Here is a 72,089-nt window from a genome sequence, read left to right on the forward strand (position 1 = left end):
TGCGACGTTGGTGGTCGCCTGGTGGCGCTACGGGCAAGGTATGTAAGCAGAGCAGACACAGACGAGGGATCATCCTAGCGAAGATACGGGCTGTAAAAGGGGAGATCCATTGAGATGAGAGACTTTTACAAAGGCCAGATTATTATTACACAGAGCCCATGAACGCGTATCTCGAAAACGCCTAAGCTGGTCAAATGTTAACGAGATGCTGTCGTGAGCATCTACGGGAAGATGGTGATCTGTGGCATCTCTGGCCAAAGAACACATTGTTGGTGCACGCAGAGTGTTTCGGAGCACACCATTCATACTGCATTGTTGAACATGGAGCTCTGCAGCAGACTATTCATATATGTTCACACGTTTCCCCAACAACATCGTCAATTACTATTGCAGTGGGCACGGGGCCATCGGGATTCGACCGTCGATCAATGGAAACATGACGGCTCTTCGGGTGATTCACAATTTTGCTACATTCTGCGTCGTCATCGAGGTGAACAGCGACTTTAAACGTGCAGCGCTTGTTGTCTTCCCCGATGACCATGTCATCTTCCAGCAGTCTAATTGTCCGTGTCTCGGAGCCATAAAGGTGCTACAGTGGTTTGAGAAGCATTATAGTGAAATCACATTGATGTCTCCACGACCACATGTTCCTGATCTGTGTGTGTGTGTGTGTGTGTGTGTGTGTGTGTGTGTGTGTGTGTGTGTGTTGGAATTCCTAAGAGACCAAACACTGTTGAGGTCATTGGTCCCTAGACTTACACACTACTTATACTTACTTAAACTAACTTATCCTAACATCAACACACACACACACACACACACACACACACACACACACACACACACACACACAATGCCCAAGGGAGAAATCGAATCTCCTGCGAGAGGGGCCGTGCAATCCGTGGCATGGCGCCTCTAACCATGCAGCTATTCCCTGCGGCCACATTTTCTTAATGTAAATTCTATGGAACCCATCCGGGTCGCTATCGGGCACCATCACGACGTTCACACATCATGGGCTCATTATTTATGCGAAATATCTAATGCCTCATACCTCCACAAACCCACTAACGAACAGTCCGATACTTGGTACGCAGAATCAGTGATGAATTATGTTCCAAAGGCAGACAAACAGGTTATTAAATAGGTCATCATAATGTTATGGATCATCAGAGTATTATTCTCACCCTGTTTCACCCACTCTAAGGGCCCTCGTATCTATAGGCGGCCGCTCCCTAACCCTCAGGGAAGTGAGGTTTTCTGTTTCAACAGAACGATTTGAAAATCAGTATTGTATGAGTTTTTAACATGGTCGGACCTGAAAATTTTTATAGCTACTTACAAGTCGCCATTCGCCTTCCAAAATTGTAATAATGTACCCTTCACCCAGTTCTAGCCCCCCCCCCCCTCTCCTACAAAAGTTAGTATGGGCGCCTTTGGGTCAGTGTACTCTTTTCTGGTAGTAAAGCGTTCGAATTGCTATATTTAGAGATCTGCATGGCTGAGAAAAAACCTTTACAGAGTGATATTAGTACGAGTAAGTTTCAGATCTCGTTTTCCATAACTTCACGCAGAACACCCAGGAAATTGTATGGCTTTCCACTTTGGCTCCTTGTGATATGGTGCCAGGCACACACTATGTCGAAGCGATAATATCAGTTGTCAAGCCAGGAATTTAGTGGTCACCAGATCACCATGAAAAACTGTAAAATGTTTGGTTCTGTTCTTGTTGGTAGGCTTGACAATCACCTTCCCTGGCTTAAATTACCTTTAGCTAGTAGATTTGCTTGATGGCAGACGCACAACAGCGGCCAGCAGCTGTTATGTTAAGGTGAATCGCTGCACAATCTTCGTTCGTTCCTGAGCGTAGCCTCACACACCAACAAGACAGGCAGGTAAGCAGATAGATAATGTTTATATTGGGTATTAATAAACGGCTTCAGCTGTCTTTAATCTTTTATTTTTAGATAACTACCAGTTTCGTGGTACTAACAGCCAGGTGATCATTTAACTACAACATTACAGCTAAAAAGCTCGGAATTTGGAACCTCTTTGAATAAAACAGCTGGATGCATGGATTTCAGCCCAATCCAGTGGACGGAGCCTTTTCTTCATTCTGTACACAGTTGCAGAAAAGGGTAAGTGACTGCGTAGTGTCTCGTACTGAACAGCGAATGTTGCGTTCTTAGTTCCAAGCTTATAGGTCTAATATATGTTCACCTGAAGACATGGCTCTTAGCATCATGATCCAATAGTTACCTACAAATAAAAGATTTGTAAGTAGCCTGTTTGCATGTTGGCAGCGCTATACACTGTGTTAATATCACTAACAGCGCTGTGCACCCTCGGCAAGGGATTCTATGGTTGGACACATTAGAATTTAGCGAGTGGATAGGGAAGTGTATGGACGTGATTTTCTTAATGGAGACTCTGTGTTGGTAGGACACGCAATATAAAGTAAGATGAAATGATGTGTCTATAAGAAAATATGTAGGAAATGTATGATGATGGATGTTATTGATAATGTTTGGATAGTGGAATTATTGACAACTATATAATTTTTGGAACTGGAGGTTACATGATTAAGGTAAAATTTTCTAAATGCATTGTTTGCTCTTCAACAAAATCTTTCTTTTGCCAACCATATGCCTCCTAGTAGTTAGAGTCTATAATAGTTCATATCTTTTTCTTTAGCTGGCTGTTGTTGCTACTTACTGTAATTGCTGTAGTTCATGTTATGAAGATTTTCTGTGAGGTAGGTGACTTATAAAAAAAGAATGGGGTTTCCACTATCTGGATTTGTGATTGATATGAGTCTAGGCAATTAACAGAGGTTGGAGGTAGTTTCTTATTTCTTTAATTTCACATTTTTTGGATTTGTGTTATTGTTAGGATTTCTTGCAATTCAGGGGCATTCTTTTCTGATAATTATTTGAAGTAATGTTATCAATGTTTAGCAGCCAGATTGCATTAGGCTTGTATATCGTGAGTAGTAAATTAATAGATGAAGTTTGACTTTTCTTCGTCAGGGAAAATTCTGTAGGTCAATGTTTAGTAAAATAATTTAAGACTAAGTTTTAGATTGAATACAACTGCAGCTGTTTATTAATACCCAAGATTTTTTTAGCTCTAATGTTTTAATTATATTCTCACCTGAAGATAAGTTCCATGAAACAGACAGGGATCTAAAAATATAGAATTTACTAACAGTTAAGCAGTGATTACTCATAGCTGTGGCTGCCCTGTCTACGAGGTTTCTGCAGATATTGTTCAACACTCATTCTCACAATTAAGCTTCTGGATAACGTCCAAACTGTGTCAAACACTTTCGAAAGTCTTGGGACACGGCGTCAACCTAGACAATGTTGCCCAGGCTGCTCTCTATCTCACAGATCTCTGCAAAATCCTTCTTGATATTTGGAGGTAATTTTTCATTTTCGATAAAATTCATCATACATGAGCGTAAAACATATTTCGTAATTCTACAAAAGGTTGATGCCAGTCAAGCAGACAATGTGCATCTATAGAAATGACCTGTGGTTTTCTTCCAATCCTTTGGTATCCTTCATGGCTCCAGCAACCTACAGTAAACTGCTGCTATAAGTGGAGCAAGTTCTTTTGCACTTTCTCTGTAGAATCTCATATGTATCTCATCAAGTAGCGCAAAAGCCACTACTATTACATGCGCGAGCACGATGAAAACATGTTAACTTCCGATGTTAACAGGCGACGGCACCGCTCATTTCATCAACGCCACCGTAAAAGTTTCTCAGCAAGAACCATTAACACTGATGACCCGTTCCATCCCACTGACGAGCTGTGAGAATATAGCCATTTGAAATATATTTTGGAATGTTTTGAAGTTCCATTCCATCCATTTCGTCAAGTGTGGAACAACTTATATTATAAATCATACTGAAACTGTATGTTCTACATTCGACGCATCTAGAAGCAAAGGTAAAAATTTGCTTTCAGCGGCAATACAATAAACAGAAATAAATTGGAAAACCTCAGTAACACATCCAAGCTAATGTTCTACAGTGGGCTGCCTTCTTTCCCCCGAGGGAGGAGGGATTGTTTTAAGTGGTCGTATAGAGCTCATCAGCAAAAAAAGGCATTAAAAAAAGCTGACACCTCAGTAGCTTCAGAACTCCTACTAATGTCAATAAGGTATATCATCCAAATGTTGTATTAGCACGCGGCTGCGTCCCCTTGAATTTATTTCGCAGACAGTATATAGCGTAAAATTTAGCTTCATGAATATGGGCTATAATAATGTCCTCTCATACAGAAGTAATACGAAAATACTTGGAAAATAAACAGAATGCTGTTTGTTAACACAAGAAGATCTTTGGTTTTCTGTCAACAACTGTAGTAGTGTCTTTGAATTTTAGGTGAAAACAATTAGAAAGCATGTGTTGACAGATACGTGGTACAGGAGAAAGGTGTGGTTTTTCGGTGGATGTGAGGATGGGGCAGGGGAAAAGCCAGTTCACAGAAGAAGAATTGCAAGATTATCAGGTAAAAAATTCAGTATGGGACAAAAATAGTTCAGATACGCTAAGCGGTGTGATGATAAATGTGCACAGTTTTAAGTAACTCATTCCTTTCTTTCATTCATCTTCTTCTATGAATCCCATCGCGAAGGAGAGCTAGCACGAATGTGGAACGAATCAAGTTATACATTAACATGGGAAAACAATGATTGTTGACTTATTTAATTCATGCTAACAACAAATTATGACGAGCGCTAATGTATTCAGATTGGTGACTGTATGGTAATTCTAAATTACTTAGTATTTGTATGTTAGGAGAAAAAACTACTTTGGAAAAAACATGACTACCACTCCTGTCCTTCTCGGCTGCTGTTTTTTTCCGTCAGCTGTTAATTATCAGCCGTCTATATTGTGTAGGCCCTACTGAATAAGCCAAGAGCTTTTGTCATGGAGTTAATGCGGAATTTACTTTCCCGAGTCAACGTACTCTGAGAAATTGTGATAGGAGTGCATAACGTAGTATTCTTTCATTTGAAAACTTTTATCCTTTATGGATGTGAACAGTGCGACTGTGACGACTGAAGGTTCCCGGAAATTCCCGCAAGCAGTCGCCTTTTCTTTCCTTCAATTTTTTATTTTCTATTGCCAGTTTCGAATCGCTTAGCGATGTATCATATAATGATAAATCGCCAGGTGATTCGAAACCGGCAATGGAAAATAAATATAAAAGAATAATTAACAAACTTAGGCCAAATAATGGTACTTTTATAATTGTATCTGTGTGTAGGTCCCCACTGGGAAATATTCAGCAGTTTTTGAAAAAAAAATGGGTTCTTTGTGATACTAACTGTAGAGAGATGCAAGCAAATTATAGTTTGCAGGGATTTCAATCTGGATTTTCTGAAACATTCCAATAGAAACTATGATAAATATTACTTAGTTCTATCAGTTATTAATTTTCGCACTCAGGTGGTACAGGAAAGCAGCACACTGATCTAGATAATGTTTTTACAGTCCAAGATAAATTTAATCAAATAAAAACTTGTCCTATAAAGAATGGTCTGTCTAATCATGATGCACAGGCTCCAGTTACAGTGTATGACATAACTCCATACAATAACACAAACCAGTTCTCCAAAATAGTGTTAAGTTGATGATTTAACAATTTCAAATTTTAGAGAAAACTTCCAACATGTAGATGGGATGAGATGTACAAGGAACACGTTGCCAATTTAAAATTTAACCTATTTCTTGATACCTTTGTGAGTATATTTGAAAAGGTTCCCTAAGAAAACAGTGAAACATAACTGTAAGAAAACATCTAAAATGCCACAACTTACTAAAGGAATAAAAAATATTGTAGGCCCTAAACAGAAAAGGGAAATATAGCTTATAACTAGGAGCAATCATCCATGAAAACTACTACACTGTATGAAGAAAAATTATGCAAAAGTCCAGAAGTAGGCCTATGTGCATTATGTCCACGATTAGCACCTCTGATCATAAAATTAAAACAATTTGGAATATTGTTAAAAGGGAAACTGGGTGATCGAGAGCACAGGAAGACTATATTTCTATCAGGCTCAATGCAAAGTTAGTCAACAAAAAGTCAGAAGTAGAAAATATTTTTATTAATCATTTTTAACTGTTGTAAAGAAAGTAGGATCCAGCTACTCATTATAAAATGCAAGACTGTATACGCAAGAGGCAGTGCCTATGCAATTTGATAAAATTGAAATTCAACCCACCTCTTCTACTGAAATTAGGAAAGTAATAAATTCACCCAAAAGTAAAAGTTCGCTTCAAATTGATGGCATTTCCAACAGAGTACTAAAAGCTTGTTCCCAACTGGTAGGATTCTCAGCCATATGTGTACTAGCTCACTGAAACAGGGCATTTTTCCAGGCAGACTAAAATATGCTGTTGTTGAACCATTACTTAAAAAAGGGGACAGGTCCGATGCTAAAACTACCTCCCAATATCATGTCTGAAAACTTTATCCAAAATTCTTGAAAGACTAATGTATTCAGAGTATCTTCGCATATTTGTGAAAATGAAGTACTAACAAAATGTCAGTTTGCTTTTCAGATAGGCATTTTCAACAGAAAATGCTATACATGCTTTCACTGGTCAAAGATTAAATTCTGTGAATAACCAAACATCAACCATTGGGATATTTTGTGATCTCTAATCGGCTTTTGCCTGTGCGATTCACAAAATTTTATAGATAAACTTACGTATTGTGGTATGAGTGGGACAGTGCAAAAATAGTTTTTGATATTTAACTGGATGACTGCAGACCACTGAAATTAACAATACAGATAGTATGCAAAAATCAGCAGAGTTTTCTAACTGGGAATGGTATCTAGAATGGTGTCCCACAGGGTTCAGTCTTGGGTCCCTTTCCGCCCCCCCCCCCTCTCTATTTTCATGAAGATTCAAAGATGGCTCTTTTTTCTGATGCTACAATTACAGTAATCACACCCAACAAGCAAGAATTAGGTGAGGAAATTGTAAATGTCTTTCAGAAAATTAAGTGGTCCTCTGCAAATGGACTCTCATGGAATTTTGAGAAAACACTGTATTTAAAATTCTGTACAGTAAATGGCATAACACCATTGGCAAATGTACTTCAAACAGAAATCTATTGCTAAGGCAAAATATTTAAACTTTTTGGGATTGTGTGCAGATGAGAAATTGAATTGGAAGAATCACACTGATCATCTTTGGAAACGATTAGGTTCAAATACATATGCTATTAGGGCAGTTGCAAATTTTGGTGATAAATATAACAGTAAATTAGTCTGCTATGCCTATTTTCATACATTGTTTTCATATGCCATCATATTTTGGGGTAATTCATCATTAAGAGAAGAAGTATTCATTGCATGAAAGCATGTAATCTGAATAATAGCTGGAGCCTACCCAAGATCACCTTTTCTTCAGCAGTGCTACAGCCTTTGGTGAGCCTTGGTTTCTTCAACAATCCTCCTCCACAGTTCTCAGTTATTTGGTGCTCTTTTCCACCCTCGGACTCCCATACTGGTGATATCCATTATTACCTCGTTGATCCATCTTGTTCTAGGTCTCCCTTTATGCCAAACTGAATGGATCACACCTTTCATCCTTTTATTTGGAATTCTATTCTCTGCCATTCTCTCCAAGTGTCCTAGCCATCGTATTCACTGTGATTTCACCAGTTTTATTATGTCCCTGTGTTGTATTAACTCTTGTAATTCGGCATTATAGCGTATTCTCCAGCCTTCTTCCTCCCTTATTGGCCCATAGATTTTGCGTAGAATTTTCCGTTCAATGGTTCTTAGTGCATTTTTATCGTGTCCTGTCAACGTCCATACCTGTGACCTGTATGTGATAACTGGATCGACTAGGGAATTATATATTAGCAGTTTAGTTTTTCTTGTAACAAGGCTATTTTGTGAAAAGTTGCATATTTGCAAAGTAAGCTCTGTTTCCTCCTTGTATTCTTTCCCTTATAGCCTTTCCAATACTGTTATCATTTGATGCCTATGGCATGATAGAACTTTCTTATTTCACTGTGTTCCTTTAATTCTTCTAGTTCTTGAAATTTCTTCTTATTCCACTCTCGTTTTTTTCTCTTGCACAATCTGTTAGCCCTTCTCCTTAATTCTCTATATTGTCCCACATTATTTCTGGTTTTTCTCTGTAGCATGTTTGTTCTTGCCCTGTTCTTTTCCTCTATTGCTGACCTGCAATCTTCATCAAACCCTCAACTTTCTGCTTCGTGTTTTTTGGTAATTTTTTACTTCATCAGGGATGTTCAGTTTGTCTGTATTCCATTTCATCATCTATCCTATTCTGTTGCCATTTGTTGGTGACAGTTTTTCTCTCAAGACTGATTTTATCACAAAGTGGTCAGAATCACAGTTTGGTCCTCTGCAGCTCTGCACATCCGTAACTGACGTGGAGTGTTGTGCAATCACTAAAATTCGGTCAATCTGATTGACTACTTCATTGGCTGCAGACTTCCAAATACCAAGATGGATCCTTTTGTGTGGAAAGCAGGTACTTTTAATAATCATATTATTCCTTGCTGCGAATTGACATAGTAAGTATCTGTTCTCGTTGCTTTCTATATGTAGTGAATATTTCACAGACTCTCCATATGGATGTTCATTCCTCCCTATTTTGCATTAAAATCAGCTATTACTGGCATCAGGTCACATTTAGGTACTGTGCGGCATACTTTTTCCAAGTCTTCGTAGAACTGTTCTTAAATTATATTCTCTTTTTCCTCTGTTGGTGCATGTGCATTAACTATTGATATATTCCTAAATTTCCCTCGTAGTCTGAGTCTGCACATCCTTTCATTTATGGGTTCACATTCTAGAAGGCTTTTCTTAAATTCCCTAGTTTTTATAAAGCCTGTTCCAAGTTGGCCTGTTCTTTCTTCTGGTCCACTAATACTAATGGGTACTCAGGTTTATCTATCTGCTCATTCCCTTGCCATCTTATTTCTGTAGCCCTATATCATATCATATTTGAATTTTAAAATTTCATTCGCTATTTCTTTCATTTTTCCAGGCTGAAGCATTGTCCTCACATTCCATGATGCTACTGTTAGATCCTTTATCCATTTCCTTTGCCAGGGTCGTGATACATGCTTTCCGTCCAGTTTCCGAGGCTTCTGTTGAATTTCCAAATAATTTCCATTTTTTCTTTTTTTTTTCTTTTTTTCCCCTGTATAGGGTTATTAATCCCATGCCTAACCCCCAACCTGGAGGACCAGTATTTTTATAAGGTTTACTCCTCTAGGGAAGCTGGCTTCACTTCGCTTCTAGAGCCCTCCCTGCCCTGTGTTGTGGGACACACTTTGTCTTGCTCCTCTGTCAAGACCAATCTGATTTGCATGACCCTGCCAGTGGCTGTGCTACTGCTGGCATAGCTCCCTACTTCAACGAAGCATGCAAACTCTTCCACCTGGCACTGAAGGTGCCTAATATAAGGTGGTGTCCCCTGGGAGGGCCCAAGATCACCTTGCCGACATTTATTTAAAGAACTTAAGATATTCACAGTACCTTCACAATATGGATATTCACCTATGAATTTTTTTTATTAATAACCCATCCCAATTCATAAATAATAGCAACATACATAGTTAAAACTGTAGAAGAAAGGATATTCTTCACTGTTGTGTGTTAAATCTGACTTTGGCACAGAAAGGGGTGAATTATGCTGCCACAAAAAATCTTTGGTCATTTTCCAAACAGCATTAAAAGCCCAACAGATAGCCATCCAGCATTTAAAAACAAATTTAAAGAATTTCTGAATGAGAACTCCTACTCAGTAGATGAACTTTTAGCTAGGCGAAGTAGTAACTGGGAAAAAATATGTGCAATGAAAACTTAAGTTGAACTGACACATTACACATCATTATGAAATGTTGTATTCATTATGCATGGAACAAGTATTAATGTAATGTAACAAAAGGTGACTGGTTGCAGTAATTTGTGGGAACATTCATTCTTATATTCATGAAATCCTCCCCACTCCACCAAGAGTGTCTTTCCACCGTCCACCTAACCTTCGTAACCTCTTGGTTCATCCCTATGAAATCCCCAAACCACCTTCCCTACCCTCTGGCTCCTACCCTTGCAACTGCCCCCGGTGTAAAACCTGTCCTATGCACCCTCCCACCACCACCTACGCCAGTCCTGTAACCCGGAAGGTGTACACGATCAAAGGGAGAGCCACGTGTGAAAGCACCCACGTGATTTACCAACTGACCTGCCTACACTGTGACGCTTTCTTTGTGGGAATGACCGGCAACAAACTGTCCATTCACATGAATGGACACAGGCAGACAGTGTTTGTTGGTAATGAGGATCACCCTGTGGCTAAACATGCCTTGGTGCACGGCCAGCACATCTTGGCACAGTGTTACACCGTCCGAGTTATCTGGATACTTCCCACCAACACCAACCTATCCGAACTCCGGAGATGGGAACTCGCCCTTCAGTATATCCTCTCTTCTCGATATCAGCCAGGCCTCAACCTCCGCTAATTTCAAGTTGCCACCGCTCATACCTCACCTGTCTTTCAACAACTTCTTTGCCTCTGTACTTCCGCCTCGACTGACATCTCTGCCCTTACTCCTTGCTTTTAAATATGTCTTCTTGTGTCTGTGTATGTGCGGATGGATATGTGTGTGTTTGCGCGCGCGAGTGTACACCTGTCCTTTTTCCCCCCCAAAGGGAAGTCTTTCCGCTCCAGGGATTGGAATGACTCCTTACCCTCTCCCTTAAAACCCACATCCTCTCGTCTTTCCCTCTCCTTCCTGAAGAAGCAACCATGGGTTGCGAAAGCTAGTAATTGTGTTTGTGTGTTTTGTTCATTGTGCCTGTCTGCCAGCGCTTTCCCGCTTGGTAAGTCTTGGAATCTTTGTTTTATATATGGGATTTTTTTTTAATTTTCTGTCTAATGCCCATGACCAGCTTGCTGTAGACTTTTGCATCAAAATATAAAACTCGAGTATGAACCCTAGATAAGGATGTATAGTCTATATGGAAATTATTTCAGCTCTTAGAATAATGTGTTTGTGAATTGCTGAGTTCATCCTAAATTCACTCTTGCTATTAACCATTAATGCCATTTAGTAGTACACATATTGGCATGTAATTGTCAAACATCCATAGTGCTTGAATTGACTTCTGGAAAATGTTCAACAACTTTACATAATGTTATTGCTTTTTTTCCCTGCACTGCTTCAGGAGATTATGCCATAGGACAAAACTAAGTGTAATTTTGCTAGCAATCCTCGCAGAAGGTCAATAAAGTAAGAAAAAGTGCCAAAACCAGCAAAGCTGAGCTTATTCATTAACAACTGCACATGCTCAAGTCACCTCAGTTTTTGACATGTAGCCTTATCCAGCTCCTTGATCTCTGCACGATACATGGCTCCTAAAATCTACAGGGTTTTTTTAAAGACCAAACAGCTAGATATTTTGAATGGAGTATTAGAAATTGCATATCAATGTAGAGAGCATAAGCAGATCTAACTGCCAATATTTATCAGAACTCTGTAATTAATATTGACAGGCTTGTATTCCAAGAAACACATGCAGATGGTGTAGATCAACTCGAGACAAGGGATGGAATACTAGGATACAACCTCCTTGCCGCAGCTTGCCATCCAGCCTGTGGTATCACCACCTATGTGTGTAATAAGTTTAGAATGCTTTCCTAATCTTGTCATTGATCTCTAATGATAAGCATGAAATTGTAATAACAATTGGAGTTTGCAAACCTCCAGCAGTTCAGTGGCCATTGCAATTCCTTCACACACATCTCCTCTCAGCTAATTACGCAGGTGATTTCAACAGCCATTATGAGCAGTGGAAGTATAAATTCCATGGAGAAACTTTAATTTCGTGGGCAGATCATCACAATTTCCTCCTAATTTTTAATTTTAAGGACTGATCTACCTTTAGATCAGCTGCACGGAGGCAAGACGACAGTCTTAACCTATATTTCATATTTTCAAACAATAGCCACCAGCCATTGACAACAACATGTAGAATTCTGAGTGACTTTCCACACAGTCAGCGCAACCCAGTAATACTGGAAGCAGGCTTATAAATCTCACTGGTAAATTCCATTCCCAACCACGCTGGAACTTTCAGAAAGCAAACTGGTCTAACTTGTCTAAAAAGATTGATAACCTCTTAAGATTTATTCCTTCCCTGTGCAATAACTGTGGAAGATTTGGGGGTACAGTGTTAAGCATAGAAAGAAAGTTTATTCCCGGAGGCTACCAAAAGGAGTGGATTCCTGCATGACCAGAGGGCAAGAAACTGCACAGGGTCTTCCTTTCAACTGGAGAGCAGGAAATAGCAGACATACTGCTGCATAATCGTGACACTACACACGCCAGAAATTGCTTAGCACTGTTGAAAAACTTGACTTCAATCGGTCATGTAGAAAAGCCTGGTCACTGTTACACAACTTTGGAGGTGCAAGTCAAGTAATAACCAACCACCACCTCATAAAACTGAATGCTGTCGTTGCACATATCATCTCAAGATCTAAACCACCTACTTCCCAATCTCATGCCATACAGGTGAAGCAAGAACTGAGAATCACAATGGCAGAAGGTCCACATCATAGCCCATATTAACTCCCACTCATTCCTGAAGATATTTCAATTTCTATAAGACATTGGATCAGATAAAGCTCCAGATTTTGGCTATATGCATCCAGAACTTCTCCTTCGCTGTGACAAATACCTTATGCTAAAACAAGGCTAACACAATTTTTCTTCAACATTCTACAAACAGGACCCATTGAAAAACTTGTGAAACAGATAAGAATCATTGACATCTTAAAACAACATAAACTCAACAGTGAACCTCAAACTTACAGCGTTATCGTCCTGAGTACGGCATAAAATTCACTGCTTTATAACACAATACATAGCAGAAGACTTACAAAGATTCTTGTTGAACTGGCCAGATTTCGAAGCTGTATGGACCAAGTGCTTTCACATAATAATTTAAATAGAATCTGACTCACAGAAATAATTAAAAACTTCTAGTGTATGTATTGATCTGTCTGCAGCTTATGATACTGTATGGAGGTAGGGTGTCATCTATTAGATGCATTATGTAGTTACCCATCAGAAGAAAAGCACAACTGTTTAGCAATATTCTGACTGACAGACCATTTCAGTTAACACAACTGGTAACTAGGAGCCCCTCAACAATGGCCTACCTCAAGGCACAGCCTTACCCCAACTACTAATTAGCTTATATATTGCAGATCTGTCAGCCACTCAGCCCAGGAAGTTTTGAAGTTTCATGCTGATGATTGGGTGATAGCAACAAAGCACAAACAAATCAAGTTTACCACACACAAATTTAAAAAAAAGATCTAAGTGAAGTAGGACAGTACTTTTGTAAATGTGGACGTCAACTGAAACCTAACAAAACTGAATGTCATTGCTTTCATCTGAGTAACATAGTAGCCAACCAAGAACTAGATTTACAAATATCCATGGTACTTTGGATTTATGCTTAAACAGTGTCTAACACAGAGTGTTGCTAAGTTGAAGTTGAGAAATGATCTGCAGAAGTTATGTGGTACAATACAGGGTTGAGCCACTTCAGGCGTATGATCATCCATCCTTGGCCTTGTCTAATCAGCAGCATAGTATTGCAGCCTTGTCTGGGTAAACAGCAGCCACATGAAGCTGACAGTTACAAGGATGTCCATGCCCAGGGGCCAGATGGTGAGGGGTCTTGCTGTGCTGTGCTCCCCCTCTCCCTCAGCTCTTAGGCAAATGAGGAAAAAAAAAAGCGTAGTCATGTGCTTTTCTTTCAAGAAATTGGTTTAAAATTTGGTATTACGTAGGTTCCTAACGGGGTCATAACTGTAAATTTTTTTATGGATACTTACAGGTCACCATTCATCTTCCAAAATATTAAAAATACTGCAATTCCCCCCCCCCCTTCCCCCCCCCTCCACACACATACAATCAATCACATGGGTACCTATGGGTAGACACACAACTAAATCAAATAATGCATATTGTTACTGGCACAATCAAATCCACTCCAGTATTCTGGCTTCCTGATCTGAGTCGAATTCCACCACCTAACCTAAGAATAAAGGATAACATTCTCAGAGAACATAAGAAAATCTGCAACATGCTCCGCTGCAGGCATCCCAACTCAAAACAGCTAGCAACGTGGTTGACCATAACTTTGAACTCAACAATGGTTAGAGAAAAGATTGCTATAATAATATTCCCCCACAGCTTCCTCCATGACAACAACAAACCACTGGAACCTGATCTGCCCTGAAGGACAGAATCCGGAACAACCACAGGAGATGCAGTTGACCTACTGTCCAGATTGAACAAGACTACCACCGCAGAGTACACCTGTGGCTTTTTGAGATTGGGTGTAAGGCACAGTGTGGAAGAGTGCACTCAAAGTTGGTACCCAGGAAACCCCTCAGACTTCTTCGATACTACAGCAGATATGATAAATTATATGAATAGTATGTCTGTAAATTTGTTAATTATGTATATATTATATTGTATTTGAAACAAAGATTCCAAGACTTACCAAGCGGGAAAGCACCGGCAGACAGGCACAATGAACAAAACACACACACAGAATTACTAGCTTTCGCAACCGATGGTTGCTTCTTCAGGAAGGAGAGGGAAAGACGAAAGGATGTGGGTTTTAAGGGAGAGGGTAAGGAGTCATTCCAATCCCGGGAGCGGAAAGACTTCCCTTGGGGGGAAAAAAAAAGGACAGGTGTACACGCGCGCGCGCGCGCGCGCGCGCGCGCGCGCGCGCGCGCGCGCACACACACACACACACACACACACACACACACACACATTCATCCGCACATACCAATGCATATTGTTACTGGCACAATCAAATCCACTCCAGTATTCTGGCTTCCTGATCTGAGTCGAATTCCACCACCTAACCTTCCCCCTAAGGGAAGTCTTTCCGCTCCCGGGATTGGAATGACTCCTTACCCTCTCCCTTAAAACCCACATCCTTTCGTCTTTCCCTCTCCTTCCTGAAGAAGCAACCATCGGTTGCGAAAGCTAGTAATTCTGTGTGTGTGTTTGTGTGTTTTGTTCATTGTGCCTGTCTGCCGGCGCTTTCCCGCTTGGTAAGTCTTGGAATCTTTGTTTTTAATATATTTTTCCCATGTGGAAGTTTCTTTCTATTTTATTTACATCATCATTATATTGTATTTGTATTTCTAAAGTGATTTGTAGTTGCCACATGATTAATCTAAAAATCTATCTATGGTACTTGTCACTTTTACAATTCCGGAACTGCACAAGATTTTTTCTTTTCTTCTTTTCTTTTTTTCCATGCTGTTGGCTGTGGACCAGTTGTAATCCTGTTACATTATTCTCCTGGCTGCCTCAGTAGTGAATTTGATTTTTATTTATTTATTTATTTTTCTTTATTCATGTTGAAAAATGTTACAGCTTTTGAAATTTCTGCATACCAAGTACATAATTTATGTAGACCAGTAACAGGAAGAAGCAGCACCAAAACTTGCAGCACACCATCTTTAAGGGTTTCCCACTTCAAAATCTAATCTTGTTTGTCATATCATTTGTTAATGTGACCCTCTGTTTTCTGTTAAGATACCACCTATACAAGGGAAAGACCCATAATAGGATACCACATTTTATTATCCACACAATCAAAGGACCTGTAAGTTCACCCAAAATGCTAGCAGTGTAATTTTTCTTGTTTAGCTCAACTAGGATGGAGTCGGTAAGTTCATGTATTGCTATCTCAGTGGAGAAGCCTATATGTAAGCCAAAGTGAACTCCCTAAGATTGTGCCCAGAAATGTTACAGTATTTTGTTGTAAGCTAAATTTTGGAAAAAAAAGAGCACAACGAGGGGAGAGATCACATGATTGTCTCCACTTCTGTATATTGGTACTACTTATGCATCTCCAGTCTTTCAGGAAATCATCTTGACTCATTGTTTGTGACTCAAGGGTCACACTTGTGAATTAGCATAAGATTTTACTAGGCCTACTTTGCCTAAGATACGATAATTGCTAGAAGAGTTTCTTATTTTTAGTGATGTTAGGATTGTGGAGTATGCATTGCCTGCCTAAACAAGTTTAATTGATGTGCTTTTGATGGACCAATTTTTTGTCCTCTTGTTTTCAGCTACTGTTAGGAAAAGTTGATTTAATAACAAATGATTTGAATTCCGTATCATCTCCCTTGCTATTCTGTCATGTGGTACTTGAATGTCGCTTGCCTTATTGGGTATGTTTGTACCTAATTAGGCCCCAGATTGTCCTTATTCTGTTCTTAGACTTTTTTATGCATTATACATGATTCATATGTTTTTGATGGCATGCTGAAAAAATTGAACTATTGCGTGTAATGAATTTTTAAATGGTGATTCTGTAATAAACTGAGCTCCCTCTCTACTACTGGTAAGAATTTTAATCCCAAAAAATGTTCATCTTTTTTCTTGGCTTCCACTGTAAATGTTCCTGTTGTAAATGAAAACTGTGTTCATTATGTTCGAAACATAGTTTTAGGAAATAATTAAATTTATCATCTACTGTGTGTTGTTGGTGCACTTCTTCCCACTTTTTCTCCTATAAATTCTCCCCAAATAATGTAATAGAGTAATAATTTACAATTTTTTGTAATTTGAAGTTTCCTTTCTTAGTTAGGCCTGTACTTGATTGAGGGGTGCTTTAATGTTGCCATTTGACCATTGTGGTCATATAAACCATTTATTATGGGGCTCACATTCATTTAATGGAAGGCAGTTGACTTTTGAAATATATTATCAGTTGCTGTTGCACCATGCCCTTCTATTCTTGCTGGGAATCTTACTGTTGGAGTCAAAACATAGCTGGATACAAGTAACAAAGTGCCCTCAGTCAGAACTATTCTACATGAAATTTTTACGTCTGTCATATTACTATATGCTGTTTGGCATGAGAAATTAGAGAGTAATATTTGAAAGTTGAAACTGTCCTAAACTATGTATATATTTGTTTATGCTGCACTATAAACCAAATGTTGATTTTTACCCCTCTTTCCTGTTCATATCCTTTTCAATAGTGCATTTAGCTTCACACATTTTTTGGTATTCCTAATATGCTATTTCAAACAATGGAAAGTCCATGGCTTGGAATAACAATAATATTATGAAAAATATAGGTATGAATTTAGGCCTACCTATAACTACATTTCATAATTGCATCCTAATAAGGAAATCAGGTATTGGATTGTACAAAAATGCTCAGAAAATAATGAAAATACACCAATATATGTCTTTAGGAATGATATAAATAAGAAGTGCATGAAGCAAAAACAAAATGGCTGCAAGTAAAATATAAAGAATCCAAAAAAGAATTGGTTGTTAGAACAGATTCAGCATAGTCCTATAGAAATGTCAAAACAACTTCTGGTGAAATTAAAAGGAAAAACGTCAATGTTAACAGTGCAATTCCATTTTTAAACATGGAGGAGAGAACAGATAGGTGGAAACAGTATAATGAAGGTCCACACCAGATGGAGGAATGATCTGATAACGTTTTAGAAAAAGAAATGGGAGTCTGTTAAAAAGACAAAGGGGATCCAGGAGTAGTCTGAGTATAACATCTGTTTGGAAGTCTTTTGCAGTCAAATAAAGCAGAAGGCATAGATAATATTCCCTTGAAATATACTAGATCATTCTGTGCTGTGGAAATCAGATGACTGTTCAAGTTGGTGTACAGAATATATGAAACTTTATGCACAACTTAAGACTTTCAAAAAATATCATCTGTACAATCCCAAAGATAGTAATGGCATCTAAATGTAGGGACTATGGAAAAATTAGCTTAATAGCTCATACATCCATACAGAAGAATGAGAAAAAAATCATGAGTATGTTAATTGACAACCAACTTGGAGGGAAGGAAGGGTGCCAGAAGTACAGTTTTCAAACTGTGTTTGATAATGGAAGACAAATCACTGCACATTCCATGTTTATTTCAACCTAAAAAAGCATTTAACAATGTGGAGTGGTGTAAAATGTTCAAAACTTTCAGGAAAATGAGTTAAAGTGTGGGGAAAGACAAATATCACACACCGAGCAAGCTGCCCTAACACAGTGGACTCATATTCGGAAGGATAACGGTCCAAACCTGCGTCAGGCCATCCTGATTTAGGTTTTCCATGATTTAAGTAAATCATTTCAGGCAAATGCCGGGATGGTTCCTTTGAAAGAGCACAGCTGACTTCCTTCCCTAATATGATGGGAACGGTGACTGCTGTTTGGTCCCCTCCCCCAAATTGACCAACAAATATTACACAGTATGTACAAGAAACAAGAAGGAATAGTAAGATTGAAAGACCAAGAAGAAAGGTGTCAGGTTAAAAAGAGTGTAAAACAGGGACACTGTCACGAAACTTCCTGGCAGATTACAACTGTGTGCCGGACCGAGACTCGAACTCGGGACCTTTGCCTTTCGCAGGCAAGTGCTCAACCGACTGAGCTACCCAAGCACGACTCACGCCCTGTCCTCACAGCTTTAATTCTGCCAGTACCTCGTCTCCTACCTTCCAAACTCTCTCAGCAGCTCTCGGTCCGGCACACAGTTTTAATCTGCCAGGAAGTTTCATATCAGTGCACACTCCACTGTAGAGTGAAAATTTCATTCCAGGAACAACCCCCAGGCTGTGGCTAAGCCATGTCTCTGCAATATCCTTTCTTTCAGGAGTGATATTTCTGCGAGGTTTGCGGGAGAGCTTCTGTATAGTTTGGAATTACAGTAGAGCGTCGATTATCCAAAGTAACTGGGGGACATGGGTGTTCGGAAAACTGGTTTGTTCGGATAATCGAACTGTACTTGTTTATTTGCCAAAAAGAAGTACTGTACAGTAAATTTATTCATAAAAACAGGCGTCTCTTTTAGTATTACAAAGTAACATACAAAGGCAACTTCAGTAGGATTATATAGTATGTGGCACAGTTTATTAAACAAAAATATATACATATCACATACACATTTTGCAGGAACAATACACACAGTATACAAAATTAACATTTCAAAAAATTCCTTACGAGCAACTAAGTCACGTACTTTTTTCCATTACAGATATCTGAAACTGGTCACTTTCATCTTGGGCTTCAAACCATTGCAAGGCAGTATCTAAACAAGTGAACGCCTCAGAAGCTGTTAGTATACTTTCATTTCCACTTTCTGGAGCACTGATTGACGAGATGCTGGCAGTGTCATCTTTATCAGTGATGCCGTTTACAATCTCGCTGTCCTGCATGATTTGGTGTACAGGATCTGCATCATCGACATTCATCCATTCATGAGCATCTTCTTCATCACATTCGTGGCAATCTATTTCTTTTAGCACACCGAGAATTTCGGACATATCATTTGGTTCGTAATTTTCAATCATACGTTGTGAATTTTCTTCATGTCCAAAATTTTATTCCAGGCTTTCTTCAAATTCTCTTCCTTTACACTATTCCATGCTGCACTGATCATGTAGGATGCGTCTTTCAAATCAATATTCTTACGATTTCTTAAAAGACTTTCTTTTCCATCCTCTTCTCTTTCTAACAATAACTTACGCAGCAAATCTTTCCTGTAATATCGTTTGAAAGTCTCAATAACACCTTGATCCATGGGCTGTAATAAGGAGGTTACGTTAGGTGGAAGAAATATTACCTTTATGAACTCGTCTTTTTCGTTTAAAATATCACATGACGGATGAGTTGGTGCATTGTCAAGGAGAAGTAGTGTTTTCTCCCTCTTCCCATTCTTTAGCTGATGAGCTTTTACAGAGGGTACGAAAACGTCCGTGGTGGCCCAGGGCGGCGACTATTGTGGGAAACTTGGTTTGGGAGTGAGGGGGCTGATGGATGGTAGGGTGGGAGAGTAATAGGTGCGAGCGAGTACACAGTTCGGTTAAGCGGTCATTCGGTTGACCGACATTCGGATAAATGACACTCTACTGTACCTCTAATGTGCATAGGTAACTACACACCAATTATGAATAGTATGTGAAGTGGTAGATTGGGAACCACTTGGCATGGAATGAATGAAATACCTGTATGTCCTTTGCTGCTTTTCAGGAATGCTTAACACATACCTTTTTTTAGCAAATATTTTTACTGTTTGTCTTTGACACCTTAAAATTCTCATGTGATGTGGGCTGTTACTGGACAAACTTACTTTTTTTTTGCCTTTCTTCATCCCACACGAGCAGTTTATCATAGTCTAATGACTCAAATGTTTGTTTCGTAGTTTGTACTAATTTATTAAACTGCCTTGATAAATAAAATTTCTGTGAAATCACCTTGTTCTCTATTAGGTTTAATTAATTTTATAGTTGTTTGTTGGTTAAAAAAATCTTAGAAAAGGCAAAATACACACAAAGCATTTTCTGTATCTTTTTTTTACCTTTAGAATTATTTTTGTTGCAGGATCTGACATACTTCACAAAGAAGGAGGTTTTGTAGTAAGTATAGCCATATTTTTAAATAATGTTTATGGTTAAACATCAGTTCCCTCTACCGATTGATTTTCAGATCGGAAGCCGTGATGGAAAATAATCTCTCTCTCTCTCTCTCTCTCTCTCTCTCTCTTGCTCACTCGCGCACACACACACACACACACACACACACACACACACACACACACACACACACACACACACACCTACAACCTACCTTCTCAAGTTCCATAATTCCTTGAACTGGTACCGTTATTGAAATTCTCATTGCATTAAGCTAAACTTTTACCTCAGGTGAAAATAACATGCATCTTTGTCATTATTTGTTTTTTATTTGCAGTGCTCATCAGAAATTTAAATCCCTTGCTCCAGAGAAAGTTGGCCATAATAAGAATGCAAAGTTACCAATGAGTAAAATTTTGCAGTATCCAGAGTTGAGAGTTAATCCATTTGGTGATAGAATTTGTCGAATATTTAGTTCAAGTCATGATGGTGATTGTACTTTTGAGGATTTTCTTGATATGATGTCTGTATTTAGCGATGAAGCTCCAAAGGCTGTAAAGGCAGAGCATGCCTTTCGCATATTTGGTAAGTGATTTTTCTCTTAAGTGTAACTTGTCTCTAACACATCATTTATAGAAATGTAGCATGTCAGATAGCAACACAAACTAGTGTGCTTCAATTTATGCTTAAGACTACTGTTATTAATGTAGTAGTTCTGCAGAGAAATTCACATATGTGAAAATACGGATGTGGGACTTGTGACCATATGATTGAAACTGTGACCTGAATCATTGAATTAATGACAGTGACTGCATGCATCCATGTGAGGTTTTTCAAAACAGTTTCCCATTTTGACAGAAGAAAGAATAAGTGACATATGAAAAAATGAAGCGTCCTTCTCATACATAAAATTTTGCAAGGGATGACTTGAGTGTAGGAATCTCTGAAAACACTATGATCTGAAATTTGAAGTCCATTCATGAACAGTCAGTGGCATCAACAGCTTATTGACATCAAACTCCAGTTGCTAATTACTTTGTAGTTTTATTCACATTACTGGTTTTCAAACATTTATGTCATTCTCAAGTGCTTATTATAATACTGTGGCCATTCTTGGCATAAACCCTTTTTACATGTGGGAATGACTTGTAACTGAACGTGCGAATAAAACAAAAAGATGATTGGCAGTTGGGACATTTAATAACAGGAACGTGCAATCTACACTTACAGATCTCATGTGCATTGAGTAGTGGCAGCTCAACCCTTCTTATTCTGAACTTCAACGCAGCTGTTTTACCAGAGTGCATAAAACCTGAATTGTTTTGTCTTAAAGTATAACATTGTCTCCAGTTCCATGAGATACTTTCCTACTATGATAAACTCCCATGTCAGGAAGGGACGTAATGAACGTCAACATGGATAGAGCAGATAATGTAGAATGTGGAGATTTCTTTCTTTCTTTCTTTCTTTCTTTTCTTTTCTTTTTTTAGTCATGATATTCTGTTTTCTACTCCAGTTTTTGTCAGTGTTGAGTTTTGTGACCAGAAACACATTCTCAAACAGTATTCATCTACATATAAACTAGCAAATGGTGATGATGCGAATACCTGCAGCTGTAAATGCAACTGTAAATCAGTCAGTACAAAATATAATAATAATAATAATAATAATAATATCTACACAGTCATCAAATATTGCTTACATAAGTTTAAAAAAAAAAAAAACCAAGCAGTTGCTGTACAAAGAACAAAGCAAAAATTCAGCAGTAGCATGACTTCCCTACTCCAGTGATACCTAAATGGATTTAGGACTTATTTGGAAGAAGTCCTTGACACAGGAGAGTCCCAAGTGCTCTTCTTACTAAGAAACTCTTGTTAGGAGCTGTAGCTTCCATAGAAGACCTCATTGTGGTTCGGACTAATGGTGCTGTAGGCATTCTTATCAAGTATGAACACCATTCTTCTCCTCTTCCTGTCAGCACCAGTATGCAAACTTTAAGCATATCCATGCAATTGTTACATGAGATAACTATATGCTTCTTATACGTACCCACTAATGAGACCCAAGCAACATTTTCAGAAACCTTACCAGATCTCTCTTCCTCAACTCTTCCTGTTTGGGGGTTGTAATACCTGGATAGAGCTGCAGAGAGTCTTATGCAGGCAAATGTTTTGTCTTCCAAACATGGCTTTACCAAGTACTTCAGCACTGCTGATGGAACGTTCAACATCTTTGGTCTCTTGATATGCTCTCCGGCCCTTGCAGACACTGCTCAGTGGGATGTAGTCATAAATTTACAATCTGGTAACAATTTTCCTATATAGCAGATCAAGCAGTGCCTCAAAAAAGCAATGGAAATGATTGCTTAGCCAGACTAACTGTACCGTGTACAGCCAGTGGACTATATGTGAACATTGTGATGGTGTCCATGAATGGACAATATTAATGTGCTAATAGTAAACTGCAGAAGTGTCTATAGAAAGGTCCCAGAACTGCTGTCATTAATAAACGGTCACAACGCCCATATAGTACTAGGAACAGAAAGTTGGCTGAAACCAGACGTAAACAGTAATGAAATCCTAAACTCTGATTGGAATGTATACCGCAGAGATAGGCTGGACAGTGAAGGGGGAGGCGTGTTTATAGCGATAAGAAGTGCAATAGTATCGAAGGAAATTGACGGAGATTCGAATTGTGAAATGATTTGGGTGAAGGTCACGGTTAAAGCAGGCTCAGACATGGTAATTGGATGTCTCTATAGGCCCCCGGGCTCAGCAGCTGTTGTGGCTCAGCACCTGAAGAATAATTTGGAAAATATTTCGAGTAGATTTCCCCACCATGTTATAGTTCTGGGTGGAGATTTTAATTTGCCGGATATAGACTGGGAGACTCAAACGTTCATAACGGGTGGCAGGGACAAAGAATCCAGTGAAATATTTTTAAGTGCTTTATCTGAAAACTACCTTGAGCAGTTAAACAGAAAACCGACTCGTGGCGATAATATATTAGACCTTCTGGTGACAAACAGACCCGAACTATTTGAATCAGTTAATGCAGAACAGGGAATCAGCGATCATAAAGCGGTTACTGCGTCGATGATTTCAGCCTTAAATAGAAATATTAAAAAAGGTAGGAAGATTTTTCTGTTTAGCAAAAGTGACAAAAAGCAGATTACAGAGTACCTGACGGCTCAACACAAAAGTTTTGTCTCAAGTGCAGATAGTGTTGAGGATCAGTGGACAAAGTTCAAAACCATGGTACAATATGCGTTAGATGAGTATGTGCCAAGCAAGATCGTAAGAGATGGAAAAGAGCCACCGTGGTACAACAACCGAGTTAGAAAACTGCTGCGGAAGCAAAGGGAACTTCACAGGAAACATAAACATAGCCAAAGCCTTGCAGACAAACAAAAATTACGCGAAGCGAAATGTAGTGTGAGGAGGGCTATGCGAGAGGCTTTCAATGAATTCGAAAGTAACGTTCTATGTACTGACTTGGCAGAAAATCCTAAGAAATTTTGGTCCTATGTCAAAGCGGTAGGTGGATCAAAACAAAATGTCCAGACACTCTGTGACCAAAATGGTACTGAAACAGAGGATGACAGACTAAAGGCCGAATTACTAAATGTCTTCTTCCAAAGCTGTTTCACAGAGGAAGACTGCACTGTGCTTCCTTCTCTAGATTGTCGCACAGTTGACAAAATGGTAGATATCGAAGTAGACGACAGAGGGATAGAGAAACAATTAAAATCGCTCAAAAGAGGAAAGGCCGCTGGTCCTGATGGGATACCAGTTCGATTTTACACAGAGTACGCGAAGGAACTTGCCCCCCTTCTTGCAGCGGTGTACCGTAGGTCTCTAGAAGAGCGAAGCGTTCCAAAGGATTGGAAAAGGGCACAGGTCATCCCCGTTCTCAAGAAGGGACGTCGAACAGATGTGCAGAACTATAGACCTATATCTCTAACGTCGATCAGTTGTAGAATTTTGGAACACGTATTATGTTCGAGTATAATGTCTTTTCTGGAGACTAGAAATCTACTCTGTAGGAATCAGCATGGGTTTCGAAAAAGACGATCGTGTGAAACCCAGCTCGCGCTATTCGTCCACGAGACTCAGAGGGCCTTAGACACGGGTTCACAGGTAGATGCCGTGTTTCTTGACTTCCGCAAGGCGTTTGACACAGTTCCCCATAGTCGTTTAATGAACAAAGTAAGAGCATACGGACTATCAGATCAATTGTGTGATTGGATGGAGGAGTTCCTAGATAACAGAACGCAGCATGTCATTCTCAATGGAGAGAAGTCTTCCGAAGTAAGAGTGATTTCAGGTGTGCCGCAGGGGAGTGTCATAGGACCGTTGCTATTCACAATATACATAAATGACCTGGTGGATGACATCGGAAGTTCACTGAGGCTTTTTGCAGATGATGCTGTGGTGTATCGAGAGGTTGCAACAATGGAAAATTGTACTGAAATGCAGGAGGATCTGCAGCGAATTGACGCATGGTGCACGGAATGGCAATTGAATCTCAATGTAGACAAGTGTAATGTGATGCGAATACATAGAAAGATAGGTCCCTTATCATTTAGCTACAAAATAGCAGGTCAGCAACTGGAAGCAGTTAATTCCATAAATTATCTGGGAGTACTCATTAGGAGTGATTTAAAATGGAATGATCATATAAAGATGATCGTCGGTAAAGCAGATGCCAGACTGAGATTCATTGGAAGAATCCTAAGGAAATGCAATCTGACAACAAAGGAAGTAGGTTACAGTACGCTTGTTCGCCCAATGCTTGAATACTGCTCAGCAGTGTGGGATCCGCACCAGGTAGGGTTGATAGAAGAGATAGAGAAGATCCAACGGAGAGCAGCGCGCTTCGTTACAGGATCATTTAGTAATTGCGAAAGCGTTACGGAGGTGATAGATAAACTCCAGTGGAAGACTCTGCAGGAGAGACGCTCAGTAGCTCGGTACGGGCTTTTGTTAAAGTTTAGAGAACATACCTTCACCGAAGAGTCAAGGAGTATATTGCTCCCTCCTACGTATATCTCGCGAAGAGACCATGAGGATAAAATCAGAGAGATTAGAGCCCACAAAGAAGCGTACCGACAATCCTTCTTTCCACGTACAATACGAGACTGGAATAGAAGGGAGAACCGATAGAGGTACTCAGGGTACCCTCCGCCACACACCGTCAGGTGGCTTGCGGAGTACGGATGTAGATGTAGATGTAGATGGATGATCACATTTTGATAAACATGTTCCACTAAACCATTATATCATCAATTTCCAAAGTCTTCACACATTAAGACTAACAGTCCACTGGTTGAGTGAGGAGTGTCCTTTACGAACAGTACATGACATGCAGCTCTGTGAAGGTCCAAATGCTGACCTACTGCAGAGCCTATCAGACACTGATATGCAGATACTGCCAAATTATAAGCAAGAGCAAGAATAGATAATGTCACAGATTCCTGAACATGGTAAATCATTTCACAGAGTGCATCTTTGTATGGAAGACAATCAAGAGTATTTTCAGAAGAGGTTTGCAGTTAGAGATGTAATTGATGACACATGTCCAGCAGACATTGCTCATGTAATGCAGAACATTTCACAAAAGTGACCACTATAGCCAGTCACGAAACAGCCTTCTGTCATCACAAAATTGCTGCACAAAAGGCGGGTGGAACTTTAGTTCCTGCAAAAAAACTTAGTTACCCCTTTGCAATGTGTGGGTTAGATATAGCATGGTGAATGGCTTATGGCACTGTTTCACAATAAGGTCTGTTACACCATGTTGCAGTACCCCAGAGAAATGCAATGTAAATCTGTTCTGTTGTGTTGAACGAAATTTGGAGGTCAGATGACTTCCCCCAACTCTTGGAGAAGTGCAATCCTAATATCGTCCTAAAAGCGGAAAACAACCGTACTTGTGTGAGTGGTTGTTGTATGGTTGCTGTCACAAGCTGCATGAAAATACCTTAAGGTTTATGGTGACTAGCTGCCTTGTTTGGGTTCTTGAATCGAGACAACTCGTTGGTTGCTTCCAGTGCAGATCCAGGAAACTTCATTCAAACATTGATAATACAGAAGAAATTCTTACACAAAATAAGTCTGGACTTGTGTACTGTTGACAGTACAATGTAACAGTGTTGATGCCCAAGCTGTCAACTATCCGTGCCTGCTGTGGAGTAGATGCCTGCCCTTTCTGGGGCACCAGGACACTGGGGAATGGCCATCAAGCCAGATAGTGATTACTTACGATGCAGCTTGAATATGGATAGTAGAGAAAAACTAGTAGAGATTCCTGATAAAATTAGACCACTGCGTAATAAATCAAGATACAGATGCATTTTAGTGCCACCCACAGCACAATTCCTACTCTCACGAGAACTCCTAAACTATTTTGTGATTGTGTGAGTGATGAGCATGGGCCCCCAACTTATTTATTCTTATCCATTAATTGTGCATGACCTTACCACAACATTAGGTGGCTGATAACAGCAGCGCTCTTGTTGTTAAAGCTGAGCCCACGAGCAGAGGTTTTGCTCTTGTTTAACACACAGATGGGCAACGATATTACGCGTGCTTCGTGGCCACACACGCTAGAAGTGGACACACAAGTGTGATATGTTCTGGCTGGATGTCTTACTAGGGTGCAGAAATCTTAGAGAGTAACCAAGGCAAGTTCAGTTCAGCATGCCATGAACATTTTCTTGAAAATGTAATCATCCCTGGACCTCGACTTTGGTACTCTGAATGACGTCTCACTTACCAACATGATAATCACACATGAGCATTAGGATTCAGAGCTGGTTTCAAAGGAGGGAAAATATTCTTCAGTGCCTTCCATGGCTTCCAAAGTCACCTAATCTGAATCCCACAAAGCATCTTTGGCCTCAACTCGAGAAGACTCTGCAAGACAGTTACCCAAACCCTCCTCCGGGAACTGCGAATGCCCTATGGGATTTTAGCTTTTCGGCTAAAAAGATACTGTGTGTGACACTTAATGTGAGCAGTGTCCCTCTGCTGGTGGCATGTGGAATGTCTACACAGGATGTGATGCCCTCACATGGGGACATAGCTTAGGACACTGCTGCACTTTTCAGAAGTCCATCAGAGTTGACATGAGTTCACATTAACCAAACACAGCATTATTTTTCATGTTGGGGGAGTAGATTTGGTATGTCAGGTCATTCAAGCATCCTCTCAAATCACACAGTACACATTGTAACCATGTCTTTTTGATAATAGTCTACTCCAACATCGCCTTCTGCTAACTGTGACTGTTTCCTCATCTCCCAAAGTTCCGGTCACATGCAGTGTTGTTCAGATATGTTTACTGTTTCGTTCTGTTTCCCTATGACTCAAATAATGTGTGCTGAAAGACAGGAGCACAGGCAAAACCATTATACCATTAATCTCCACCCCATTGACTGTATACAATAAATAGTCTTCTTGGTGTACCAAGTATGTTACAATTTTCCACGTACTTCCACATTTGGTCCGCAATTTTTTGTCAGATAAATTGTTCTTCCTTGCATCTCAAAGGCTACTTAACAAATGAACTTGAGCTCAGCTGGTACTTCATATCTAATATTTCCTGCTGGACTAACTAATTAATATGGAATGAACACATTTATGAGCAGATAAAAAATCGAAGTAACTCTTTTATTTGAAAAAAATCTGTACTTATTTGACTAACAGACAAAATTGCTAGCATTCTCACTCTCTGCTATTGCCTGGGATAATCTTCTGAGCAAATGTAGTTGAGGACAGTTAAATGTTTTGCTTTTAGAAAATAAGCAATAAAAATATTATGTGAAATTGATACACAAACAAATTGCTATGAACTCCTTATAACGTCAAATTCAAACACATTACAGCCTATTAATTTACTTCATAATTTTGTTCATAGCAAGCAGTAAATTGGCTTCAGGCATGATAGGCATTCCCACAAAACAAGATAAAGAAATAATTTAAATAATTTGCTTATGGATATACCTCTGTCTAGGATACAAAATGGACACAAAAATTTAAGGATGGGTAGTAGTCTGCAAGTGATTATTGATGTTAACCCTTCTTTTGTGGTTCACTTCTGCTTAAGAGTTTAATACTACTGTGACACTAATGGTAGTTCTCTCTCTCTCTCTCTCTCTCTCTCTCTCTCTCTGTGTGTGTGTGTGTGTGTGTGTGTGTGTGTGTGTGTGTGTGTGTGTGTGTGTAATATTCAGTGTTATACATTATTCTGTTATCCACCAGGTCACACAGTTTGAGTGAACTGCAGATCATCATGTTGGGCATCTGAATCTCGATTGCTTGTGCAAGGAGTTCTGCCTCTAGTGGAGCTTTGTTTTAGATTTCTATGTCCACATGCTTGTCATAATTGTTGTATTCTTTTACTTTTACTAGAAATTTGTCAGCTGTCCCCCTACCTCTCCAGTTCATTGCATGTCATGAATTCTCATGGAAAGCTGCATTCTGTTAATGGTCCATCAGTGAAAGTGGAACATTTTCAAGGACTACAGGTCTATACATTAATAATTACTTCACAGTTAAAAGCTTCTGCAGGTGCAGCTATCCAGAAATATGATTAGGTGCTGAAGGACAGTATCAATTTATGAAATGCATAGAGTCCCCATGCTGTGTTATTTTAAAATTAGGCCACCATCAAGTTATAAGTATTTATTTTACTGCATCTGACTGAAGCAATTGGTCTGTAGAAAGTCTAGGATAAGTATGAAGTATTGCCTAACTGTCCCTTCCTAATCAGGTAGCCACGTATGAGATGGTGAAGTTTTGAATATGCTTGACTTAAATTATCAGTTATTGCACAAATTATAAAGACAGTCTGTTTTGCTCCTAATCTTTGAATGGCTGTGTGTGGTAACTGTTCTTTTAGTGTGCAGAGATTTAGCATTCTTGATTTTTAATCTTTTTTCAGATTTTGATGGTGATGATATGTTGGGAGTATCAGATCTGAGAAAGGTTGTGGAACGTTTGACAGGGCCACAACGGCTAAGTGAACAGGATATGCAGCACCTTATACAAAATATCCTAGAAGAAGCTGATTTGGATGATGATGGTGCATTGTCATTTGCAGAATTTGAGCACATCATATCAAAATCATCTGATTTTGCCAAGTAAGTTACATATTCACTTGCTTGATTATTGGTTTCAGTGATGGGCATAGGAGGATCTGTGTCATTTTGGGACGTGGAGATGATTTTTTTCATTTGAGATATTGTAGATGTGGTCCATGCCATGTAGAATAATATTATTACAGCTTGTATCATTGTAATTTGTTCATTGTATTCTTGGAGTAGGTATAATGTTTAGTAAACTCTGAAGTTCACACAGTGCTGTCAATGGTTCCCAGAAGACATGTGAACAAAATTGTGCAGTTTTGTGTGAAGAGCAGGAAGTTTTGTTCAACTGTGGCACCCCGGGAGATTTCAATATAATATTGAAATAATGATTTATATAAAACTTTTGTCATAATATATGAAAAATGTAGGGGATGACTAAAGCAAAACTTAAAACAGTTGCTTGAACAGTGATACTTGGAGCATTGCAAAACCCAATCCAGCTTTGGGGAGTTTTAAAAATTTCTTTGCTAGTGAATATGAAAGATAAAAAAATTGTAAAACAGGACAGGTGGGGAATTTTGCAAGCATGTTGTTACCGGAAAAGGAAATGTATCCGAATCCACACTGAATACTCTGTCTTTTTGTTCTGGAAAAGAATCTCTTTGAAGTCCTTACGAAAATATTTGCCCAGTAGTTAAAAGAAAGCAAAGTTAACAACTGTTCACAAGAAAGGTATCAGAAGTCATTCACAAAACTAACTTTCAGTATCGTTGCCACTAATCTCTTGTAGATTTTATCTCAAACAGAATTCCACAAACATCAATCATACGAAACCCAACTTTTACTTTTCTAACTACATTCTGAAAGCCAGCAAGTCGCACAAAACCCAACTTTCCTTTTTCTCACGACATCCTGAAAGCCAGGAGTAAGAGCTGTCAGGTAGATGCAGTATTTCTTCACTTCCGAAAATCATTTGCTTCAGTAACGCGTAAGTGATTAGTAAATAAAAGACAATCATGTTTATCATCCAAAATTTGTGACTGGCTGAGAATTTCTTGTTAGGGAGGATGCAGCATGTTATCGGATGGAAGATCGTCAACTTAGGCAAAAGTGACTTCCGGCATGCCTCAGTGAAATCTGTTGGGACACGAGATGTTAATGTTGTTTACCCTCCCCCACCCCAACCTCATCGCGCGCGTGCTCAAACACACACACACACACACACACACACACACACACACACACACACAGTTCTCTCTCTCTCTCACACACACACACACACAAAAAAATTAAAAATAATTATGATACATTTGTCTGAGAGTGTCTTATCAACTCATACCTTCTCCGAGTCAAGTTGTGCACATATTTCCTTTCTCCCTGATTCTATTCAGAACCTACTCATTAGTTACACCCATCTGATTTCCCCCTTCAAAAGCTTCTACCCTCTTTTACGGACTATCAGATCAATTGTGTGATTGGATTGAGGAGTTCCTAGATAACAGAACGCAGCATGTCATTCTCAATGGAGAGAAGTCTTCCGAAGTAAGAGTGATTTCAGGTGTGCCGCAGGGGAGTGTCATAGGACCGTTGCTATTCACAATATACATAAATGACCTGGTGGATGACATCGGAAGTTCACTGAGGCTTTTTGCAGATGATGCTGTGGTGTATCGAGAGGTTGCAACAATGGAAAATTGTACTGAAATGCAGGAGGATCTGCAGCGAATTGACGCATGGTGCACGGAATGGCAATTGAATCTCAATGTAGACAAGTGTAATGTGATGCGAATACATAGAAAGATAGGTCCCTTATCATTTAGCTACAAAATAGCAGGTCAGCAACTGGAAGCAGTTAATTCCATAAATTATCTGGGAGTACTCATTAGGAGTGATTTAAAATGGAATGATCATATAAAGATGATCGTCGGTAAAGCAGATGCCAGACTGAGATTCATTGGAAGAATCCTAAGGAAATGCAATCTGACAACAAAGGAAGTAGGTTACAGTACGCTTGTTCGCCCAATGCTTGAATACTGCTCAGCAGTGTGGGATCCGCACCAGGTAGGGTTGATAGAAGAGATAGAGAAGATCCAACGGAGAGCAGCGCGCTTCGTTACAGGATCATTTAGTAATTGCGAAAGCGTTACGGAGGTGATAGATAAACTCCAGTGGAAGACTCTGCAGGAGAGACGCTCAGTAGCTCGGTACGGGCTTTTGTTAAAGTTTAGAGAACATACCTTCACCGAAGAGTCAAGGAGTATATTGCTCCCTCCTACGTATATCTCGCGAAGAGACCATGAGGATAAAATCAGAGAGATTAGAGCCCACAAAGAAGCGTACCGACAATCCTTCTTTCCACGTACAATACGAGACTGGAATAGAAGGGAGAACCGATAGAGGTACTCAGGGTACCCTCCGCCACACACCGTCAGGTGGCTTGCGGAGTATGGATGTAGATGTAGATGTTTTTGTCTGAACTGTATATTTGTCCATGTTTTACTTCCTAACACTTAAATCTATACTTGATGTTAACAAATTTCTCTTCTTCAGAATTGCTTTCCTTGCCATTGCCAACCTGCATTTTATATCATCTCTATTTTGACCACCATCAGTTATGAAACTTCCTGGCAGATTAAAACTGTGTGCCCGACTGAGACTCGAACTCAGGACCTTTGCCTTTCGCGGGCAAGTGCTCTACAAACTGAGCTACCGAAGAACGACTCACGCACGGTACTCACAGCTTTACTTCTGCCAGTACCTTGTCTCCTACCTTCCAAACTTTACAGAAGCTCTCCTGCGCAGGTGAGCGTTGATTATCCGAATGTCGGTCAACTGAATGACCGCTTAACCGAACTGTGTACTCGCTCGCACCTGTTACTCTCCCACCCTACCATCCATCAGCCCCCTCACTCCCAAACCAAGTTTCCCACAGTAGTCGCCGCACTGGGCCACCACTGGACGTTTTCGTACCCTCTGTAAAAGCTCATCAGCTAAAGAATGGGAGGAGGGAGAAAACACTACTTCTCCTTGACAATGCACCAACTCATCCGTCATGTGATATTTTAAACGAAAGAAGAGTTCATAAAGGTAATATTTCTTCCACCTAATGTAACCTCCTTATTACAGCTCATGGATCAAGGTGTTATTGAGACTTTCAAACGATATTACAGGAAAGATTTGCTGCGTAAGTTATTGTTAGAAAGAGAAGAGGATGGAAAAGAAAGTCTTTTAAGAAATCGTAAGAATATTGATTTGAAAGACGCATCCTACATGATCAGTGCAGCATGGAATAGTGTAAAGGAAGAGAATTTGAAGAAAGCCTGGAATAAAATTTTGGACATGAAGAAAATTCACAACGTATGATTGAAAATGACGAACCAAATGATATATCCGAAATTCTCGGTATGCTAAAAGAAATAGATTGCCACGAATGTGATGAAGAAGATGCTCATGAATGGATGAATGTCGATGATGCAGATCCTGTACACCAAATCATGCAGGACAGCGAGATTGTAAACGGCATCACTGATAAAGATGACACTGCCAGCATCTCGTCAATCAGTGCTCCAGAAAGTGGAAATGAAAGTATACTAACAGCTTCTGAGGCGTTCACTTGTTTAGATACTGCCTTGCAATGGTTTGAAGCCCAAGATGAAAGTGACCAGTTTCAGATATCTGTAATGGAAAAAAGTACGTGACTTAGTTGCTCGTAAGGAATTTTTTGAAATGTTAATTTTGTATACTGTGTGTATTGTTCCTGCAAAATGTGTATGTGATATGTATATATTTTTGTTTAATAAACTGTGCCACATACTATATAATCCTACTGAAGTTGCCTTTATATGTTACTTTGTAATAGTAAAAGAGATGCCTGTTTTTATGAATAAATTTACTGTACAGTACTTCTTTTTGGCAAATAAACAAGTACAGTTCGATTATCCGAACAAACCAGTTTTCCGAACACCCGTGTCCCCCCGTTACTTCGGATAATTGACGCTCTACTGTAATTCCAAACTTTACAGAAGCTTTCCTGCAAACCTCGCAGAACTAGCACTCCTGAAAGAAAGGATATTGCGGAGAGCTGCTGAGAGAGTTCGGAATGTAGAAGACGAGGTACTGGCAGAAGTAAAGCTGTGAGTACCGGGCGTGAGTCGTGCTTCGGTAGCTCAATTGGTAGAGCACTTGCCTGCGAAAGGCAAAGGTCCCAAGTTCGAGTCTCGGTCGGGCACACAATTTTAATCTGCCAGGAAGTTTCATATCAGCGCTCATTCCGCTGCAGAGTGAAAATCTCATTCTGACACCATCAGTTATTTTGCTGCCCAAATAGCAAACCTCATTTGCTACTTAAAGTGCCTCGTTTCCTAATCTGATTCCCTCAGCATCACCTGATTTAATTAGACAACTGTCCATTCCGGTAACAGCTTAACACTGGGGATAGACTACAACCCTGTTTCACTCCCTTCTCAACTGCTGCTTCCCTTCCATGCTCCTCAACTCAAGTGCCATTTGGTTTCAGTTATAAATAGCCTTTTGATCCCTGTATTTTACTGTGGATAGCTTCAGAATTTCAATGTTTGTTCCATCGACGTTGTCATAAGCTTTCTCGAGATCTACAAATGCTATAGACACAGATTTACCTTTAATCTATCTTCAAAGAGAAGAATTAGGGCCAGTATTGCCTCACATGTTCCTTCTCCAGAATCCAAACTAATCTTCCCCAAGATTGGCTTCTACCAGTTTTACCATTATCCTGTAAATAATTTTGTTAGAATTTTGCAACTGTGACTTACTAAACTTTTAGTTCGGTAATATTCACATCAGTCAGCACCTGCCTTCTTTGGGATATGAATTATTACAAACTGGGATTTGAATTATTACATTCTTCTTGAAGCCTGAAGGTATTTTGCTTGCTTCATACATTTTGCACACCAGATGAAGAGTTTTGTTGTAACTGACTCTCTCAGTGCTATTAGTAGTTCTGACAGAATTTCATCTATTCCAGGTGCCTTGTTTCAACTCAGATTTTTCAATGCTGTGTCAGATTTTCTCACAGTATCGTATCTCCTATCTCATCTTTGTTCTCTTCCATTTCTATTATATTGCCTTCAAGTTCATGTTGCTTGCATAGCCCTCCCCTCCTATATACTCCTTCCATCTTGCAGCTTTCCCTTCTTTGCATGGTACTAGTTTTCCATCTAAGCTCGTGATACTCATTTATTCCCTGTGATATCCAAGGATTTCTGTTACCCTTTTCTATCTGTTTGATCCTCTGCTGCCTTCATTATTCCAAGTCTCAAAACTATCCATTCATCTTTTTCTCTCTTCCTTTCCTCTGTTGTGTTAAACTATTGTTTAATGTGCCCTTTGAAGCTCTCAACAACCACATTTCTTCCAACTTGTCCAGGTTCTGTCTCTTTAATTTCCTCAGATTCTTCAGTTTTAATCTACTGTGGTCAGTCCATCCCTGCCCCTGAAAATGTTGTACAGTTTAAAACCTGGTACCAGAATTGACCTGAAACCTTCTGGTATCCCCTGGTCACTTCCATGTATACAACCTTCATTTGTGATTCTTAAATCAAGTATTAATGATAATTAAATTATGACACATGCAAAATTCTATCAGATGACTTCCTCTTTCATTCCTGTTCCCCAGTCCATATTCACCTACTACTTTTATGTGTCTTCCTTTTCCTACTATATAATGCCAGCTCCCCATCATAGTTAAATTTTCCTCTTCCTTAACTATCTGAATAACTTCTATTACCTCATCACAGAGTTCTTCAATCTCTTCTTTATCTGTGGATCTACTGGCATATTAACTTGCACTACCTTTGTGGGTGTTGACTGTGTGTCCATCTTGGCTGTGACAATGCATTCACTGTGCTGGTCGTAATGGCTTACCTGCATTCCTGTTTTCTTATCCATTATTAGACCTACTCCTGTGTTACCCCTGTTTGAGTTTATATTGATAGCCCTGTTTTTGCCTGACCTGAAGTGTCTTTCATCCTGCCTCCAAACTTTACTAATTTTCACTATATCTAACTTCAGCTTATCCAGTCTGCTTTTTAAATTTGCTAACCCAAGCCTGAAAAAAGTTGCACAAATATCTAGTGAATCTTGATAAGTTTTCATTGTGGTGCAAACATTGGTAACTTGGTTTAAATATTCAGAAACAAAAGAAGTTGCACTTTGCAGAATGCAGAAAATTGTACCTTATGATTACAAGATCAGTGAGCCACATAAGAACGGAATTGACTGTGAAAGAGTATGACGGTGTGTATGCTGATCTTCATGATCAGTGGAGTACTGGTGGTAATGAGATGAACAAATAGATACTGCCTGAGTAAAAAAAGTGAAGCATCCAGAAGGGGAGAAAAAAGTAAAATGTAACTTTACTAATTGATAGGGTATATGATGTTATTGCAATGATTATTCCAGTAATTGAAAAACCAACTCAGATGTACTGTAGTGTTTCGGTATGTTTATAAAAATATCCCAACACACCATTGGAAAGCTGCTTGTGAGTAAATTGAATAAGAGTAAATGCAGTGGGAAAGGAAAACTGTGTTGTTTCCTTTCTCATAAGCAGTGAATGTGGAGCTGTTCCCTCTTAGTAGACTTCTTTATGTCGACCTGGCTATCCTCTTGGCTTTGTTTTGGTCCCCTTGGAGTTTGACCTCCATTTCCAAAATTTTGCATTCAGTGTGAGCCATCGGGGATGAACTCCCAACCTAGCTTCCATGGTGCAGGTTTCTCTCCCCCTCCCCTCTCCTCTCCTCTCCCTTTGCACCCTGGCCTCCCTACTGCTAGCTCACCAGCACGGTAGCCAGTCCATGTGGTGGGTCTGTTAAGTACCCACTTGGCTGAGCCCCCTAACACCACAGGGATCACACTAGTACGTGATCTGTTAATGCCTCGTGTATGCCCATGAGTCGATGCTCGTCGATTTGGGGCGCCAGAACTCTCGGCAATAGCTGCCGGCCCTTGCTGTGGCTGGGTGGCGTCCATGGGGTGAGCCCCTGATCGGAGTGGGTGGTACTAGGGCGGACACCTTGCGCATGAAGCGACAAAAGCGTCACCATCCTGGCCATTCTGTGGCCATCTCTAACAGTGGTAGCAGATGTGACACTCCTTCTTCTGATCCTTTGGCCTTCCCCTCCCTGGCCACCCCTGGGAGGAGAGTCAAGCTCGCCGACTAGGGTTGAAACCTTTCCTTCGGTACCTGGTTTGTGCCTGGATGGATGGCAGTAGTTTTGCCATGACCAAGACTTTGTTTTTTGTGGAGACGATTGAAGATAAGTATGGTGAAGTTGAAGTGATGAGTAAAATGCGGTCCGGTGTTTCGCTCATAAAGACATCTTCTGCTGCCCAATCTGACGCCCTGCGTGCTTGTGACCGTCTTGGTGACGTCCGTCATGTCCCACCAATCTTTGAACTCAGTACAGGGCATTATTTTCCACTGAGTTGTTCTTTTGCAAACTGACGAGGAGCTCCGTGCTTACTTCAAGGGGCGAGGGGTTTGTTTTATCCGCCATGTGCAGCGAGGCCCTCCAAACAATCACATCGCTACGGGTGCCCTTATCCTGCCCTTTGAAGGGGTTGTCCTCCCCAGAGAAGGTCAAGGTAATGGTGTATCGGTGTGATGTAAAAACTTATATTTCACCACTGATAAGGTGTTTAAATGCTTACCGTTTGGGCACGTCTTCCAGCTGCACTACTAACCCCCTCTGTGGTGACTGTGGGGCTCCCACCCATAAGGGGAGTGCCTGTGCTCACTCGCCAATGTGTGTAAATTGTAATAGACGGCATTCTCCACGCTTGCTTACATGCCCGGTGCTTGTGAAAGAAAGAAGGCTTCAAGAGTAAAAAACCTTAGATCAGCTCACCTACACTGAGGCTCGTCAAAAATAGGACGGGCTCCATCCTGTGTCTATGACTTCTACTTTCGCTTCAATTAGCCCATTCCCCCTCCTACTCCCTCCTCTTCCTAGCCCCACCCTCTTCTCCCCATGCATTCAGTGTCCTCCTCCTCCTCCCATCCCCCTCCCCCTCAGCACCCATATCCACCCCTTCGGGTGTGCTCCCCCTGCCCCGCCGGAGAAGTGCTCCCCTCCTTCAGGGGCCGCCAGTACTGGAGCTCCCTTCTGGTGCTTCTCTTCCCAGCACCCCCCTGAAAGGCAGTCTACTGCTCCACATTAGCAGCATGATCTGCGGCCGGTGGGCACCAAGATTGCCCGGTGTAATTCCGTGCCTGCCCTCACTGAAGTCTGCCCTTCTCTTCCTTCCCAAGAGAAGCAGCAGAAATGCAGGAACAAGGGCAAGGCCCCTCTGATACCCCCTGAAATGCAGCCATCCCTTCCTACAGTCAATGAACCAACCGAGTCTGACCCCCACCTATATGGATATTACCCAATCCTTATCGGTGACGGGTAGTGACTTGGTGATGTGACAGACTCTGGTCTATTCGCTCCACTTTGGACTCTGGCTTGAGAATCCTCCAGTGGAATTTTAATGGATATTTGCGTCACCTTCCAGAGTTGCATGCAGCCTCTTCTTTTAATCTACTCTTCCGCTTATATTTCGCTCCAGGAGACCCATTTTGCCAATTTTTACTCACCCACCCTATGTGGGTTCCATGCTTTCTGTCTGAACCGAATTGGCCTCTTGCGGGCTTCTGGTGGTGTTTGCACCTTGGTCCGTAAGCACATTGTTAGTAAATGTGTTCCCCTCCATACCACTCTGGAAGCCATTGCTATCAGGGTCCATCTGGCCACTCCAGTCACAATCTGTAATCTCTACCTCCTGCCTGACAGGCTGCCCACATCCTATGCTCTCACCACCCTTCTTCAACAACTCCCTTCCTTTTATTAGGAGACTTTAATGCCCACAACCCTCTTTGGAGTAGTCATACGGCTACTGCCCTGGGCAGGTCAGTTGAAGCTGTTCTGGCAGGGCTTGACCTCTGTTTACTAAACACAGGCACTCCCACACACTTCAGTGTGGTGCATGGCACTTTCTGCACCATTGACTTCTCCATCTGCAGTCCCGGCCTTCTTCCCTCCATTCAGTGGGGCATCCAAGATGACTTATGTGACATCAACCATTACCGCATTGTTTTCACCTCCCTTCAGTGTCTCTCACTCCATCACCCTCCCAGGTGGGCCATATCTAAGGCTGATTGGGGTGCCTTTTCCTCTGCTCCCATCCCCTCTGTATTTTCACATGACAGTGTTGATGAATCTACTCAGACTTTGACTGCCACCATCCTTTCAGCAATGCCTTCTTCAGGTTCCCGCCGGAAGGTGGTCCCTTGTTGGACTCCGGAAATTGCTGCAGCCATAAAAAACTGCTGCCGTGCTCTTCAACATTTCAAGTGGCACCTTTCTACTGCTCTTCATCTGGTCTTTAAACAACTCCACGCCTGGGCCTGCTACCTAATCAAATTTCAGAAACGGATTTCCTGGGAACGATAGGTAGCTGCCATTGGACCCCACACTCAGACGAATTTTTGGTCACTGTCCACCCACCGGGGTTGCAGGAATTTTTGTGCATAGTGTTGTCCTTACCAATCCGGACTTTGTAGCAGAAAATTTCGCTCAAAACTTTGCTCAATCTTTGGCATCGGCTCAGTACCTGCCCACATTCCTTCTCCTGAAAGAGCGTTCAGAATGACTGCCTTTGTCTTTTGTTTCTCACTGCTCGGAGCCATGTAATGCCCCATTCAGTTAGTGGGAATTTGCCAGTGCCCTCGCCCTTTGTCCTGACACGTCCCCTGGACCGGCTCGGATACATAACCAAATGCTCCAACAGTTATCAGTGGCTGGCCACCATTGTATACTGACCATCCTCAACTGTCTGTGGAGTGAGAGAGTCTTTCATACCCAGTGGCAGGAAAGCATTGTTGTTCTGGTGTTGATGCCAGGGAAACTGCCTCTTCAGTTGGAAAGCTACTGTCCAATTAGCCTTACTAACACCTTCTGTAAGCTCCTTGAACGCATGGTGAGTTGGTGGCTGTATTGGATCCTTGAATCCCGTGAACTTTTGTCATTGACTCAAAGTGGTTTTCGTTGTGGCCACTCTACGGTGGATAACTTGGTCCACCTGGAGTCTGCTATCCAGTTGGCTATTGCCCATCAGCAACACCTTGCAGTCTTCTTTGATCTGCATAAAGCCTATGACACCACCTGGCGCCACCACATCCTCACCACCCTTCATGAACGGGGCCTTCGTGGCACTCTGCCTGTTTTTATCCATAACTTCCTTTCTTGTCACTGTTTTCAGGTCCAAGTTGGCTCCTCCTACAGCTCTCCCCATTGGCAAGAAAATGGGGTTGCACAGGGTTCCGTGCTGAGCGTCCCTCTCTTTCTTATAGCCATTAATGGTCTGGTGACAACTGTTGGGCCGACAGTGTCTCTTTGTATGCTGAAGATTTTTGTATATACTTCGCCTCCTCCATAAATGGCACTGCAGAACGACGTCTACAGGGGGAAATCTGTCGGGCGCACACATGGGCTCTCTTCCATGGATTTCAGTTTTCGGCGATCAAGACATGTGTCATGCATTTCTGCCGTGGCCATACAGCCCATCCCCATCCGGAACTGTTCCTTGATGGCCAGCCCCTCGAGGTGGTGGACACCCATCGCTTCTTGGGTCAGGTCTTCGATGCCCAGTTGACATGGCTCCCTCATCTTCGCCAGCTGAAGAGGACGTGCTGGTCCCATCTCAGTGTTCTTAGGTGTATGTGCAATATTTCCTGGGGTGCAAACCGTCTGTTCTCCTGCTATTGTATCAATAGTTGGTCCAGTCTCGTTTAGACTATGGAAGTCCTGTCTTTGTCTGTGTCACCTTCGACATTGCTGATACTAGACCCCATCCACCACTGTGGGGTCCAACTTGCGACTGGTGCCTTCCTGACTAGCCTCGTACTTAGCCTTCTCGCAGATGTGGGGATTCCACTACTGTGAGTTTTGCAACAGCTGATATCTTATGCGCTCTGCATTCGCTGCACCCCAAAACACCCTAATTATGATCTTCCTTTATCCAGACACGGAGGTCACCCTGCCGCAGTGGCAGCCACAGTGTGGGCTTACCATGGCTGTCCGCATTCAGCCACTCTTTTCTGAGCTCCAGCAATTGCCTTTACCGCCTCTCCTCTCCACTCAAGCATGTTCCCCTGTGTGGTGCGTCTCTCGGCCACAGCTCTGTCTTGATCTCTCAGTCGATTCAAAGGATTCTGTCCCTCCGATGGCTCTTCGCCACCAGTTCTCCTATCTCCTCAGTTCTTTTAAGGGTTCAGAAGTGATCTATGTTGATGGTTCCGTGGTTGCTGGCCGCACTGGTTTGTCTTACACACGCAAGGAACTTTGTTCCTTGTCAGATGGCTGTAGTGTTTTTACTGCAGAATTGGTAGCCATGTTGCGAGCACTGGACCATATCCGCCCCTGCTCAGGGCTATCCTTCACTATATGTAGTGACTCACTGAGCGGTTTGCATGCTATCGGCCAGTGCTTCCCTCGCCACACGTTTGTCATCGCTATCCATGACTCCCTTTCTCTCCTCACTCAGCTTGGATGTTCAGTGGTTTTCATTTGGACCCCAGGCCATGTTGGGATTCCTGGCAATGAACTTGCTGATTGACTGGCTAAATTAGCTACTACCAGGCCATCTCTTGCTATTGGCATTCCGGAAATAGACCATCGCTCGGAATTATATTGTAAGGTTTTGGGCCTTTGGGATGCAAAATGGGTCACTCTTTCTTCACCGAACAAGCTCAGGGCAATTAAGGATTCTACAACTCCATGATGGTCCTCCTTAAGTGCCTCTCGTAAGGTCTCTGTCATCCTATGCCGCCTCCATATCGGTCATACTTTTTTGACTCATAGTTATCTCCTCCATCACGAGGACCCCCCCCCCCCCCCCTTTCTGTCATTGTGGCTCACATCTTATTGGACTGTACCAAATTAGCCACTTTTAACTTTCCAGACTCGCTACCCCTTGTGTTGGCTGACAATGCCTCAGCGGTGGATTTCGTTTTATGTTTTATTCGTGATGGGGTTTTTTATCGTTTTATTTAAGGGAGGGATCTTCCACCTTATCGGTGAGTGGAGGGGATGGTAGGCCCTCTTGCCTCTCGCCTTTGCCCCAACTGGATTGGTTTCAACTGGGCTTGGTGGTTCACCCCGGCCCTCTACCTTCCCACTCCTTTCCTTACGGGATCTGTTATGTCTTGAGCGTCTCTCTTGTCTCCTGTGCTTCTTCCTTCCTTCCCTGTCATTAGTTTATCATTTTATGGACATTGTAGTTCCCTCTCTTAATGTGGGATCTTATCGGTTTCAGTTAATCTAAGGTCGGAGGGACTGATGACCGCTTATTTTGGTCCCTTCTCCACCCAACCGACCAACTTTTCTTTTACTGGGAGATTTTAATGCACATACACCTTTGTGGGATAGCCATAAGATCACCAACAAGCAACAGTACCTCCATTATGACAGCTGCCACCCATTCAATATCAAACGGTCCCATCCCTACAGCCTAGGTCTTCATGGCAAACGAATCTGCTCTAGTCCTGAATCCCTGAACCATTACACCAACAACCTGAAAACAGCTTTTGCATCCCGCAACTACCCTCCCGACCTGGTACAGAAACAAATAACCAGAGCCACTTCCTCATCCCCTCAAACCCAGAACCTCCCACAGAAGAACCCCAAAAGTGCCCCACTTGTGACAGGGTACTTTCAGGGACTGGATCAGACTCTGAATGTGGCTCTCCAGCAGGGATACGACTTCCTCAAATACTGCCCTGAAATGAGATCCATCCTTCATGAAATCCTCCCCACTCCACCAAGAGTGTCTTTCCGCTGTCCACCTAACCTTCGTAAGCTCTTGGTTCATCCCTATGAAATCCCCAAACCACCTTCCCTACCCTCTGGCTCCTACCCTTGTAACTGCCCCCGGTGTAAAACCTGTCCCATGCACCCTCCCACCACCACCTACTCCAGTCCTGTTACCCAGAAGGTGTACATGATCAAAGGCAGGCCATTTGTGAAAGCACCCACGTGATTTACCAACTGCCTACACTGTGAAGCTTTCTATGTGTGAATGACCAGCAACAAACTGTCCATTTGCATGAATGGACACAGGCAGACAGTGTTTGTTGGTAATGAGGATCACCCTGTGGCTAAACATGCCTTGGTGCACGGCCAGCACATCTTGGCACAGTGTTACACTGTCCAGGTTATATGGATACTTCCCACTGACACCAACCTATCAGAACTCCGGAGATGGGAACTTGCCCTTCAATATATCCTCTCTTCCCGTTACCTACCAGGCCTCAATCTCTGCTAATTTCAAGTTGCTGCCGCTCATACCTCACCTGTCATTCAACATCTTTGCCTCTGTACTTCCGCTTTGACTGACATCTCTGCCCAAACTCTTTGCCTTTACATATGTCTCCTTGTGTCTGTATATGTGCAGATGGATGTGTGTGTGTGTGTGTGTGTGTGTGTGTGTGTGTGTGTGTGTGTGTGTGTGTGTTTGTTTGTTTGTTTGTTTGTTTGTTTGTGTGTCTATCAACATACCAATGCTTTCGTTACTTCATCTTTGTTTTTAGATATATTTTTCCCACGTGGATTGTTTCCCTCTATTATATTCATATAATTATTTATTTTCTTTTTCTATTGCTTACTCCCCCCCCCCCCCCCCCCTCCTCCTTCCTAGGCACCTGTCATGGTTGTGAAGTGAAATCAGACCTTACAGTCAGTTCTCGTAACTACCCTCCAGCATCCGTCACACTGTCTTTCAACAGGCAATATATGGAACCCTTTCTCTGAGTGGGATTCTGGTACCGTGACTAGCAGTTTGCCAACTTACACAATGTACTGCACATAAATAGACAGAAAGGCCCATTTCTTACATACTCCTTTCTGTATTCTTCATAATCACAATTATGACAATTCACCACCAGTTTTGACACTACACTGAGTATCTTCAGATCCTACTGCATACCACGTAGATGGCATTTCATGAAATAATTGTTTTCATATGCCTTTTCCAACAATTCCACCTATGGTGAATGAATTGTGAAGACGACCAATTTGTGGCTGAAGCTAGCAGTGATGATAATTATATTATTTATGTTCTTATGTCTAAATCCTGCATGGTCAATGTGTACTTTTCCCCCAAAAGAACCATTACTGTTTGGTTGAAGACGACTGTTTACAGCCACAAGCCATTGAATATCTAGGAGTATGCATATTGATATTTATTAGAAATGATATTCATGTGACGCCACTAATACAGTAGACTCTCATATCTAAAACTCCTAACTTACCTTGTGTTTGTCTAGAGTTGCAGATCCACAGATAGATTCTGTTATTTATAAAGTTAAGATCACATTAAACATATAAAGTCTTCAGTGGGGTGCACTTAAATGTCTCATTGCATCAGTGTTCCCACATTTACACTGAGCAAAACAGTACAGTGCTATCTCGAAAAATATGTGCATCTGTCAATACTGTCCCAAGACTCACTGCAACTACTCCTCTTCAGCTGAGGCTGCGCCTTTTATGCTGGTGACTTCTGACTCCATTCCCATGACATCAGACAAGCTCAGCATCAGAATTAAGACTTGGATTTTGACAAAAAAATTTAAATGTCATGTTATTTTAAGTTTTTACTGGTGGCCAATTATACAGTAATTCAGTACATCCAAATGAAATTTTGGACTCCCTTAGAAATTGTTGGTTCTGTTTGCAGGCAAATAGTGTTTGTAATATATTGATTGAAATGAGTCTGAAGGAAGTGCTAAGAACATTCAAACACACACAAAACACTAGAAAAATTCTAAAATAAAAATCAAACAATGGAAACTCCAGGTAGGGATATCAACAGTGCAGGAAAAGATAGATTGCTACTCTCTGTAAAGAAGACACGCCAAGTTGCAGATAGGCACAATTAAGACACTCACTTATAGCCTACAGCCTTCAAAATACACACACACACACACACACACACACACACACACACACACACACACACACGTGGAGTTGGCAATCGTGTGTACATGAGGTGTGCTTGAGTTTATAATTGTGTCTGTCTGCAACTTGACATGTCTTCTTTACAGTACATCAAACAATATTATTGTGATGTGTATCCAACAAATTCATTGACAGAGGAATACGAAACTGAGATCAGATTTTGTCAAGCCAAGAGTTAAGAGTTGCTGGCATTTTGATTAATAAATAGTGATAACAACACTATCTTTTAAGTAAAACTAGTTATTATAATCAAGGTGTTTTGATATTGGGCTACGACTGGACTACTTCAAGAGACTTCACTTTAAAAAAAGTGTTAATATTAAGATAAGCAGTGCTCTCATATCAGGATCTGCAGGATTAGCTCATGGAACATGCCCCCACAGAATCTAATATATCACTGCAAATAAGAGGCATATGTTAGTAGAGTTTGGGATAATTTCCAAAGAGGAACCACGTATGAAAGAGAATGCTCTTGCACTGAACACTTGTTAAAATCCATATAAAATATATAATATAGAATATAAGATAGTGGTCAAAAGCATCTGGTATATTACATCAGAACAAAACCGATCTTAATTTTTTTGTCATGCTTAACACAGAGTTATCATCTGAAGCAGTTGATTAGGACAGATAGAGTAGTTACAATTGACCTCAGATTTGTGAAAAACAGTGGTAAATTCTATAGAATGATACCACAACCTAGAGTGATGAAAAGTTAAATAACCACATAAAATCAGTTGCAGGAGAAGTAGGTGCAAGACTGAAACTTATTGGAAGGATCTTAAGGAAATCTAATCTATTAACAAAGGAGGGCACTTAAAAAATCATTGTACAACCACTTGTCGAGTATTAAGTCACAGATTATTTTTTATAAATAGCAAAAAAAAGGAGGGAGGGGGGATTCAATCAGCCATTGGGAGCCATAATGTTCCTACACTCAGTAGGCATCCAGTGGTGGTAGCATGAAATCTGTATTTGTACTACTTCGCTTTCTGTGATATGTTAAAATGTACTCAACAATAGAAAATCCCACCAATTGTGAGATGAATTATGTAATTTGGTTTTTGTTGGCAAAAAAAAAAAAAAAAAAAAAAAAAAAAAAAAAAAAAAAAAAACAAAATAATTGAAATTTATCATGACCTTTTGTGATGTATATGGAAAAAGGCATAATGAGTGAAACCTGAGTGAGGCAGTGTTGCATTGATTTTCAAAACAGCTGTACCAGTGTTCATGATGAGGACTGCAGTGATAGGCCTAGCCTTGTGACTGATGAACTGGTGATGAAAATGGATAAAATTCATGACAGTCATCGCTCTGTGAATTTTGGGGAAAATGTTCTGTAATCGCAAAGTTTGGTGCATGAAATTGTGGCGGAGAAGCTTGGTTGCAACAAATTTTGTGCTAGTTGGGTTCCCAAAATTCTAACAGAAGACCACGAAAAACAGAGACTCACTGCAGCACTGACCTTCCTCGAAGCTGGTGAGAAAATGGTAACAAAGTTAAAGATTGTATCATAACTGGGGACAAGACATAGGTGAAGCAAGTCAGTTGTGAAACAGAAAGGTAGTCGATGGAATGGGGACCTCCAAAGAAACAATGGAAGTGTTTGCAAAAGCTATCAGCAAGAAAGATCGAGGCCACTGGAGTGATTCTAGTTGATTTCCTTGAATATGGCACACAATTAACTCAGATAGTTATTTTCAAACGCTGACGAAGTTAAAGTAGTTGATACAAACCAAGCGTTAGGGAGAACTGAGTGCAAAAGTTTTGTTTCTTCAAGACAACACACAACTAATCATACCTGAGAGCTCTGGTGGGGGTTTTAATGGGAGGTGTTTGATCATCCACCACACAGCCATTATTTGGCACTGAGCGACTACCACCTCTTCCCACAACGTTTGATGCTGATGCTGAACTATGTGTCGATATAAACCAATGGTTGCAATCGTAGGAGGCAGATTTCTGTAGGGAGGGTATTGAAAAACTTGTCATGGTATGATAGTGCCTCAATTTGAATGCCGATTATGTAGAAAAATAGCTTAGGAGCTTACCTTTAAAATGTATATAATAAAATTTGGTTTTTCCATAGTGTTAATTTTTTATTTCAAAATGTATGTTACTTTCTGGTTAGCCCTCTCAATTACTTCCTTCCTCATATATCTTACTAAAGTCAAATAAATTGAAGCTCATATGGAAGGTTATAAATAGGTAGTCTTCCCCATGCACCATTCACCTGAGGAACAGAACAGGGGAAAATGATCATGGTACATGAAATTTCCTCCGACAACCACAGTAAACTAGCTTGCTAGTGAATAGATATACATAAAAATTACTTTTTATGGACTTCTGGTCTCTTTTTTTGTGACTTTCCACAATAAAATAACTTAGTGAGACCAGTATGAAATTGATTGCATAATTTTTTTGGGGCCGTTAGACAAAACTAATTCGAGGAACCAGACTGAATCTTTCACATTGAAGTTGAGTGTGCACAGTTTTGAAACTTCCCAGCAGACTAAAATTGTGAAACGGACCAGGACTGGAGTACAAAACCTTGATTTTCATGAGCACAACACACTTGCATGGTTTCAGTTCTGCTAGTACCTCTCTTTTACTTTCCAAACTACACAGAAATTCTCTTGCACAATTCTTAGGTCATTCCGGGTAACTGTTAATAAAGATCAGTTTTATTCTTTCACAGTCTGAACTGGGAAGTTCAGTATCTTATAATGTGATGTCAAATAGCATTAATAGATTACCTGTGACTGGTTAAGTCCAACATTATTCTTACACAACATGCTGTTAACAAGTTTTTCTTTTTTTCTTATATTCCAGTGCTTTCAGAATTCGCCTGTGAACGAACCCTGCAGATTGGTGTGTGGTGGTCTACGCATTGCTCAACAGTTGTTGCCAAAGTTCAGTCAGTTGATACTGACTGTAAAACTCTGGGTGCTAGCAGGAATCTCACCGTGGCTAGTCATAATTCAATATTTAAACAGAACAAAAAAACTTCTGAGACACAATTTGTTTTTATGAACATTGCATAAATAATTATGGTGCCAAGCCTTTTCATGCACAAGATTTTTTCAGTGTGATACATAAATATTGGTAATATCAAGACACAAATGATCTGACATCTGGGTGGTAATATCAAGACACAAATGATCTGACATCTGGGGTTCATACACAGCCCCAGTTCTTTCAAAGCACAAATTATTTATAAAACATCTGGAGCAAGAAAGAGTCTCCATTATCACAAAATTCATTAGAGGGAAGACTTTTAACTTTTATTGATCAGTGAGACTTCTTTTTTTTATAGAAAGAAAATATATGCAAGAGAATGCAATTTATAGCATGTCAGTCTTCACCACGAGTATTGAAGTGGCATGTTGATGAAAGTAAACTCTGATTTTCTCATTACAAGTCAAAACATTAGAGTATGTAATGGTAGTTTGTAAGGGAAGTTAAAAACATTTTATTTTCTATTTTGGGAGTAAATGGCACTAAATTGACTGCAAACCTCCTGTATTTATGATTGAAGGGTATTTAAAGCACACAACTTTATTCTTGTAACTACTGTGCTAACATGTGAAATTTCAGATTGCATAATCAATATATGCATTTGTTGTAGCCTGGAACAGTATTTTAAACGTACAAATATTTACTACTAAATACTCAGGAGTATTCCTAATCACTGTTTCTCACTGCAGTTATTTTATAATAATAGTCTTATTCCTGACAATTATGCATTTATCTTTGTAGAAGGTTTACTCTAGTCTTGATCTTTTTTGTGTAAATGTTGAACATTGAAATATAAAAATTAATTAGAAATTAAAATGCCTCAGTGTTCTGACAAATATGATTTTTATGCTGTGATATAAATAATTTGTAATGGACATTTCAGAGTGTTGTTTAGCCACATGCTTCTAGTGTTGTCCATTTTGTAGGTACATGCTGAACATTGTCAAGTGCAGTTGGCTGCATCTTAACAACACAGCCCCTTCTTCCCCATCTCCAAACTCCAATCACAAAGTTATTTTATTTGAACAACAGTGTGTGAAATCCTATCCTTTGAGAGTAACTACACAGCAACAAAGGAAAGTGCACAGTTTCAAACATATGTTGCTGTATTTGAAATTTTTCATAGAGACGCAAGATATTTACATTTGGTGCAGTAATTAAACATTTAGTGTATGATATAATTAATGATCAAATAGAAATTGAAACATGGAATTACAACAAACAGTGAAAAGGTGGCATCTAATATATTGGAAACTTTGTAACGTGCAGGTGTTAGAAGTAGAAGGATGGTTCCATATATCACGTTCAATACATCTATTAGCAGTGGAGTTGAAAAGGATTCAGTTCCATATAGTAATTGTCAGTTCAGAATGTGGCTTTGGAAGAGAATAATGTTTTGAGTTCTTGCATTTGGCATAGGGGTGTTTTCTCCTTCCATATCCATATACTGAACAAGTTACATGTATAGGGATGATGGTACTTCCTATGAAATCTGGATGTGGCTCAGAGAACCCAAAGGTCTGGGGTTCAATCTAAATCAGTCCGAGGATTTAGACCTGTCACTTATCATTTTTTTTCACATCTAGCAATCTTTGTTAGTGTGAAAACTGGTGAGTTGCACTGCAGATCCCCCTGTAACCAGCTGGGTCAGTCAGTTCAAAGGCAGAGGAAGCCAAATGAACACCACCTCCCACAGGACCTTGCTTAGTAAAGCACTGTGGTCTTCAAACCAACCTTTTGGTTGATTACAGCTATCTTTACCTTTATGGAATTAGATGTATTTCTCAAATAAGTTTGTTGGCCATCTTATTGTATTCATGAGGTTACTTAGCATAAGTGGTTGGATGTACAACACTAATAATGCCAAATTTTGACAGAAGTTGCTATTTTTCTGAAGGCGAAACAGTCTGCGATGAAGATTACCCCCCCCCCCCCCTCCTCCCCCTCCCCCCAAAGGCACTCCTCAAATGAAAGTAATTTGAACATTTTCCACTGCAGGTTGGCAGAACTATTTATAAATGGGAATATGCTAGACTGTGTTCCTTATTCTTCCAAACTCTCATCACTACTTTTATAAAGGCCTCATTGCTACTGCTGTGGAGGCCAAGTTGCCCCTGTTACATTATGGTAGGCAGAGTTTGTGAAATGGCTTATGGTGCAGTACACTGCTAAGACATTTTCTCCCTGCCACTATTGCACAGCTATGCCTCAGTGTCAGGTAACAGGATAGGAGAATGAAGGTTCTACAGTGCTCCAACAAATTAGTAACAGTCACACAAAGGAGTTAAAAAAGTTTACTTACCTTTATGGCTTGTCGAATAATGAAGACTGCAACACTGCATGTAATATAACACAAAAGCTACCCTCAATGGCTAGTGTAAATAATGTTATGCAAATTCTACAGCACATAGCAAATGCAATTTACAATAATAGTCTGTTCACTTCTAAGATTTCACTGAAGGACGTTCCCTGTCTAAGTTAGGCCTGGACAATTATTTATAACAAAGTAGACAAGAGCTGCTGTTCTATCCTTTGAGTAGGCTTCTGCCCATTGTCATCTGGTCATTGGCAAATTGTACTCAGCCGTCAATTGGCTGAGGCGAAGTCAACATCATCATCATCAGCACTGCCCATTGCACTGTTGGAACCCGCACAAGTGGCGAGTCTCCATGGCACTGTCACCAGCTCGCATCTTTGTGCCAGTGGTGTTTTTACCCGGCTGTGTCTTGTCTGGACGACACAGCACTTACCATTTTTGAGAATTCTGTAGGCAATGCCCTGTGCTGAGATATTCTTCCGCCAGACACACCTGCAAGTACTTCTTGAGGGTTTTCGAATCCTGTCACTTGTTCATCCATTTGTAGCCAACAAGGTAATGGTGTGAGCACTTCTTGTACCAAATAGAGAAAGAAGTCATCTTTAGGTGCCACTTTCAAGCCCCAGGCCCTCGTGCAGGCCTGTTGATGATGCATCTAGGCGAACAAGAGCACTCATGCTCACTTGCCACCCATGGACGGAGCAGCCATGTGTCATTACATAGTGCAGGGAAAATAAATGAAATGTGGGTGTGGATAGGGCCCCCCCCCCGTTGAGTTGACAGGTTGCCTGGTGCAAGTCATCACAGTTGATACCATGTTGGCAACTTATGTGTCAGCGAGGCTGATTCTGATAATGGAGCTCTGTTTCTGCATTTCCTGAGACTGTAACTTTCTTTACCTATTGCCCAACTGTACTCCTATCAACTGCAGCATCACCATGCACTGGACACAAATATTTATGGATGTTCACCATGGTCTCTTTTTCCTGCACACAAGAATTCAATAACAGCACACTGTTTGTAACATGTCTTATGTAGATGTCATTTTGATGCTGTACTATGGCTCTGCCATCCGCCACAACAGTTAAAAACTTCACCAGTGCATAGAACAAAAATCACATGTGGAGCACCAACAAGGACATTTGTCGATATATATGAATGGATTTTAAAAAAGAAAAAAATGTGGGGCATTACTTATTGAACGACCCTCGTATTAATTTCAAAGATGTATGACTCGGACCATTAAGATGACACTCTGTTTGTGGAATAAACAGCAAGGCAATGAGATCATAGCTCATTTTTCCAAGTTGACATGTTTAACTATGGGAAAAGGAGTGAAATTTTAAACAGTATCAAAATATATTCATTGGTCGTCTCCACAAATTTGATATTCATTTTCAGGATTTTGAAATATTAAATGAAAAGTTCAGTGTCTTCTCACTTGATAGTAAAGATATGGAAACTCAGCTACAGCTATAACTTATGGACCTACAGTTGCGTTGTAAGTTCCTTAATGAAATTAGTCGCAAAAAATGTTTATAAGAATTTTTCTCAACGTAAATTTCTATGACTTTACAAGTTTGTAGCTGCGATTATATCAATGTTTTGATCAATATTTTTTGACAAGCAACTTAATTCCACAGTGAGGAGAACAGAATCTGCCTTCAGAAGCATACTGACAGATTTCAACTTAAAACCGTTCAAAAAGTGATAAGACATTGATGCTTTAGTGACTAGCAGAAAAGCAATATTCATTGACATCCTGTGTTTCTATGTTTAATGTTTCAATAAAATGCCCACTATATACAGGTTTGGCAATTTAAATTTCATCCTAAAATGATATTAATCATAAGGCTACACCAACTGTAAGAAATACCATGTTTCTTACTTAGCTGCCGCATATTCTTCACTTCATCAGAATATTAAGGGTTGCTTCATTTTGTTGTTATTTCTAATTAATACAACAGTTTTAGAAAATACATTTTGCTATAAAACGCACTAAGGAGACACCATGAAGTGATACACCTCCGTGTAACATGGAGATTATTGGCAGCAGAATTGAAGACTCATTGCAGAGCTATCATGTTGCAATTCCTCCCTCTCCTCGCCACTCCTTTCTGCACCATATGTTGCCTTGAGCCAGCTCACATGAGCAGATCAGTGAGCAGACCTGCTCTACTGCATACAATTTGGAGAGTAATTTAAGATGTGAAGTGATTGTCCTAAAACACTGAATGTATTGTGTGTTTATTGGTTTGCTAATTCAGAAGAGAATCACAAAGGACAATAGCATCTCATGATTCATCGAGAAAAGAAGAAATGTGAGATATGCAGTCTGTGGCTGACCAAAACTGCACAAATCCTAAGCTAAACTCTTGGTTGAAGTGGTTACATTACTTCCACCTGTATTTCAGTTTGGGTGATTACAGTAACCCTGTATCTGTCCAGATTAGTGCACTCAATAATCTGAAGAAAGAAACCATAAAAAAGACTTGACTAGTACACACAGCTTACCTTCCAGTTTTTATTCATGACCTACGTCTCAACTTCATCTAGACAGGTTACTGATGATAATTAAAAGCAATGGCAAGTACTGCATTGAAATTTTCAATAAAGGAAAAGGATTCAGACAAAATTCTGCTCTTAAAAATGATTAAAGTTTTTATAAAATCATTTGCAATAAATACTGTGAAACAGTTTTTCCTCATGTTTCTGTCTTGTCTGGGCTTCTGGAGTATTCAAAATCCTCAGACTAGGTCAAATTCCTGTTGTCTTCCCTGAAACCTGTGCAGGCTAAATGTCACTAAGCAAATACTGGCAAGAGACCAAGCCATAGGTAATATTTATTTTGTGATAGATAATATTTTGAAAAGGTGTTGTTTTACAAATAAGGCACTCCATTAAATCTCTAGCTCGGTCAGAACAGGGCAACAATCACCAATATAATTTTTTGTCTTTGTTGTACTCACAGATATCCGAGATAAAATATTATAAGAAGTGAAACAAAAAATATAATGTAGTGTAACAATCACTGGATTAATTGTGATTAAAGTCTTGGCATAGCTATATGCACATATACAGATGGTGGTTGTATCGTTTACACAAAAAAAGGCAGTGTATTGGCTGAGCTGTCACTTTCACTCTGGTGATCCATGTGAAAACGTTCCTAGTGTGGTGATGGCTGCACGACAAGAATTAAGACTGAATAGTACCTGGAGCTAGATGTACGAGACATTCTATTTCGAAAATTGTTCGAAATTCAGTATTCCAAGATCCACAAAGTCAATAGTGTGCTGAGAATACCAAATTTCAGGCATTAGTTCTCACCACAGACAACATAGTGGCCAATGGCCATCACTTAACGACAGAGAAGTGACATTTGTGTAAAGTTGTCAGTGCTAACAGACAAGCAATACTGCATGAAATAACTGTGGAAATCAATGTGAGATGTACGACAAACCTGTACATTAGGACAGTGTGGCGAAATTTGCCATTAATGGGCTACATAAGCAGATGACCGTGAGTGCCTTTGCTAATACCACATTGCCTGCAGCACCTGTCCTGGGCTCGTGACCTTATTGGGGATCCTAGACAACTGGAAAACTGTGACCTGGTCAGATGTGCCCCGATTTTCATTGGTAAGAATTGATGGTAGTGTCCAAGTGTGGCCAGACCCCATGAAGCCAAGGACCCAAGTTGTCACAAAGGCATTATGCAGGTGGTGATTCCATAATGGTGTGGGCTATGTTTACATGGAACGGACTTGGTCCTCTGGTTCAACTGAACTGATCATTGACTGGAAATAGTTATATTTGGCTACTTGGGAGACCATTTTCACCCTTTCATGGACTTCATGTTCCCAAATAACGATGGAATTTTTATGGATGACATGCACCATGTCACCAGGCCGCAACTATTGGTGATGATTGGTTTTAACAACATTTTGGACATTTCGATTGAGTGATTTGACCACCCAGATGGCCCAACATGATTCCCATTAAATATATTTATGGGATATAATTGAGAGGTTAATTCATTCACAAAATCCTGCACCAGCAACACTTTTGCAATTATGGATGGCTATAGAGGCAACATAGCTCAATACTTCTCCAGGGAATTTCCAACGATGTGAGTCCATGTCACGTCGAGCTACTGCCCAACGCCGAGCAAAAGGAGGTCAAACACAATATTAGCAGGTATCCCATGACTTTTGTCACCTCACTGTAGTTTTTTAAAAAATGCTGTGTACAAGACCTGATGAGAAGGGAAAATAAATGTGCTACAAAATTATTTGCCAAACACATGCAGTACTGGTGGTAATGGTTGCTTTCAATGTAGGATCCATTTCAGTCCACAAACTTCTACAATAATTTCTTCCACTGCTAAAAATATTTCTGTGACGCTGCACAGGATATCCACTATGTTTGCTTTCTGGTGCAGTGCAAGTACTCGGACTTATGATCCAGTGCAGCTACCAAGATGAAAAAGAACTCTAGATTAAACTCACCTCAAAGTTGCAGAATTGTGGTTCTGGAGGAGAGTTACAAGAAGCAGATTGGACTGACAAAAACAAAGGAGGTGGTTCTACAAGAAATAGCAGAGAAGAAAGAACTACTGAAGGTTTTCTACAAAAAAATTTTGAGAGCAAAACATAGGTAAGGAAGTGAGGGGGACAACTGAGAACATTGTATTTAAAAATACGATCAGTGAGATAGAGATGTTCATACATGGAGATAAAGGACTGCTCAAGAGAAGCAGCAGCTCTGGCTCACTGCACACTACATGCAGAAAAGCATGGCAGAGCAGCAGGGCTTCTGCAGTTCAGCGCATAATGCTTGCACAGCACAGCACGCAGAGTTTGAAAGGAAGTGGCAATTTTACATTCGTCTTTGAGAATTTTACAGTTGTCTCGGAAATGGTGACGGGAAAAATGTTCAGTGAGGGAACCACTGTTATAAATAGCATCACTCACTGTTCATAGTGGCTATATTATACATTTACTGAATAGAATTGGGTTCAATGGGCAGATTTAGTGATGCAAAAAAATTTTAAATTCTAATAGAAAACAGATGACTTATAGGATCCTGCGTACCTCACATGGTAAACCACTTTCTGAGCACAAAATGTAACTCTCCTTAAATTTTTGTAGGTGATGAGGGGTTTTGATTCTTAAAGCTTTGTGATCCTACCTTGAATGTAAAATCACTGATAATTGGAAAAACAAAGTTTTTAATACAGGCCTTCTCGTGCTTGTCAGTGGAATGTGCATTTGAGCTCCAGATTTCATGTGTTTAGAAGACCCTTTGAGTGTGAGCTGGGAACTGAAGATAGAATAGTGACAGTTACATGTGTACTACGCCATTATTTGAGGACTTAAAACAATACATAAAGTGATTTCGCTGAGGACACCGTGAGACCACTGAGTTCTGAGCATTATCTCACACACGCTTGACATAGGTACAGTGCACTGAAGCTTTTCTCAAGAGATAAAAATTCTAGAAGTGTTAGTCCAAAGGCAGCTAACAGCTTTCTTTCTTTAAGTCTTATGTAGTCCAGATGACTGGTATCGTATAAAGTGTTAGGTTACCTTAACTGAATGAATCACATATTCCATCATTAAATGCTTTTTATATTAACAATGAAAGTGAACTGTGGTTACAGATGCACACATTGCTTCTGAAAGCTCAGCACACCCAGACGCAATTGACGCACACCGAGAATGCAGACAACAGGTGTGGCAGAGAGAGAGGTAAACTATGCTTCTTGGACAATGTCAGAGGCCTGTCCAGCTTGACTCCCTGCTGTTCATCTCTGCTGGGTTCTTTGCAGTGCTTCATTGGAGTGTGTGCTTTACAACAAACACTGGCAACCCTCTGCTCCGCCGCTGCTGCTTCTTTTGGAAAAGATGAGAAAGGGGAGGTTCTGGTCATGGTTCAGAAACTGAGGGGTGCAAGTGTTTAGAAGAAAACAATTATCTTGCTGTATCAAAATTTGGTACAAATCTCAAAGAGCTTGATCTCATGGTGGATTAATCACTAATGGGTTGGATAGATGTTTAAGGCAAGACAGTCAACAGCATACAGCTTCTTGGGCACCAAATGCTGCGAAGCAATACTGCACTCAGTCAAATATACAACTCGCTCTCCAAGAGGAATTACATTTACTGAACTTCACATGGTACACCCATGGATCCTACTAATTCTCCAAAATTCACTCTATGATTCAGATAGGCTGTTAGCTCTCTCTCTCTCCTCCCTCTGCCCCCTCCCCTCCAACATACGTAAATATCTTTTGGTGTCGATTTTCCCTTTGTCGGCATTGATGCTGGTGAGATTCCCCCCCCTTCCACTTACTATCCACTTGTGACTATTCAGAATGCATTATGCGCATGACGTGTGTCTTTAACCACCATTGTTAACACACACAATTGCTTGCTAATGAATGGAAAAGAAGTATATCACTCACAATCATACAAAACTGTTAAGGCTTTCGTGGGCACTTCTTGACGAACTGCCTATTGGTTTCTGTCTCAGATTCTTTGGCCGACATTCGTCTTATGATTTTTCTTGGTGTTTCGCTAGCACAAGTGGCTGAAATTGTCAAAGTTTCACCCTCCATTTCTGGTGGTAGACTGGTGCCAAGATCGCGGACGCAGACTGTATGTACCTGGCAAACCAACGTCCAAAGGCTTCTCTGTGGTTATTTCTGGTGCGGTTGCTATCTGCAATGGTCGTTCACTGCAGCATGGGGAGGCAGGTTCTGTTTATCTTGAGACTTTCTTGTTGAAACGATTTTCGTGTTTGCGTATTTCTATAGCTTCTCTGAACAAGCGGGAGTGATCGCTCCTTTCTACAGCCTGTCGGCGAATTTTGTTACGTGATAGGTCTCCACAGCATGTGATCTGCTATGGCCGATGTCTCCACCTGTCCCAACCTGCAACGACACTTATGTTCTGTGATCCTGGTGTTGATTGATTGTCCACTAATTCCAAAATAAACTTTTCCACATGTGCATGGTATGCCGCATATTCCCGACATTGCAAGTGGTTCCCTTTTATCCTTCGCTGTTCTAAGATACTCTTTGATCTTCTTTGTTGGTTTATAAACAGTCTTTATGCCGTGTTTGTGCCATATATGGCTGATTCTGTCTGTCACTGTGGGAATGTAGGGCAGAAAGGGTGCACCTGACATTTCTTTTACTGACGTGTCACTTCACCAAGTCTTTGATTCTTATACTTTTAATATAACTTGCGGAGTACCCATTGCTCCTCAGAACACTTTCCAGCTGTTTCATCTCGTGGCTGTGGTTCACATATTTGTCTTGTTCATGTTACAAGCGTATTAATCATGCCTCTTTTTCTGGCTCAGGTGGTGATTTGATAGTTTGTTCAGGTATTGGTACATGAGTGTCAGTTTCCGAGGAACACTATGGCTAGGACACTTGAACAGTCTCCATGCTATAATTTACCTTGGAAGTAGGAAAGCACAAAAACTACCCTTTCTAGATGTGCTGGTCACAACGCACGGTGAAAACATGGGACACACCATTTATCGGAAACCGTCACACACAAACTGTCAAATCTCCAACTGAGCCAGAAAATAGAGTTCGTAATGCGAGCAAGATGAATATGTGAGTCGCAGAATGTCAAATGCGAAATGAAACACCTGGAAAGTATTCTGAGGCGCAATGGGTACTCCACAAGTTATATAACAGAGTCAAACACTCGGCGAAGTGACACATCAAAAAAAGAAATGTTGGGTACAGTCTTCCTGCCATACATTCCCAGAGTGACAGACAGAATTGGTCGTATATTGTGCAAACATGGCATAAAGACTACTTAAAAACCAACAAAGAAGAGCAAAGAGAGTGTCAGATCGGCAGAGGATAGAAGGAATCCACCTGCAATGTCAGGAATATACTGCATACCATGCACATGCAAGAAACATTGTAATGGAATAAGTGGACAATCAATCACCATCAGGATCACAGAACATAAGTGTCATTGCAAGTTGGGGCAGGTGGAGAAATAGGCTGTGGCAGAGCATGCGCTGTGACAGACTAACCACATAGTAAAATTCTCCGACATGAAAGTTCTGTCTGTAGAGAAGGGCCATCACATCCACCTGTTCAGACAGCTATAGAAATACACGAACATGAGAAACAAGAAAGAATAAAACCTTAAGGTAAACAGATCTGAGCTTCCCGTGCTGCAGTGAACAACTGTTGCAGGCAGCAAGAGGAGAACTGCACTGGAAATGGCTGCAGAGAAGTCCTTGGACGTTTGCATGCCAGGTACATATAGTCAGTCGGTGGCCGCGAGGTCGGCTCCAATCCACCACCAGAAATTGAGGGTGAAATTTGCTGGTGAAACGTCAGAAAAATCATCAGACAAACATCGGCCAAAGAAACTACCACAGAAGCCAACAGGCAGTATGTCATTAGCGTTGTTGTTATTGTGGTCTTGTCCTGAGATTGGTTTGATGCAGCTCTACATGCTACTCTATCCTGTGCAAGCTTCTTCATCTCCCAGTACCTACTGCAACCTACATTCTTCTGAATCTGCTTAGTGTATTTATCTCTTAGTCTCCCTCTATGATTTTTACCCTCCAATACTAAACTGGTGATCCTTTGGTGCCGCAGAACATGTCCTACCAACCGATACCTTCTTCTAGTCAAGTTGTGCCACAAACTTCTCTTCTCCCCAATCCTATTCAATACTTCCTCATTAGTTATGTGATCTACCCATCTAATCTTTAGCATTCTTCTGTAGCACCACATTTAGAAAGCTTCTATTATCTTCTTGTCCAAACTATTTATCGTCCATGTTTCACTTCCATACATGGATACACTCCATACAAATACTTTCAAAAATGGCTTCCTGACACTTAAATCTATACTCGAAGTAAACAAATTTCTCTTCTTTAGAAACACTATCCTTGCCACTGCCAGTCTACATTTTATACCCTCTCTACGTCGACCATCATCAGTTATTTTGCTCCCCAAATAGCAAAACTCCTTTACTACTTTAAGTCTCTCATTTCCTAATCTAATTCCCTCAGCATCACCCGACTTAATTCGACTACATTCCATTATCCTCGTTTTGCTTTTGTTGATGTTCATCTTATATCCTCCTTTCAAGACACTATCCCGAGTTCGAGTCTCGGTCAGGCGCACAGTTTTAATCTGCCAGGAAGTTTCATATCAGCGCACACTCCGCTGCAGAGTGAAAATCTCATTCTGGAAACTATCAATTCTGTTCAACTGCTCTTCCATGTCCTTTGCTGTCTCTGACAGAATTACAATGTCATCGGCGAACCTCGAAGTCTTTAATTATTCTCCATGGATTTTAATACCTACTCCGAATTTTTCTTTTGTTTCCTTCACTGCTTGCTGAATATACAGATTGAATAACGTCGGGGAGAGACTACAACCCTGTCTCACTCCCTTCCCAACCACTGCTTCCCTTTCATGTCCCTTGACTCTTATAACTGCCATCTGGTTTCTGCGCAAATTGTAAATAGCTTTTCGCTCCTTGTATTTTACCCCTACCTCCTTCGAATTTGAAAGAGAGTATTCCAGTCAACATTGTCAAAAGCTTTCTCTAATTCTACAAATGCTAGAAACGTAGGTTTGCCCTTCCTTAATCTAGCTTCTAAGATTAGTCATAGGGTCAGTATTGCCTCACGTGTTCAAACATTTCTACGGAATCCTAACTGATCTTCCCCGAGGTTGGCTTCTACTAGTTTTTCCATTCGTCTGTAAAGAATTCACGTTAGTATTTTGCAGCTATGACTTATTAAACTGATAGTTCAGTAATTTTCACATCTGTCAACACCTGCTTTCTTTGGGATTGGAATTATTATATTCTTCTTGAAGTCTGAGTGTATTTCGCCTGCTTCATACATCTTGTTCACCAGATGGTAGAGTTTTGTCAGGACTGGCTCTCCCAAGGCCGTCAGTAGTTCTAATGGAATGTTGTCTACTCCTGGGACCTTGTTTCGACTCAGGTCTTTCAGTGCTCTGTCAAACTCTTTACGCAGCATCATATCTCCCATTTCATCTTCATCTACATCCTCTTAAATTTCCATAATATTGTCCTCAAGTACATCGCTCTTGTATAGACCCTCTATATACTCCTTCCACCTTTCTGCTTTCTGTTCTTTGCTTAGAACTGGGTTTCCATCTGAGCTCTTGATATTCATACAAGTGGTTCTCTTTTCTCCAAAGGTCTCTTTAATTTTCCTGTAGGCAGTATCTATCTTACCCCTAGTGAGATAAGCCTCTACATCCTTACATTTGTCCCCTAGCCATCCCTGCTTAGCCATTTTGCCCTTTCTGTCAATCTCATTTTTGAGACGTTTGTATTCCTTTTTGCCTGCTTCATTTACTGCATTTTTATATTTTCTCCTTTCATCAATTAAATTCAATATTTCTTCTGTTACCCAAGGATTTCTACTAGCCCTCGTCTTTTTACCTACTTGATCCTCTGCTGCCTTCACTACTTCATCCCTCAGAGCTACCCATTCTTCTTCTACTGTATTCCTTTCCCCCATTCCTGTCAATTGTTCCCTTATGCTCTCCCTGAAACTCTGTTTTAGTCAGTTTATCCAGGTCCCATCTCCTTAAATTCCCACCTTTTTTCAGTTTCTTCAGTTTTAATCTACAGATCATAACCAATAGATTGTGGTCAGAGTCCACATCTGCCCCTGGAAATGTCTTACAATTATATAATCTATCTGAAACCTGTCAGTATCTCCAGGCTTCTTCCATGTGTACAGCCTTCTTTTATGATTCTTGAACCAAGTGTTAGCTATGATTAAGTTGTGCTCTGTGCAAAATTCTACCCGGCCCCTTCCTCTTTCATTTCTTAGCCCCATCCATATTCAACTACTATGTTTCCTTCTCTCCCTTTTACTACTACCAAATTCCAGTCACCCATGACTATTAAATTTTCGTCACCCTTCACTATCTGAATAATTTCTTTTATTTCATCATACATTTCTTCGTCATCTACAGAGCTAGTTGGCATATAAAGTTGTACTACTGTAGTAGGCATGGGCTTTGTATCTATCTTTGCCACAATAATGTGTTCACTATGCTGTTTGTAGTAGCTTACCTGAATTGCTATTCATTATTAAACCTACTCCTGCATTACCCCTATTTGATTTGTTTATAAACCTGTAGTCACCTGACCAGAAGTCATTCACAATCATGCATGATTGTGATTTAACAAACCATACATCACTGTCTTACGACCAACCAAATGAGGCAGCACAGTGGTTGGAACACTGGACTCACATTTGGAAGGACGATGGTTCAAACCTTCATATGACCATCCCGATTCAGCTTTTCTGCAATTTCCATAAATCACTTAAGGCAAATGACGGGATGAATCCTTCAAAACAGCAAGGCTAATTTCCATCTGTACCCTTCTCCAATCTGAGCCTGTGCCAGTCTCTAATGACCTCACTGTCGACAAGAGATTAAACACTGATCTCCCCCCCCCCCCACCCCCCCCCTCCCTCCACCACCTTACCCAATAAATATTCTTTACAAATCTACACAAAAACAAACTTCTTGTAAAATACTTCAACCTTTTGTGGCTCTTCAGATTTTGTACATAACTTTGTCAAACTATTTGCCTCTCCTTACCATTCCTGAATAAGAAATGTTCATCTTCAGTTGAAACTTCCGGGCGAGAGGCCATATATATGTATAAAATTTCCACCTAACGTTTTGTCTCCATCTGTGAAGATGGAGTGTTCAAGCAAAAGTATGAAGGAAATAAGCTGGTAAGGTTTACGAAATGCAGAGTGTTATGGAAAAGTCACCCAGAACCCTGGGTCTGGGGAGACTTACCGTATGGGATGAAAAGGAAAGACTTATTGTTGGTGCCTGCACTGAACGAGGCTTAAAAATATGACAACTTAAAAGTGAAAGATTGGATAGTAAGCAACCGGTGCTGGATCACTTGTTATGGATTGATCCTATGGAAAGACATTGAGCAGAAAAAACCACCCACTGTGTAGTGGAGGCCCTGAGTAGTGGATAGGCAGATAAATTGTGTTAGTACTGCTGTAAGTGTAGAACAGATTAACACAACTGCCAGTAGTTGCCTTTTCACTTATGTTTGTTACAACCAATAAGGGCACAAACTTGTTATACGACTTCCCTTTCCAAGCAATTTTCCATAATCTTATATGCACTTTCATCAAAAATATGTATGTACCTAATAGATAAGATAGTCCTGAATGGAAGAGCAACTCGTGTTTTTTTACTCATTGAGTAGTAAATGATCTGCTACATTGTGGCACATACATCTGGTGCTTAAGTCTAAGCCTCCCATTGGTAACTCATGTCATTAACATGTTCTTGCCCATGGTAGTTGACAATAATAGATTTTTACATGTAAGGTACTCACAGTAATCAGTTAACCCTTGTTCCAGCACCAACACACCTGATCTACTGTGAAGTAGTTTGAAGAACTCTAAAAACATTAGGATACTAGGCTCACTCAAACGTCACTTGAACAGAATTATATTTTCCATGTCTGAGACAATAGAAGAAAGAGTATGGTTTGAACCCAGGTGAACCAAACTCCTGACAAAGAGCCAAAGTTGTGACAATTAACCACTTTCGGTAACCCAAAACTGGTCTTTTACAAGCTACTATGAGATCTCTTTTGTGTCAATTCCTTCAAACTCTGCAAGTGGGATGTGATCCTTTCCCTTCTGCAGGCTAAACACCAGAATTTATTCTGCAAACTGTTTTGCCTGATCTCTCGCCCCCCTTTTTAAAACTTTACATTAAACTATCCCATCACGGTGTCTTCTTTCTACATACAGTATACTTGTGAAACTGCAAAATTAGATTGATAGATGTTTCAATGCAGCATTAATACACAGTATAGTGCAATCTTAATATACTACAGTATACAAAAATCTGACCTCACTATTTCTTGCAATGTGAACCACCATGAAGCATACAAACAAGAGTAGCAGAAATTGTCACTGGTTTATTGAACTATCAGGAGAGTCACAGAAATACTGAAAAAACCTGAATAGGTAGATACTAGAAGTTAGTTTTCAATATCCCTCAAAAGCCCACTTACAAAGTTTCATGAACAAGTGTTAAGTGAAGAATCAAGAAATAAATTATGTAAGTGAAAGGAATGAATGAAACTAATACACTGTAGATTTGGGAGTACCCTATCCCTTGCACTTCACAGTGGTCAGCAGAGTATGCATGAACATGCTACACACATTTTTGTACACTGGTCTTGGTTTCACTTCTCAGGACCAATAAGTGTTGGTTTATATGTATATAGACTGAAGCGGTGACAAAATTTGTGCCAAGGCAAGGTATCTAACCTGGGACTACTGCTTAATAGGCAGGTGCATTAGCCACTGTGGTTCACACAACTGTGTGGATTACCCCGGCATGCCTCCCTCCTCAATCCAAATCTTCACTGCCGCCCCAATTTACTTTAAACTCCCGTTACATAAGAACAGAATTCCCGAGGCTCTCCGCAGTCTGGAATGGCTGGATCCGCCATTTACGTTCAATGCTGAGATGCTATTCCAGAACATGGAGAGCCTCAGCAATTCTGTCTGTGTGTAAGTGGGAACTTAAAGTAGGCTCGGGCAGCGGTGAGAGTTTGGATCAAAGAGGGACGCGTGTCAGGATAACCCGTGTAGTTCTGTGAATTGTTGTGCCAAAGTGGCTTAGTAGCTAATGCACCTGCCTAGTAAGCAGGAGATTCGGGTTTGATTCCCAGCCTTGGTACAAAGCTTCAGTCTATATTCATCAATTCATATCCATAGGAGACTGGTCAAGCCTCTGAAATTGTGTCATTTTAATAAGTATTTGCTTACAGTGATGAGAGGGAAGCTCTATCAGGGCTTTCATATTAAACTGTAACTGTATGACAATCACATAACAATCTTTTTTTACAGTTTACAATGAATCAATTTAATTATTTTATTGCCCAACAAACAGCTTGCTTAACACCTAAAATTTGTTTATTGTGTATTCTCAAAGATAAATGCAGGATATGTTTTGATTGTGGTCATAACTCTGTAGGAACAATTACAAATAAAAAAAAACACTTTGTATACCTTGATGTCCTTTACTTAAAAATATTATAGGTATAAACTAATGTATTTTGCTCCTGAAAGGAATTCCTTATTACTGTAAAACATTCACCGCAAGAAATTCCATCAAGGCCATTTCAAAGCAGCTCCCACTTGAACTTTTTAAATTGTTTGGAATCCTGTTATAAAAATAAGATCTTAATGTACAAGGGGCTGTTGTCTGCACATTATGTTGTATACCTTTCCAGATGATAATCACATTCTCTCGCAGCATTATAAATATATGTACATCTCACTCTATTGTGCTGTTTGTCTTTTACAACTAGTTAAACAGTTTTATAAACATCCTGACTCTGAATCAGTGAATTCTTACTTTTGAACATCAGATGTCTACAATAATCATGACATGAATGAAAAATATAGCACATTACTGTGCATTCTTTACTTTATTTGAAAACTGTTTTCCCATGAAAGTAACTCATATTACCCAAGGAATAAAGGTATCTTGTAGGACAAAAAGAAAACTTCTGATGTTGATGCCGTAGCTTGTTAAAAGTAGTATTGCAAAACACTGACTAAATTAGTGCCTAATTGATGCAACTGTGCTATTACGAAAAGTCAGTCACATTTGGTAACACCTCAAGACAATATGGGATAGGTAGAACCAAAGATTAGGAGCAGATAGCTTTAAAAACAAATGATACATTGGTAACAGATGCATACAGTGTAGTAAAACCCTTTAACAAGCATTTCATAACTGTTGCTGAAAAAAAATGGCTTGTCAGGCTCCTGTGACAAAATATCTAGACTAGTCATTACAGGTAACATCAGTAATACCAATACGCCCCTCATTACTCCAGAAGTATTGTCAACCACAAAATTGTAGTGGTTATAATAAAATATCAACAAAATTAATCAGTCATGTCACTGGAGCCTTTTCTGACTGACATATGCTGAAGTTGTATTAAAAAGGGTCTAATGAAATACTATCAAATTTCAGTCCAATTTCAGTAGTCAACATATTTGATTTTTTTGAGTTTGGATTACTAAAGGGTAACTGTAGCGATTTACATAGTTTGATTAGGCTATAATTATGGGCTACTGGTGTATAGTGTCGTCTGTCGAAGGTGTTTGCTTAAATCACACTGTTTTAAGTAAGTTACAATATTACGGTGTAATAGGAAATATGTCAAAATGGTTCACATTGTATCTCTTGAGATGAAAGTGTCCCATATTAAACTGACAGTAATCACCCAACTGAAACATAATTACATGTGGTGACCCACAATGTTTAATCTTAGTTTTTCTTCAGATATTTCATCTGTAACATTACCAAATGCCAAGTATTTTTGTTTGCTGATGATATGAGCATCATAACAACAAAATGTATAGTTTTAAAAATAGCTGTTTGTGAAATTTTCATGGTCAATAGTATATGGTTCCTAGCCAATTCAATGTTATTAAACTTAGAATGTACACAGTTCAGAACTTGAATGCTTCCTTTCAATACATATCTTAAATAATTCTCAGGATTACAACTTGATGAAAAATTCGGCTGGGAGGAACACACCACAGAACTGCTGATACACCCACACAAATCTTTATTAGCTCTTTTTCTACAAACCAACAACTCATTTCATGGAATCATACAAGAGATAAAAATAACCTACACAAACATGTAATGTCACTTACTTTTGTCCAGAAAGGGGTCAATAACTCATAGACGTAATTTGTCAGCAGTGAGAAAAAGTTTATATATTAATAACGTTCAGTTTAAGAGGAGAGTTAAGGAATGATTGATACCAAACTACTTCTATCGTATTGATGATATGCTTAGTAGATATACTGAAAACACAGTACAGTTTCCTTACTGGAACTTTCAGTAAAATCTGACTTTTGCATATCTTCAGTGCAGTAATGTGATGAAAGTAAATATGTGTTGTCAACTGTTTTATGTTCGATGATGTGTGGTTGCAATATCTTAAGAATTATAAACCTCATTGTATATACCGCGAATTTACACATTTGCGAAAAGTCTGGTATTATCTCCGAAATGATTCAGGTTGTTTTATTTATTTATTTTTTTTTTTTTTTTTCACATCCATGAAATCTGTTAAGATCTGTGAAAGGAACATTTGCCTAGTCCCTTAAATTTTGGGCATGCAGCCACGAAAATAAAATTTCTTCCACTGGCATTTCGGCCACATATCATCCGTCCGTTCTCACAGTAATTTATTTATTTGCGCAGATGCATGCCCGAAATTCAATGGACTATTCATTATGCTGCTGCAAAAAGTTGAAAATGAACATTTGCCTCTCTCTTCTTTGTTTCAGTGAATTATGTATTCTTGATTTGTGTCATGTTCTACTTCCTTTAGGATCAATCTCGCTATGGATTTATGAAAGAAAAATTATATTTAATATAATCTATGCAGTCACTGGACTTCTCCAAATCAAGTAGTGGTCCATGGACATTATCGACGGGTTGTACACTCCGGACTTTAATATGGTACATTTCTGCTTGTGGCATGATACAAGATGGCTGCCAACAAAGTTGGCCAACATGTCATATGTTTGAAATATGCAACACATCACACACTGATTACTACGAACCGGACTAAATATATAAAGAAAGTGCCTTTCATGTAGAACTGAAGTTGCTGCTGTCATGAAAATAGGAAAGGGAGGTTTTTTTTATCATAGTTCAAGAGAAGGTAAGGATAAACCTTTTGTGAACTCAATAAAGAATCTACAGAGAAGCACCCTTTAGTGTCTGAGTCCACACCAATTGCACAATAGGAACATACACATTTGGTGCAGCTACACTGCATGAAACCCTGTAATCTCGAGATACAATAAGTGCACAAATTATCTGTGAAAAAAACCACATTAAAACCAGCACAAGAGGCTTAATTTTTGTTAACATAGATTGAAACAATTCTGAGACGAATGCAAGCACCAACCTAGTCTATAGCACAATTGTAACTACAGTTAATTAATGATATCAGACAGCATCACGTAAATAGAATACTGGCTATCAGTGTGAAAGCATCCCATTTTATTGGGCAAATTGGCCAGAGGCTAAGCTCATGTTGCACACTAGTGATGGCCTCATACTGCCTCAGGACAGTGCCACCTGAATAACATCTGCGACCCCCCTTTCATGCATCTGGAACAGTTACGAAACAGAGTAAAGTTACCTAATTTTTGTTCTGTAGCCTTACAGGTAAGATGTAAATGAAAACTGGGAAATGCGGCAATGTAGGATTCCACTGCTTTTCAGCAGCACCTGTACACTGCAACATCAACCTGCCTACATATTGTGCCTGTCACCTGACCATCAGTTGCAATCTTTTTACATCCTCACAGCATTCCTGAAGGTTGTCCTTTACAGAACATGTTCAGGTAATAATGGCAAAAAGCACACTGTGTGACTCTACAGTTCATTTCTGTGAATACAGGAATCAGTTACCAATGCATTAGGTGCAATAGTAAAGACAAACATCAGCTAAAACAAAACAATTCCTTTTTAGTATCAGAAAAATATTTCAGCCGTATTGCACCCAGTAGAAATTATTATAGGCTGCCTGAATGTGTAAGAAACAAGAATTATTCTATAAACAGTGGGCGAGTTCAAACAATTAACAGCATTGTATTTTTGCAGCCTGGTAACAATCTGTTGGAACCCATATAACTCACTTCTTCTGTTACATGATACACCAAGCAGAAACCGACAAACTATTTAACAAACGTTATTCCTAAGCTGCCTTAATTTTCATACTCTTATTACATCTTATCAGTACTACGGCATGATGGGTACAACTTTAAATGTTCATTTATTTATAGAATTATTCTCTTCAAAATACGTAATAATGAAGATCACCTAAAACACAATTACAGACATTTTCCAATTATCATTATGAAAGGATAACAATTTGCATTATTATTAAGGTTATCAAAGGGACTTAGGCAGGATTTTAGCACTCCAAAAACCATTTCAGACACAATTAGTCTAATTTTTAATATCACAAATACACCACTCATTTGTGAAATGTGTTCATGCCACACTTAAACTCATTATTTTCAAGCCAGACTGATATATGATTTCACCTTGTACTTCAATGTTTATGTACATTATTCATTATCGCTGTTACGCCATTTGTATGCCTTAGTAACTTAACAGGTATTTTCCTTCCCAGGTAAGTGATAATATAATCAGTTAAATGGCACAGGCTGAAAAATCCATGCCAATAATAATTCATACAAGTTCTTCCATTCAGTTTACTATTAAACATGTTTTAATGTGTTCTCTTTATAAATCCACATAGAAAATGATTGCCATACAAAATCACCAGTTTTGTAAAATGCACAATTCACTTATCTTCAAAAATATTTTTTATGTTCTTTATGACTGCAGATATCCCCTGTAAAGAAAAATATATCATGAGATGTTTATTACCATGACCAGTTTGCACAGTCCATACATATCCAGATTTTTACAATGAGTTTTACACAAATTTTCATTAGCTCAAACTTACATGGTGACTAAAAGTATTTAATTTGTGTAATTTTAAGTTCTGAGATAATGATGAAGGAATTAGATTATTAAACAAGACATAAAAAGTAGTAGACGGATTTTCTTACCTGGTTGGTAAAATAATTGATTATGGTTGAGGTACAGAGGATATAAAATGCAGACTGGTAGTAACAAGAATTTTCAGAGAAAAAGAGAACTTTACCAATATGGAATATAAATTTCAAGGTTTGGATGTCTTTCCATAAAGTATTCATCTGCAGTGTAGCATTACACTGGAGTGGATTACAGACAATATACACAAGACCAGAATAAGAGATTTGGTATGTGGTGTTACAGAAGAATGGTGGAAATTGGATGGATAGATCAAGTAACTTATAAAAGGTGCTGAATAAAATCGAAGAGAAAATAGCTTTGTGGCACAACTTGATTAAAAGATTGGGTGGGTTGATAGGAAATATCACGAGGCAGCATGAAAATTTGATAACGAAGGTGAGAGGGAGAGGGAAAGGGGGGAGGGGGGAAGGAGGGTGGGGGGCAATTGTAGGAGGAGATCAAGGTTCAAAAGAGTGTATGTTCCAGTAATCATTCAGAGGTGTAGAGACTTCTTCAGGGTAGATTAGTAGAGAGAGATGTATCAGGCCAATCACTTGACAGGAGACTACAATAGCATGTAAAACAAAATGTCTTTGTGGAGCACAGTTGTCTGAACTGAATTACAGCAATTTCTATACAAACATATTATATCCTATATCACGGTATTTTCCTGTTAATAAAGATTATTATTGTAAAGAATAAAGTATGAATCTCTATTAGCGAAATGAAATTAAGAAGGAATATACTTACGGCAACTTCATGCGCATAAATATCCAACATGTGAAGAATGACACAAGAATGCACAAGAATCCAACAGATATTAGAAGTATCCGATTGAGCTTGGGCGTAGAAGGACTGTGTGTATGGTCTAACACAACAAATCCCAGTCCACCCATTGTAAAAAGAAAACTGGATGCTAATCCTTCCATTATGTACTGTCCATTTACACGGTACGGCATGAAGGCAACCTGTGAAATAATTCAACATTAATGACAAATACAATTACACAAATTTACACATATAAAACAAATGTATATAACGGTGTTGAATATGCATGACTCTGAAAACAAGAGAAAACTTTGAATTAGAGAAAATAAAATTAGTTCTTTGTGTCAGAAGAAATTTGGAATGCAATTTCTTTCGAGTACAAAAGAATCTATGAATCAACATCTCATAAATGAATAATACAGCTTCACAGCATGCAGCAAAAGAGTGCCATCAGTTCTAGTGAACAACAGAAGCCATTGGTACATTATCTGAACTGAATGTCATATGATGCATAGATGATGGCTGAGAGGTTACACGTCATTCAAATGTGTTTTGTTTAGATTAGGCCCTACTTCGTTAAGTTTTTAGGGGTGCTGACTTAAATAAAATTCTTTATTAGACCTGTATATTAGTGGACCATAATATTAAGGCACCTGGCAATGAGGACACTTCGGTTGGCATATTTTGATACACTTGTTTACCTTAACATCACCACACGTTTTCATAAACAGTCAAGTGCAATAACATTTTGGTTGAATAATTGGTCTACTGGGGGCAGATGATGATTGCCGGTCAGCTTTGACCAGTAAAGAGTGTCCCCCCCCCCCCCCTTTTTTTCTGATCCATAGCATAGTCCAAGGTTTAGGTTGCAATGGAAGAGTTCATTTGGTTGTGCTTAGTGATGTTGGGTTTACAGCTTGTTGTAGTGAAGCTGTACATGGAACACTGAAGCAAACACACCAGAATCTGCCAAGTTGAAACCAAGAAATATGTGGCCTCATAATTCATGATGGAACTTGAACAAAGGGTTTTTAATTTGTTAGCTACAAGAACAAATGGATCCCTCAGGCAAAATAAATACAGAAAACCCTCACATCCTGACATCTCCACACTTCGAGCCATTACCATCCACCACAAAGAAATTGCCTGTTAAAGACTAAACCCGAGGTGTCAAAAACTGGCAGACAAAGAAAAGCCATGCTAAAGAATTCTAACACTTACCAACAGTGTTGCAAAGGAATGGATACACAGCTCTACAAACTGAATGGGTGTTGCAGTCACAAGCACTGTGGAAGAGATTGAGGCAGAAAAAGAACACCTACAAATCACACATCTGGCTTACACAGCCTCAATCAATGTAAAGATTGGCAGACTCCTATTGTCACATCTCACTTGTCTGAAGAAAGACAAAAAGTCTTCTTTCTATTATTTAAGATAATTTATGTCTCCAAAAACCAGGGTGTATCTCATTCCATGTACTATGTGTGGCAGGCTATTAGGAAAACTGAAGATATGTGCAAGGGAAATCAGTGAGACATCTGACAAAAGCAACCAAGCAAGTCTGCTGCCGCCACATATTGCCTTGAATATAGTCACGAAATGGAATATGATGAGACCAGTACCAATCGCGCAAATGCCACATTGTGGGACAGCAGGAGCGAGATGCCTGTCTGTGCTGAAATAAAGATGTCAAAAAACCTAATAAAACATGGCGGAGGCTTGGGGTCGAAATTCAGTTTTTATGAAGATAGTGGTAGCCATTTCATTCACGAAAGCTGGGAACGCTGCAATACTGTGTTTTACGAAACAACACTGCAGGCTCTGAAATACAATTGAGCATTGAAGGGCCTACAGCCACCAGAAATTAAGCCTGCCTATAAACAGTGATGTGACATCAACAATATATGACAATCTGGTTTGAGTCCAGGCAGCAAATACATCTAGGACAGTTCACCATACCTGAAGATGACCAACTGTGTTGGTCGTCCAAATATTCTGCACGAAATGGGATCAACAACTCTGCTGCACTCCTTAATGCTCACCAATAATAAATCATACCAAGAAAACAAAAAGACATCACAGTTTAGTTGTTAGTTTGCAAAACTAACGATTGTAACATTTCTTTGGCTACAATGCACATTCCCCAATGAAAATTTATGAGTTGTGTGTTTTATGTAGTTATACCACCACCCCCACCCAGGACCCCCTGTTCCCAGGGATATACTTTTTGTCAGTTTTTGTTCTGGTAATGCTGTCATATTGTTGCTGACATCATTGACTGGTTGTTTCTTGAGGCTTTTATCTCCACTATGTTGATGATGCAATCAATCTACTGTGCACAGTAAATCTTGAGTCATTCGGAAGTTCAGAATGAGCCTCGAGAAACAGTGTAGAATAAAAGATGCATATGTTATTATAGCAGAGCAAAACATGTATTAAAACAGCTTACGGACTAATAAAAAATTATAACATTTTTTTTAAAAAAATGGTGTTTTAATAAGACTTACCAGCTTTCAAATATAGCTTAAATTTTGTGGAGCATAACAAATATTCAAAAAACCTAATGAATTGCATGCAATGAGATGCAAAGTATGATTGCTGCCAAATATTATCGG

At 39.9% G+C, this 72,089-nt stretch overlaps 2 protein-coding genes across 2 annotated transcripts in view; one reads left to right on the forward strand and one right to left on the reverse strand.

Moving 5' to 3' along the window:
• The first annotated feature begins 4,371 nt into the window (after positions 1 to 4,371).
• On the forward strand, positions 4,372 to 48,543 carry LOC126272539 (calcium and integrin-binding protein 1-like). The gene is made up of 5 exons (XM_049975457.1): positions 4,372 to 4,521; positions 20,491 to 20,525; positions 20,860 to 21,107; positions 29,469 to 29,667; positions 47,481 to 48,543. The coding sequence occupies exons 1-5, from the start codon at positions 4,471 to 4,473 to the stop codon at positions 47,500 to 47,502; spliced, it is 555 nt and encodes a 184-aa protein (XP_049831414.1). The 5' UTR covers positions 4,372 to 4,470; the 3' UTR covers positions 47,503 to 48,543.
• A 19,528-nt stretch (positions 48,544 to 68,071) lies between these two features.
• Positions 68,072 to 72,089, reverse strand: part of LOC126272836 (oligosaccharyltransferase complex subunit ostc-B) — a 5,852-nt gene continuing 1,834 nt past the window's right edge. The window contains exons 3-4 of the mRNA XM_049976039.1: positions 69,457 to 69,674; positions 68,072 to 68,500 (exon numbers count right to left, since the gene is read on the reverse strand). Of these exons, the coding sequence (XP_049831996.1) occupies positions 68,482 to 68,500; positions 69,457 to 69,674 (237 nt within the window). The 3' untranslated portion in view covers positions 68,072 to 68,481. The remainder of the gene's footprint in view (positions 68,501 to 69,456; positions 69,675 to 72,089) is intronic.

Source organism: Schistocerca gregaria, chromosome 5 (genome assembly GCF_023897955.1).
Source record: "Schistocerca gregaria isolate iqSchGreg1 chromosome 5, iqSchGreg1.2, whole genome shotgun sequence".
NCBI lineage: Eukaryota > Metazoa > Arthropoda > Insecta > Orthoptera > Acrididae > Schistocerca > Schistocerca gregaria.

What these genes read in the sequence shown, in the direction of transcription:
- LOC126272539 (XM_049975457.1), top strand. Translation starts at nt 4,471, where the DNA reads ATGGGGCAGGGGAAAAGCCAGTTCACAGAAGAAGAATTGCAAGATTAT. An exon ending in AAGAATTGCAAGATTATCAG is followed by an intron (nt 4,522 to 20,490) that starts GTAAAAAATTCA and finishes TTTTTGTTGCAG; the next exon opens with GATCTGACATACTTCACAAA. An exon ending in AAATCATCTGATTTTGCCAA is followed by an intron (nt 29,668 to 47,480) that starts GTAAGTTACATA and finishes CTTATATTCCAG; the next exon opens with TGCTTTCAGAATTCGCCTGT.